This window comes from Ahaetulla prasina, chromosome 6 (genome assembly GCF_028640845.1).
Source record: "Ahaetulla prasina isolate Xishuangbanna chromosome 6, ASM2864084v1, whole genome shotgun sequence".
Classification (NCBI taxonomy): Eukaryota; Metazoa; Chordata; class Lepidosauria; order Squamata; family Colubridae; genus Ahaetulla; species Ahaetulla prasina.
Window position 1 is genome coordinate 87,778,024 of NC_080544.1, and position 72,089 is coordinate 87,850,112.

Below are 72,089 nucleotides of genomic sequence, written 5' to 3' on the forward strand. Positions count from 1 at the left end.
TGTGAGGTGAGTTGGGCTGAGGGAGAGTGACTGGCACAAGATCACCCAGCTTGCTTTCATGGATAAGACAGAACTTAAATTCCCAGTTTCTTGTTTTCTTGCCTCGTGTGTTAGCCAGTAGATCAAACTGGTTAACCTGGCCAAGTTTCTTCTACTCCCACCTTTCTTTTCTTACCACTTTTCTTACACTTCTTTTCTTACCACTTTTCTTACACTTCTTCACCACTTTTTTATTTAACTAGTGCTTTATTGTTTATTGGTGTCATTTATCATGGGACACATTTATTTCTAAATACAGTGTTTTTTAAATGAGTGGAATGCTTTTTGTGAAGGAAGGATATAAACAGAAGGAACTACACATAGAAACCATTATAGTACAGTCACTTCTGCTCAAGGAATTCATGGTACTTTCAACTCAGTTCTGGTAAGAGAGCTGGGAATATCCTATGTAGTCACTAAAGCATCCTAAAATAGTAACATTATTTGCCAAGTTAACTATATATATAGTAGACTTAGCAACATCTATGAAGTGGTGAACTCATTAGGCAAGATTGTGGTCACCACAATGCGATCCAAGGCCCTTTTTCTGTACATCCATGCCATTTTCCCAGTTTGGATTGTGCCTATGGATGCCATTGGATATGTTTATGAAGATTCTCAACCATCCATGTCAAGATTGTCCCAAAAATGTTTTTCCAAAAGGCACCTGGACTTTCTTGGTGTTTTCTTTGGAAACATTTCATTTGTCATTCAAGAAGCTTCTTCAGTCCTTACTGACTGGTGGTGGATGTAAGGATTTATATTCTTTGTTAAAACTGAACAGCCTTTCCTTAACAGAGGGGGAGGGACACAACACCGGGTATACACCACCTGTCTCCTGTTTACAAGACGGTTCTTTCAGAAGTTCTAAGAAACTATATTCTGATTCAGGTGACTCTTGAATAAACCCCCAAGTGGCCTTAATGACTCTCAGAGTGTGATTGACCAACTCTCAGAGTGCTAATGACCGGATGATTGCAAAGAATATACCATATTTTTTAGCGTATAAGATGCACCTTTTTCCCTCAAAAAAGTGGGTGAAAATCTGGGTGCATCTTATACTTCAAATGTAGCCCCGCCCAGTGTTGCAAACAGAGATTTCAGAGGCTGAAAAAAACCTCTGAAAGAAGCTTCAGAAAAAAAGCCTCCAAACAGAGCTTCAGAAAAAAAGCCTCTGAAAGGCTTTTATCTAAACAAATATAGCAAGCAACAAAAGAAGAATCAGTAAAGGTTCTAACCAAACTATGCTAACAAATCTGGATAATGACACAATAACCAACAGATCGGAAGAGGTTAATTTATATACCATATTGAAGAAAAGAGATTGAACAGAGTACAGATAGTCCTTCAGAAAAAAAGCCTCAGAAACAGAGCTTCAGAAAAAAAGCCTCTGAAAGAAGCTTCAGAAAAAAAGCCTTTTTTTCTGAAGCTCTTTTCGGAGGCTTTCAGAGCGGTGGTGAGTTCTAATCGGTGTTACCACTGGTTCACTTTGCATACACGCTTTGTGTGTAAACTAAGGTGCGTCTTATACTCCAATGCATCTTATACTACAAAAAATACGGTAAATCCTTCCATTCCCTCCACTCAGTTAGAACAGAAGAAGCTTCTTGGATGATAAGTGACACATTTTCAAAATAAACACCAAGAAAGTACAGTTGCCTTTGGGAAAAAAACACCTTCAGGAAAATGCTACTGGATAGACCAACATATGCTGAAATTAATGCTCCTACAATAGAAATCTTGGAGGTGATTGGGGTGCTAAAGCCCTTTTAAATTATAAATTAGATATTGAGTATGAATATCCTGGAATAGACAGCTTTGTGAGGTGGTGGTTTCTCCTTCATGGAAAGTATTTCAATAGAGACTAGATGACCATTTGTCAGGGAATCTGGAGTAGCAGATTCTTGTCCTGGGTAGAGTGTTAGATTAGATGATCTCCCAAATCCCTCTCACATTCTGTTATAGCTGTACAATTATATTTTCAGCTCTTTGCAGTATTGCTGCAACAAGAACAGGATATAATTTTTTCTGATTGGGAAATGTGAAAGGCTTTAATATTAAAAGAGTAAGACAGTAAGATTAGGATTAAACCTGAAATAATAAAGTAACCCCTTTATTATCTCCAATAATAACACAATCCCTGTCCAGAAGAAAAACATAGGAAAGCTCTATATGAAACCCAATAGTGTCCTTGTAATACAAATATCATATAAACCACAGTCCCTGTTCTTCTATGTTACAAGTTCTACAGGGATTTACGCCACCGGTTGATTACCCTTGTTTTATTTAAATTTCAGGGGAACTCTGATAGCTTTTATTTACCTGTTAAATAATCAAGATAAATTTATATCTGTAAAAGTAGCAAGATTTTGCTACATTATCTGTAAGCTTTGCCCATAAATGGTTGCTAATAGTTCTTGTTATTTAGGGGATAGTTTTGTGTTCTTCCTTATATTGAGTGTACTTTTATTGGTTATGTCTGTCTTCAAATAAGCCCCAAAGTATGAGAAATTCCAAAAAAAATCACAAGCATCCAGAAAGTTTGTTTTTAGGGAAAGAAAACTGAGAAACTGCAAAACACAGTAGGCCTAGCATTAGTGACTGCTCCATTTAGACTGCTTTAATATAAATAAGACAGCACACTGGCATGTACATGTATTTAATTTTAATGAATTATAAAAGAAATACAAAATACAATCTATTTTAACCAACATAGTATCACTGAATTTCTTTCTACAGTATCACAAGAAATATATAACATTTAGGGACCAGTAAATACATACTATCTACAGCTCCAAAATTACATTCAATGCTACATTTAGAAAAAAAACATTTAAAAAAAATCTGAGGTATTTTATGGAATCTGATGCCAGTTTTACATGGCAAAATATACTTTTATGACTACAGGATTAATTTTGGGGACCAAAGTTTCATTGAGAGGTGGATTTGCTACATTCCTGGGGGTGATGAATTATATCACCAAATGTATCCATTAATGCAGGGGAAACTTTTGGAAAAACATACCTAAATAAATAGAAAATCAGTACACATATAATTCTATAAAATTATTTGTAAAAATGCAGAGGATTGTGGAGTGCAAAATTGTACACTTTCAAATAAGTTTTAGTTCTCATCTTCATTCAGACATGCCTAGGGTTTTCCAACATGATGCTCTAGGCAAAGTTCAACATTTTGTTGAAATGTTAAAACATGACAAAAGTATATATTGGCATGATAGAAAATCTCCCATGTTTGTATATCCAAAATAACTTATCATAGTGCTGTGCAATTATGGCCCTAGAGTTAAGATTATTGTTATCTAGACTGCAAAAATCCAAGCAACCACTAGATATCAGCAAAGAGTTAGTCTTGTCTTGTTTCTCTTTACACCATTTTAATAATTCTTAAAATTCTGCAATCCAGCTTTGGCTACCCTACAATAGTCACTTAAACATTCTTGGCCATGTAGGAAAAGTAAAAGATAGGTGTCATGGACATTCCTGATTTAAAAAGAGGTAAGTAGTAATAGGGTTATTCCCCATTCCTTTTTGCCTAAGCATTGTTTTTCTGTTTTTACATCTTTCATATTTCAATATGGTTTACAAAAAGCAGTTTCATTTAACCCTCAAACCACATTGCTGGTCTTGCCTAAGCCCTTTTTCTCTGAACATCATCAGAGAAGTCACTGTAAAATGAGAGCTGAAATAGAAATGTAGATTTTAAATGTAGATTTAAAAAGACTGGTTTTGTGTTAGTTCAGAGTTCACCTGCACCTTGTTTTTTAGTTCCTTAAAGAAATTGTTTTTCTTTTAACCTAGGCTCAATTGTTTTTCTCCTTGAACATGGGGTGAATTTCAATTTGACTATGTTTAGCATGGCATCACTCTGCTAAGAGTGCACAAGGCGCCCATAAATTATGAAACGAGGAACCAGCTAAAATTCTCAGGAGAAATAATGGCTAAGTATTTCTTGTATTGGACAATTGGATTTCATCAATGCTTCTCACCTCTCACTTAAAACAAAACTGCCATTTAAAACAGGAATTATTTATGCAAATTTGTATCATTCTATATACAACTCCTCTAAAGATCAGCTTTTCTTCACAGAAATTGTTGAACTGTTTTAATATACTTTTGAATAAAAAAGCAGGGGATTTCTAAACATTTTGCCAGCCCTCTAACTAAAAACTATGGAACAAGGTCCAGGGGTGACTTAAATACCACAGAAAAAGTAAAATGCATCCAACATGGCCTTCAGTTGCATCTCGCAGAAGAACAGACAGATAAGGACAACCATAATATCTTCCAAGAAACAAATATTTCATTATTAGTTGTATCACTGATGAATTCCTAACAAACTTCTAAGGAATCCCAAGTTTTGTTTATTACACTAAAACTGAAACCAACGATGTCTCAAGGCACCAGAAATTTCATTCCTAAGCATGGTAGCCAGAAAAAAGTCTAAATGCTACAGTAGGGATAGAATTCAGAATGAGAATATTTGAGGCTACCTGTAAAGTTTGAATGTTTCTATTTTGGAAAATGCACAGTTAGAAAGTGCCTTTACAACACAATGCCAGGTTGATGATTTTCATATGTATGTGGGGGGGGAAAGGCTCACCTCATCCAATCAAACAAACAAAAACTGAAAACATTTTGGGAAAGCACCAGTTCTCCTGGGGGTGAAGGAATTGTTGATTGCGCAAATGTCTCTGGGAACCTGTGAGTAACATGGAGGGGGAAATGCCTTTGCAGAAGTTCATGATTCTAGTCACTTTGCTTCCTTCCCAAACCATATTTAATCCTGAGTTTCCATAATTGGTCCATTATTTTCTTTTCTTAGTTTTAAAGTGTTGCTAAGTTCACAATAAAATTCCTTTTAGGCAACTGGAAAATTTACAAAAAGATATTCCCAATAGTTCTGTTTGAAATTGGTTCCATATGTACTCAAGTTTGCTGCAAAAAACCTGGGAAAAGATAAAAGCAGTAAAATTAGGCAATACTTGGAATTTAGGTAAATACGACTATGTATGTGTCAAAAGATTCCCATATGAGGAATATTACTTTAATATTCATTCATAATTTAATATTCATAATTTAATATTCATTAATATTCATATTACTTTGAAACCATTCTTAAAATGTGTATAGCTCTACTACAGGTAGTCGTCATATAGCAGTTATAGCAATTTGACAACTAGTCCCTGTATTTGCACCCTGTCGTGTCCCACTCCTCCGCTGACGGCCAGGTCAGGGAAATCCGAATCCGGCTTGCCTCTGCAGCTCTGCCCAAAGTCCTAGCAAAGTCCTCAGAGCAGGCAGGAGACCAGTAAGTGACTTCAGCAAGATAAGTTCGACTTTTGCCTGACTCAGAGACTGCCAGAAAGCAGATCCTTTATATAGGCCATGGGGTGTGGCTCCATGACTCAGCACTCATTAAGGCCTGCCCCTCCCTTCCTTCTGTTGCCTCCGCCTATCCAGCCTTCTGATGCGAGGGTCACACCAATCAGCAGCTGTTGGGAATAAACCCTCCTCAGGCTCACATGCTGTGGAGGAGGGGGAGGGGTCTAGCTGCTCCGTTTGCCTGGGCATGGAGTCAGGGCTGGGGCCGGGAGATGCTCCTTCTTCTGCAGTTTGTGTGGGCATGGAGCCAGGACTTGGGCCGGGAGGCATACATTCCTCAGTGTTCGGGAGCAGGTAAGAAGGCCCCGGCTGCTCTGAGGGCGGGCAAGACACAACACACCCTTACAGTTCAGTAAAGTAAAAGAAAGCTGAAGCAAGCTCATAAGTACAGTCACAGCACTTAAGCACTTAACAAATACTTCACTTAACTACCAAGCTTACGATCCAAACTGTAATCGCTAAGAAAGATTACATACAGATCTACAGAATGAGCTGAATTTATTGATCATAATAACCTGACTTGTGGGACGTATTACTGGACATTTTCAAGACAGGGAAAGCTGTTCTACGCCAACATACTAGTTACTCAACAGCATAAAAGATGTAGCAAGTTATAAATATCAATACCAAATGAAACAGAAGAGCCTTTTATGATACTGGGGTTAAGCAAGGAAGGTGGCAAATTGGTTTGCCTGCTTTTAACTTGGAAGCGATCCTGGTTGGGATCAACTGCAATCAGCTCTACATGAAGCTTCTTCTGAAAGACATTCAGAAGCTTCTAACAATTTTGAATATGGTACCAGGCTATATTTCTACCCCAACCACATATTGCAAGTGCTTCAGGCCCTGGATTAGCTTCCTATTTGCCTTCAGTGAAATTCAAACTGCTGGCTTTAATCTATAAAGTCTTACACAGCTTGACACCAAAATACCTTCAGGATTGTCTTCTCCAGTTGGAATTGGGCTTGCAACTCATGCATCCCAATTTGGTAGTCCCCCACTACTAAATTGGGGAGGAGAAATGAGGCATATCACTACTGTTTCATGGAGGTTTAAGCCATGTTAGGAGTTTCCTGGATAATAATAGACTCTCCTCACAATAGTGGCCCTTTGGACAATTGTGCTGGAGGTCTACAGTAACTGAAACAAGGCTGATGTATCGATGGTTTTTTTATTTTATATTGGAGGATTTTAGAATTTATTTTTTACTTCAATAATGTTTTTGTTCTAAACATCCAAGAGTAATATGTTTGCAATGTGGACAAATTAAATAAATGAATTAACAAAGTTTTAAATGTGAATAGTTCTTCATATCAACATGAAGAAGGTGGGCACTAATATGACAATATATCCTGTAAGATCAAATTTCTTATCCTGGGTCCCAATTCCAATTCTGTATTTATAAGAAGTAACAACAAAAAAACTCACAACCCCACAAATGTTTGATTACATAGGATGCAAAGGTACCTTTCAGGAGTTCTAGTAGCTCATGGGATACTTGACCATCAAGGCATTTATATAAATTATGGGCTGTTCCATTATTCTGTTCAGAATCTCTCCACTTCCTCAGCATCATACATTTATACATATTAACATCTTCTTCTTTTGCTTCAATCTGTTCAATATCTTGCAAGGTCAACTTCAGGCATCCAATACCAATGACTTTCCAGTCTTTACCCATTTTCATTGCGAGAATCATCAGCTGATGATCTGTTAACAAGTGATTACTGTTTGTTCCATCTAAATGCACAAAAGCAGAAATTGGTTGTAAGTAGTGATTGCTTTTACTTTGTACCATTTCCTCCCAAAAAAAGAAAAAATGCCCTAGCATGATTTTTCAGAGTGCTCGTAATGTAAGCCCTACCCCCAAAATAAGCCCCTGTTAAGATTGTCTGCCAGATATGTACATTTAGTACCGTATTTCCCAAAACAATAAGACCTAACCAGAAAATAAGCCCTAATGTGTCTTTTGGAGCAAACATTAATGTAAGACCTGGTCTTATTTTTGGGGAAATGCATGCATACTAGAGAAGTCCGCAGCATGGGGTAAAAAATGGCACTATGATTTATATGGAAGATTGGAGGACATATAAATATCTATGGCGGTCTTTCCTATCTACTCTGACAGTAGAAGCATCTAGTAGCTCTCTAGCTGTGCTCCATGCTGCATCAAAATTGACTGACATCTTAGTTGGAAATCTAACTGAGCTCTGCTGTTCTTTTTCAATTAGCATATTATTTCCAACACTAAGATATTACTGTAATTGGGAAGGAAAGAAAGATAAATCCAAGGGGAAAAAACATGTCATGGAATAAGCCCAGGACTTTAAAATCTCCACCAGAGCAGCCGGGTACCTAACAACTGATCCACAGCAGCCCATCAGAACTTCTATAAATAAGCCAAATAATGAGGTCAGCATAAATTTGAGTTTTCTAATGGATGTTATATTCCTACTTCCTCATTCAATCAAGAGAAAATAGGTGGACAGAAGATGCCACCTCTCCGAGTGCTGGCTTTCACGCCTAAGGAAGGACTACAATTGCTCTCTCTTTCTCTTTCTCTCTCCCTTCCTCCCCCCCCCCCACACCATGCTCTGCTAGAATGTAGAATGTTTGCCTTCTCCTTATGGAAAACAAAGCCAAAATATATTCAAAAGGGGTAGTTTGATGGAGCTTTGTTTTCAGGCGTCCAGATCAACAGATGTCATGGAACTGATGACTTCCAAGCTTGTCACTCGAGATCAGTCCAAACATTGACAAAGGCAAGCCAAGCAAAGGAAATACCACTTGGCTCTCCACCAAATTATATATAAATGTCACTAGAGACCCTCTATGCACTAATGTCATTTACAAGTAGCTCTAAGGTTTAATTCTACTTGTTTGTTTTTGTTGACACTGCTATTTTCTTAAAACCAATTCAAGTATGAGTTATGAAAATAACTTTTCTAAATTTTGGAGGTGCAAAGTCTTACACCAGTGCCCTAGTGATGGGTTCTTTTTTTTTTCCTTTCGACAAAAGTCCAAAACAAATCAATAATTTAGCTTCTACATCATATATCGCTAATCTAAAACTGCCCAAAATGGCTTGATAAGAAGAATATATCTGCTAAAAACTTGCAAATCATATAGATACGCAATTCTTCTATCCATTTCCTCTTTGATTTTATTTATAAATGTCCAGTTTAAAAGAATAAATAAAAATAGAGAAGGGGAAGGAAGAAGCCTAGTTGGCAGGAGTTAATTTATGCAGTCAAAAAAAGAGCTTTATTTTGGAATTGTTTAGGAGTGGCCTAGTAAAAGAACAAGCCAAATCATCCTAAATTATTATAAGTTCCCTTTGCAGCCATTGTTTCTCCTACCCAAGTTTGTATTTGACTTGGAAACTTCTAAAGATTGACCACAGTGAGAAGATCTCTGAATGGATACAACTACTATGTTTCCCTGAAAATAAGACCCTGTCTTATATATTTTGAACCCTGAAATAAGCGCTTGGCCTTATTGTTATGCGCTCAAAAGCCCGGTTGGGCTTATTATCAGGGGATGTCTTATTTTGGGGAAAACAGGGTTTGTCAATTTGAAAAGTCCCTAGCAATGACCTGATTCGCACAGATATTCTTAAAACGGACATATGAATGGTAGACTTTTCTATTTATCACATTTTACTGCCACAGATCATGCTACAGCCGTACCCAAAGACTGGGATTTAACCATCATTATTCATATTAAGGGGGAGGAGATCGGATCAAGCTATTGAGGAAATATTCAAAACCAGATTCTATTAAGTATTGCTGAGATCTCAAGATTAAATTCAGTGGTCCCTAACCCCCAGACGTGGCCCACCACACGGCTGTGGCCCATTCAAAACCGGACTGCGCAAGCAGCAGGCAAGCACATTTGCGCAAGCAATTCCACTTGCACAGGTTGTGCGCACTTATGCTTGCATGGAACCATCCCCCCCTCCCACCAATCGCCAATCCAGAAATATGGGGAACCACTGCAGTAATGTCACATTTTAGTAGATAAGCAAGCGAGAAAACGCAGTCAGATTTTGGTCCTAACCCATTGAGTACGAAAAGGAAAGTTAATTTCCAAGGCAGTATATTACTTTGATAGATTTCAAGTCATTTCACAGTTTGATTTGTTGTTAAGATATGGATGAATCTTACTGGGTAAATTAGTATTGCCAGGCAGCTCCTTTTATTAATATATAATTTGTGTTGTGAAACCCATTCCAGTATTAGAGACAAACTGTCAGACAGGATCCGTAATAAAAAAATGCATTGAGCAAGGTTACTTGTTAATTCCATGATAATTTAACATCTATATAAATCATTTAATTATATATCTTGCCTTTTCACAGCAGCATTATCCCCCTGTAAAGTTGCCTGGCAAAGGACCCTCTTTTTTGCTTTATGCAAATGTTGTTTGTTTTCACAGACATAAGTCAGATTAGGAGTCTGGCTGAATATAAACTGCTCTAAAACAAAGATTGTGAAGTATGTCACATGACTGATTAAATACAGATGACATATAACAGACAGATAAGGGACAAGTGGAATGTTGTAAACATCGGAATAATTTTTCGTGACCCCAGATTATAGAGTGTGCAATTGCCGTATGCAGTAAGTAATGAATAAGACACTGCCTCTGCCAGTCTGAGATTTCATCACACAGCCATTATTCACTTAATGTTATAACTTTAATGCCCAAACTTTACTTTACTTTTGCTGTTATCAAGTGCAAAGAATCAGCACCACCCATTCAATTGCACACAGAAAATTTGTAAAAGCATATATGCAGCTCTAGTCAAACTAAACTTCAACACTAAATTGTCACCAGATAAGGATCAGCAGAATTCAGGAAGAGTTAAACTTGGCCCCTTTGCGAAAATGTAATGTCTCTAAACCTTTAATGAATTTAATTCTGCCCCCCAGCTCTGTCTGCTCTTCTTCTACAGCTGTACATAGTACAAGGTTGTGATTATATTAACCTTTAATTTTCCCAATCCTGGAAAAAAATTCTTCCAAGCACCCAAATGTTACAACCTTAGTCTTACTCTTAGTTAGGCCAGGCATCTGTGGAGGTTACAACCTGGATTCTGGTGGTTGTTGATTAAATTTTAATCTCTTTGTTGCTTCAATTAAGATATTTCCCAAAACTAGTCAGTTGAAGGTCAAGGTTTATCAAGATTTGAAGGAACTTCATTCGGAACATTAATTAAACTTGTTTCAAGATTAATGGCAATAATAACTGCTAACTTTTCTGTTCATTGGTTTCAGTGAAGTCTTAGTCTAACAGTCTGTGTTCAAAGTTGTTTATATGAACTAAAAAAGTTTCACCTGTACTGGGTACTTTCAACTTACCCTTTTTTATTCCACTTTGTTTTATTTATTTTATATTATCCTTCAATTATATATTATTTTACTCTGAATAGTTTGTCAATGACAGAAATAAATTACTTTAAAGTCAGTATGAACCAGATTATTATTGTTTCTATTTTTCTTCTTTCTTACTGTAAGCAACTGTGAAGTAGGCATTTATAAATTAGTTATAAATCATTCTACAGATACATGAACAGATACATTTTGTGCCCCACTGCCAGTTTATTGCCTTCCAAAGTTCTTGATTACTCAGTGGAGTCATTCAGGGACCAAAGTTGTTATCCTAACAATTAATTCAGCTTTAAAATGTAATCAATTTTATTTCTTTCCTTTAAAGATTGAATGTAGACTGTTTTCCTGGTAGTGCTGATCCTATGATAATAATAAAATAAAAATATGTAGATATCTAGCCTTTTCTTGCTCCCCCAAGTCAGTCTTAACTAATCAGACTAGCCACTGCAGTTTTCTAGGTTTGCCACTGGTTTCTTCCTAGACCTGAGAGGGTGTGACTAGTCCAAGGTCATCCAACTGGTTTTCATGCAGTTCAGTTCTCACTGGATGTTAAAAAAAGATTTCAGAATTGTCCCTTTCTTTTCAAAACAGCAGAATGTTGGGGGGGAGAGTTATATAAAAGGGTCCAGGAGCCAGCCTGTCTTTCCATCAGCAAGATAATTCTCTGAAAAATGGATAAAACTAAACCCCAGTCTGATCCAGCCCATTTTTTAACTCAAATCTTACTTTTGCTGTTTTCTTTTACACACAAAATTTAAAGATTTGAATTCAAAAATGGGCTGGATCAGATTGGGGTCTGCAGAAGAAAAAAATCCCAACATATCCCTTTGGCAAGGGAAGATGTACAACAGCTTAGGCCATGCCAGACTAAGAATCTTCCAGCATCTTCCAAGTCACATGACCCACACAATAGTCACCCTTATTTCTTAAAGCACAGATATACATAAGAAAACCACAGACTCACCACAAGGGAATGCAGAAACTTACATGCGAAGAAAACACATCTGTATACACTTGATTAGGCCCAAATAGACAAACATATAAACATATAGGGATTATGGGATTTCCAGAGGAAGAAATGGCAAAAGGAAGAAGGCTCTATGAAAAGTGGGGCCAATGACCATGGTGAAGAACGAAGAGTCAGCAAGTAGGCTGCCTCTTTGAAACTCATCAGATAAAGAGAGTACAGGATATCATTCATAACTGTTCCTTTCAGTGGTGGGTTTCAAAAATGTTTACTACCGGTTCTGTGGGCATGGCTGGTGGGTGTGGTTTGGTGGGCATGGCAGGGGAAGGATACTGTAAAATCTCCATTCCCTCTCCAATACAGGGGAAGGATACTGTAAAATCCCCATTTCCTCCCGATCAGTTGGGACTCGGGAAACCGAGAATAGATGGGGGCAGGGCCAGTCAGAATTTTTACTACCAGTTCTCCAAACTACTCAAAATTTCCGTTACCAGTTCTCCAGAACTGGTCAGAACCTGCTGAAACCCACCTCTGGTTCCTTTCAATGAGACTGCATGACAGAGGTCTCCAGAAGGAGACAAGAGAATGGCCATCTTATTCAATCTTACTCAAAATGCAGTTGGTACCTTTAAAAAGACATTACATTAATATACTTCCTTTTCTAATCACATTTGGATATTGCTTATTAATTAATTTCCAGGTATTAGAAACCTTTGGATCAACACGTCAGAAAATACCTGGTGAAACTCTTCAGTTCTTAATGAAAGAAAAAATTAACTACAAGCTTAGGAACTTTTTTAAAAAAATGAAATAAGCAGCAAAAAGCTAATTAAGACTTTGATTTTAGAAAGTAATAAATGGATTAAGGAACCAGATAAATTTGAAATATATTTTGGAATTAATTTTAAGAATCCTATTTGTGAGAAAGTTGACTTGCTTTAAATATAAAAGAGATAAACCATTTTAGAAATTGGACACTAGAGGGAACCAAAGGTTTTAATTTAAAGGAAGAGCATATATATATATATAAAAATGCTCCTTAACAGCTAGAGTGATGCAAAATATTGTAACATTGAAAATGCTAAAGGATAATTTTGAAAAAGGGACTCATAACAACAATCGTAATAGCAATGTTCGCTTCTATGAATAGACTTCTACGGATAGAGGTTGAGAGCTATGCTGGAGAAATCTCATTAGAAGGTATACCATTAGAGTCCCGGTCTTATTTATGGGGAAACACGGTACTTGTTATGATAAGGGTTGAAAGTCAATTCTTTATATATTTCTTTTTCTCTCTGCACTATTTTATTTTTTGGAAGGGACCTTGGAGGTCTTCTAGTCCAACCCCCTTGCCTAGGCAGGAAACTCTACACCACTTCAGACAAATGGTTATCCAACATCTTCTTAAAAACTTCCAGTGTTGGAGGATTCACAACTTCTGCAGGGAAGTTGTTCCACTGATTAATTGTTCTGTCAGGAAACTTCTCCTTAGTTCTAAGTTGCTTCTCTCCTTGATTAGTTTCCACCCATTGCTTCTTGTCCTACTCTCAGGTGCTTTGGAAAATAGCTTGACTTCCTCTTCTTTGTGGCAGCCACTCAAATATTGGAACACTGCTGTCATGTCTCCCCTAGTCCTTCTTTTCATTTTCCTGCAACTGTTCTTCATATGTTTTATTTCCAGTCTCCTAATCATCTTTGTTGCTCTTCTTTGCACTCTTTCTAGAGTCTCCACATCTTTTTTACATCATGGCGACCAAAACGGAATGCAATATTCCAAGTGTGGCCTTACCAAGGCATTATAAAGTGGTATTAACACTTCACAAGGTGACTTCCAGTGGCACCACAGGTCGTTGTGGACAGTCCTTTTAAACCATCAGTCCCGCGATCATATAGAGTCGCTAAGACAGCGAAAATCAGCTATCTAGCGGCTCGGAAACCTTTCCCTTGGGAGAAGAGGGAAAGGTGACCTATCGGGTAGAGGTAGAGCCCCCTAAAAACGCACCAAGAATGATCCTGGAGGCTTGAAGGATGAGCTTCCTTGAAAACCCAAAGAGCTCCGGATCCGGGATGCCTCTGCCTTTTTTTGGCAGAGCAAAACACCACAACCACATCTGCAATCAATATTGAGTTTTAAATGGATTTTTCAAAGCAGACGGAGCAAAAACAGGAATACAGGCATGCAAGTAACAAAATTTAGCTCCCTAGTTATATTGTAACTGGCTGAGATGATTCAAGAAGAATAAAGGAAATGGCGTCTTCGCTGTAACAGGGAGTGAAAACGAAAGTGAAGGAAATGTTTATTAAGGCTGTTAGCGCTAGTGTTATGTGAAGAGATTTTAAAATTAAAGTGGAATGATTTAGAACTGATTTATCTAATCTAATTACGAAGTTTAGGAAAGGATTGAAGATTTATTGAATTTCCCTTTTTTTTTTCTTTTGCTGTTAAGTATAAAACTTATAAGAAATGGCTGCTAAGAAAACAAAGCAGGAAGTCTCTAAGGAAGTTGAACTTTCGTTAATTCAAATAAAGTTACAAGAAGACATGAAAGAATTTTTACAGGGACTTTTAGAGGAAGCTTTGGAGACCCAAACTTCGGTTATAGTTCAAAAATTTAAAGAAATGCAAAAAGAGATATTGGAAATTAAAGCCCAGAATAAGGAATTCAGTGAAGATGTGGTGGCAGGATTTAAATGTTTAGTAGATTGTACCATACAGTTGGATGAAAGAATTGAAAAAAATTAATCAAACCAATTTGAACTTGGAAAATAAAATAGAAGAGGTTAATAATAAAGTGGAAAGGCAGATGAAGAAATAGTTTTGATGCAATATAGAATAATGGAGTATGCCTTAAGAGTGCGAGGACTGAAAGAAAATAATCAAGAAAATCTAAAGGAGATTTTTGCAGAGGCTTTTGCACAGATATTTTGCACAGATATTTGCACAGATATCCAGTGGATTTTGGAGCTCAAATTGAAAAAAAATTATCATGTTAATTCCTGGCTGGCTAGACAGAAGCATTTACCAAGAGATGTTGTGATCTATTTTACAACCAGAAGGATTAGGAATGGAATTTTACAAGCATTGTATAAAAATAAAATTCAAATATTAGGACAAGAGATATTAGTGTTGAAAGAAATTCCTCCTAAAATGTTAAGAGATAGAAAGGAGTTTGGTTTTTTTGGTGGATGAATCAACAGAAACAACAGATACAGTTTAGATGTTCCAGGTGGGTTAACAGTAAATTATAGAAGAAGGAAGTATCGTCTCAATACAGTTTTTAAAGCAAGAGATTTTTATAATAATATATTAAAGGTTGGAAGTTCTCACTGTCAGAAGTTAAGATGATAACAGAAGTAGAGATGGTAAAAAAGGGGGAGGAGGAGATAAAAAAATTACAATTTAAAGATGGGATAGTAAATGTTGAGGAAGAAATATTGGAAAAAGCAGAGGATGTAAAAGTGTGAAGATCTGAGTCGAGCAATTATTAAACCCACAGAACAAAGAGCTAAGAAGCAACAATTTCAACCCAAAAGATTCTCTTTTTATGGGAAAGGGTAAATTACAATTGAATTTTTTTTTGAATAGAATGATAAAAATAGAAGAATAAGTGAAATTAGTTAAGTATGAAAGGGGTTTAAAATATTTAGCAATTTATAGTGATAAATGTTATAGCTTGTATCTGTTTGAATTTAAAAGTTGGATATATGGCTGCAGTAATGTTATTTGATTATATATGGTGGAATTGTTAAAAAGTAAATTATTTTGGGTAAAAATTGATTTGGGGGATAAGGAATGTAATTAGTTAATTGTATGAAAGGGGTTTAAAATATTTAGCAATTTATACTGATAAATGTCATGGTTTGTATTGGTTTGAATTTAAGAACTGGAGATAGGATTGTAGTAATGTTACATGATTATATATGGTGGAATTATTAAAGATTAAATTACTTTGGCTGAAAACTGATTTGGGGGATAAGAAATGTAATTAGTTAAGGGTTGTATGGGATAAATGGGTAAATGTTTAGAAAATTACGATGTTGGGTGTTTATTATTATGTATGATGGATATATAAACTTGAGGGATTATAAATTTGAAGGACTATAAGATATATTGAAATATGATGTTTATTATTATGTATGATGTATATATAAACTTGATGGACTACAAGGTATACGGAAGAATAACTTCTGATATTATAATATTGGGGAAATATTGCTTATTACTGAAGATTGGATGTTAAAATTAGTGGACCCAGATGAGAAGACAGGAACATTAGCGTACCTGAAAGACTACTTACGAAAGATAAATATGGGAATGGAGAAAATGGATTGACTTTTAAAAAATACTGGAATGAAATAACTTGACCCAGACGAGACAGGAACATCAGAGTGCGTGAAAGACTATTTACGAACAATATACACTGGAATGAAGAAGATGGACTGACTTTTAAAAAGATATTGGATTGAAATATTGGAACACTAAATAGTTCATGAGGGAATAGAATGTAATTGTATTAGTATTAGTATATTCTCCTTTTTCTTCTTTTTTATGGGGAAGGGGAGTTAAAGTTTTATAGGAGGGATGGGAGTTTATGGATAATTAGCGTATTTTAGCTTATGATTGTTAGATGCGACACCCTATATTTGCTCTGGGAAGTCTGGGGGGGGAGGGTTTGGGGGAAGGAGGGAGGGGGGGAGGAAAAAGGGTCAGGGTTGGGGGGGAAGGGGGGATCTATGGGGAAAAATTTTGTAAAACTTTTTTAATTAAAAAAAAAACCACTTCACATGATCTTGATTCTATCCCTCTATTCATCAGCCTAGAACTGTGTTGGCTTTTTTGGCAGCTGCTGCACACTGCTGACTCATATTTAAATGGTTGTCCACTAGGACTTCAAGATCCCTCTCACAGTTACTACTATTGAGCGAGGCACCACATATATTGTACCTATACATTTTGTTTTTCTTGCCTAAATGTAGAACTTTACATTTTTCACCATTGAATTTCATTTTGTTAGATAGCGCCCAGTGTTCAAGTCTGTCAAGATCCTTCTGTATCTTAAGCCTATCTTCTGGAGTGTTAGCTATTCCTGCCAGCTTAGTGTCATTTGCAAATGTGATGAGTTTCCCATCTATCCCCTCGTCCAAGTCATTGATGAAGATGTTGAAGAGCACTAGGCCCAAAACAGAGCCTTGGGGTACTCCACTGCATATTTGTCTCCATGTAGATGCACTTCCATAGAATATTTAATAAAATTATTTTTAAAAACTAAACATGTAGGTAACAGGTGCTATTAGTTTTTTTACTGTTTTTACATTGGAATTTTATCCTTGTAAGCCATCTGGAGTCATTGAGTTTGGTGGCCATATATATTTTCTTAAATAAATAAATAAATAGTTTCTCTGGGAAGAAAGAATGGACACACATAAACACACCCAAACAGACATTGCTTGTAATATGGAAGAGAGTAAAGTTGCCTTCTATGGCCACTGTTGGTAAAAGAGCATAAATAATTATGAAAGAGAAGGAAATATAACTAATATCATCTTAATTGGAATGTCTGTAAATGAAAATTGTCCTCGCTGTAACACATTTAAAAGTATCAAACTAACAGAAATCTAAGATCTCCCCCTTGTGGACATTTACAAATACATTAATATTACAAAAATGGACAACGAATGCTTGCATAGACATTCAAATGTTACCTTTCCATAGTTCAGATTGTTAATTCCTATTTAAAATGCATCATTTCACAATATGAAAACACTTAAAGCCACATTTTTTTAAAAAAGCACATAAAATATTTACCTGTGATGTCTGCCATTTTTTGTCGCTTACAGCAAAGTTCATTTTTAAGTTTGGTGGTAGCTTTTCGTTTCCCAACACCTAAAGCACACAAGGCAACAAAACAAAACAAAATCAGAGAATCATAATGTATAGTCTTTCATGCTTTCTAAACATATGTACCATCCCAAGACCTTTTAAGTGAAACTTTCCTTTGTTCTTAATCCCATGTACACAAACACCCACACAAACTATAAACAAGCTTCAAAGTAAGTTTCCAAAGCAGTGTTTTCAGGCAATGAGAACTGCAACTAAAGGGAAATCAGCCAATATCTGAAGAAATGTAAGTGTTACCTATTCAGAAAGAACACTACGAAAGCTAGGGATGGGAAACCTGAGATATCCTGAGTGATGTAGGCTTCAGCCAGCAGCAGTCCAGTTAGCATGTTGCATCAAAAGAAAAGGATGGTCTTTTAAGTTCTCTGAAGTTAAAGCAGAGGTTCTAGCTGCATAAGCCAGGATGATATTAAAGCACACAACCCTTGGGACTGTAACCCATGGACGTATCCGGCTATAGACATAGAGAGTGCTCTCAGGTTTAAAAGCATAGAAACATCAGGCTTCAGGGAAGATATTTTGGGTGCAATGGTCTATTTGTAGCGGGTTGTCCCTTTTAAATAGGGTGTGTCCTCCTTATAGTTGATGGTTATTGTATGTATAAAGACCTCTGCCTTTGAACGTGGAACGATACTATAAAAAAAGATGTGTCTTTATAAAAATTAGTGTTGGATTATGTTTTAGCCCCCAATATGTTTTAGCTTTTCCATCCAATTTTAACTGGGGATCACCATATTTTCCCCTAAACCTTCACACTGTGTCTTAATTATTTCATTTGACTGACTCCTACACCTTTAATAAAACATTAAGGGGGGTGCAGACAGTAACTGGATTATATTTTGTCATAGATAGAACACAAAGTTAGCAAAGGCATTATTAAGTTGTTCTTCAGCAGTAATAGATGTCCACAATTTTTCCAGATGTTTATAGTTGGAAAGACATATGAATGTAAATATACGCTGTACAAAACAGATTTTAAGCAGATCTGTTTCAAACACTTACAGTTAAGAGGTTTTTCCTGCTCATTATCATTCTGGTTATGTAGAGTCCAATCAGCTATCCAATGCAAAACAAAAAGAGAGAGAACAAAATTAAAGCATGTGGTAAAGTAATTTGCAATACTAATTAAAGGATGACATAATTAAAGAATGATATAAACAATATAGGTCAAACTGACATTTACTGTACAAGTAAGTTTACAGCTTTTTAAAATATATGGGCCAAATCTTCAATGAATTTCATAAAGCAGAAACTAATCAAGCAAGTATATACAAAAGTTGAGTTTCCTGCTACTCACAAATACTCAGAAAGATCTAGTTATTTAGGGTCAACTGCCCCATATGTGATAGCAAAGGAAAAGGCTAAAATACATAATGTTTCTTGTGTCCTAAGAATACATTAAATTTTCCTTTAGCCATTGCAGAAAAGAAGAAATTCAAGATAACTTTGCTACAATATCAAGGATGCCAGAAAATTTAAATAAATGCAATGAACCTGAGCAAAAGAAAAAGGAGGGTCCATTTTTCATTTTGCACCAAGTTTTTAGAGATATAAGCAAAATCCTAAGAAAGTCAACTTGCTTTAGTTGTAAGGCTTATGAAGGGAACTGGAAAAGAAACAGAAGGAACTATTTTCTATGGAAGGGGTTTTCTATGAAACTGCTTGATTTTTTCTTCTGCCCCTCCTCCAATAAAACTAAAGCAAATGAGTTTTGTGGCTTTCATTGCTGATTTTTCTGCACATTCCAAAATTCAGAGAAGAATTATGCTCCACAATGATAATCTTATCTAAAATTAGAAAGAAAATAATATTACATTCAAATAAATGTGTTTGTATTTGCAATCTGCACTACTATTAATCTTCTCATCGTTCCCATCACCCATCTCCTTCCACTTATGACTGTAACTTTGTTGCTTGTATCCTTACAATTTATACTGATATTGTTTCTTGATCGCTTATTTGTAGCCTATGACTATCATTAAGTGTTGTATCATTAAGTGTTAAATTTGTACCCTATGACTATCATTAAGTGTTTTACCTTGATGAAGGTATCCTTTCTTTTATGTACACCGAGAGCATATGCACCAAGACAAATTCCTTGTGTGTCCAATCACACTTGGCTAATAAAAAATCTATTCACTTTCTACAAAGGCCAAGTCAGACATATTAAAATAATCCGTAGGATCAAAAGATAGCTTTGTGATCACCTAAGACTATAGATCTAGCATAATCTAGCGTAATACAGACATATTGTATTGTTGCCTTAATTTTCCTTCACTTTATGTACCTCCTTACATAAAATCCCCAATAAAAAATATTCATGTTGATTCTTAGATTTTTTTTGTAGGAGCTTTAGAATTAGAAGTTAATTTTATTTAAAGAAATAAATCAAACCCAAAATAACATAAAATGCACAAATTTTCACTGTAGTCAAATTTGTTAATTACAATTCATTATTAAATGTTTAATAAAACATCTAATACATTAATAAAACATACATGTATGATGCACTGGATTGTGCTCATTATATGCTTACATTCTCTGAGCTTTGCCTTCCACACAACTTCTTCAGATTCCAGATCCACCAAAGATAGCATAAGTTCCATTGGCTGTTCTAAATATACCTCAAAGAAAGGCTTCTCTGCCAGGGTGGAATCATCTCCAAACTGAATTTCCTAGAAAAAGGATATTGAAGTATTAAAAAGTCTGCTTACTGTGACAAAATATGTTTCTTCTTTAAAGTACTCTTCGTTATGAATTAATAAAACATTTTGCTGTACATACTATTATCATACCAAAGGCTAGATCTCACTTAAAATAACAATTGTCCTAAAATTTGAGGTACAAATCAGGATATTTTCATGTTTCACAAGGTCTACATATGTTGACAAACCAAATATAAAAGAATGAGAAACATACCTCAGGAGTTATGTCAGCTTCTGGATCACTAGTTAATCTGTATTTCTTTCCATTTTGCAACAATTTATGACAAGGAGGTTTTTCAATTTTAATGAATTTATTAAGAGATCGTCTTACAGTTTTGGATATATCCTAAAAATTAAACCAAAGCTTTTTATCCATATCAAGAAATGGAAGAGTAATAATCGACATATTAGACTAGATATACAGTTTATCAACGTACTTCAATCTAAAATGGAGTTACATTATCCTATCTACCCAATATTTTAAATTCATTCATTATATTATATCCCCATTGGTGTTCTGGCTCCCATTTGTTTTGTTAAAAAGGAAATATACTTTCCTAGTTTTGAGCATAGGAACCCTAGAAATGTGCAGAATGCAGAACTGGTATAAAAACATAATGTTTAATTTAGCTATCTGCCTAGCCTTTGTTTGGCAAGATTTCTCACTTTTTTATTTTATTTTAGGTCACAAATAAAAACTTTAAAAGTACAATAAAAACAGATAAAATAAAATAAAAATAAAATAAGTTAAAATAAAATATATGTACATTATTCAATATGATAAAATAAGATAATGAGAAGCAGTAAAGCAGAAACTGATATTCAAAATAGCATTTCAATCTCACCCAGCTTAACTTAAACCCACTGATCCACTGGCAAGGGAGCCAAACCTAATCACTTTCTTAGAATTTTTTATTAAGTATCCATTAGAAACTGTACAATCACAGCTTCTGCGTTTAAAAAAATGAAGACATATGGTGTAGTTTCCTGCCTGGGCAGAGGGTTGGACTAGCAGACCTCCAAGGTCCCTTCCAAGTCTGTTATTATTATTAAGAGTTTATTTTCCCAAAAAAGAAAAAAAAGAGTTTATCTTACCTTTATAAATGAATTGTTATTTGTAGCTATATACACGCGGAATTTCAAGGAAGGATGATTGTTGATAACTTTATATAAAATGACTACCCCGTGATAATATACTGGATCATATCTCTCAATTAGTGGTCCAACTGGAGATAGTGAGCTCACGTGCCACTTGACATGTGTGGTTGAATGATCAATGGAGCCTTCAAATTCTGGACCACTCTTTTTGAAATGGAATACTTTGAAGGCCTTCTCAGACAAATGATCTGCATACAAATTCCAAAATGTCAGAACTTTCTAAAGAATGTGCCACAATACATAAACACATGAGATAATATTTACAATGAATCTTACCATTCAGGCAGAGGGTGTGTGGAAACTGAATTGAAGTAAGAGCAGAAGAGGAACATTTGATATCAAATATAGGGCCCACGACAATCCAAGGTTCTTTAACATAGGCAGCATATTTGGTCCAAGACAAAACTGAATATTCAATGGTAACAGATCTGGTTACTTCAAAAATTAACCCTGTCGCTGTACATTCAAAAGTTCCTTCACCATCCAGCTTCAAGCTAAACAAATGACATACAAAAGATAACTCTGAATCTGTAATATCATCAAATGATATTTGTTGTTTTTTATCTTTCCATATAAATATTTTAAAATACATAAGACAGAATATTGGTGCTAGCATAACTCTTCCACCTATGAGCATTAAGATAATCTATTGTTGTCTTTTGCATCTAAAATAATATGCTAATTAAAAATGTTTTAAAATTGTCAAGCAAACCATTTCTTAATACAAAAAAGATGAAAGTCACAAATGTTATTTTTCAGTGCAAAAACCTTTAGCAAACAGATTATTACCTATTAATATACTGTAATTAGAAGTATTAATATCATTTATATATACACATACATACATATATATAAAATTTAGTGTGCATAGTATAATTAGTATAGTTAGTGTACATAATAATACTAGCCTCTTAGACTATGTTTCTTATATTTCACATAATGTTAATTAATGTATTTTAATGTACTTTTAATAAGTAACAGTAAGGTACAAAGTATACCAGTGTTCATAATTTCCATCTTCTATGAAGTGGACTTTCTTTTCATTATTTCAGAATACACAATTTGCCTTGCAAAGATTGCACTCTGAAATATATATATTAAATATTTACTAAAACAGTATTCTAGAAGAACAAGGTGTATATATAGCAATTTTTGCATGTTCTTGACTTTATAATTAAGAACCTATAAATTTTCTTCATTTTTTCTATCCCATAAAAATACTTGAGGAATGAAGTAAATATGTAGAATCACCAACAGTTTGTCCCATGTCCTCTAATTGATAGCATGCATATATAAATTTGTACCTATGTAATTATGTAAGTATAAGCATAAAAAAGAAAACAATTCCAGAAATGTTTTCAGTTATAATAATAATGGATAATAGCTACCAAAACTGTCCTTTCAGAAATCTTCTGGGTGTAACTTGTTCATATTGCTTCTTTATATTTAAAAGAAAAGAAAAATAAATTATTGAAATATCAATAATTTATGCATTAATTAATTCATATTTATGAATTAAGATTTAAGGCAATTTGAAATTTCCAAACCTACTTTTTGGATTATGCAGTGTTTACAGCATTGCTGGATATTAACTTCTAAAATTAAACAATAAAACAAAATTAGATTTTTTTAAAAAATTAAAACTCTTTTAACATTTCAAAATATACAATCTTCTATGGGTGCATACCAGATTCACCACCATTCTGCAATTCTTTTTCTTCTGGCTGTTCAACTGTAAAACAAACAAAAGTCATAAATCAAATACAATTTTTTAAAATTGTTATCTAAACATAACAATTGAACGATTCCTGTTCTTTGAGGTCATATCAGGTTCATATAAGTAATTTCTCCTTTTAGATCTTCCATCCCCATTTAATGAATTAATTAGCTTTTATTCATTGTCTGTGCTCCATTTTCCACAATTCTGGGCCACACTGTGAAATATACAATGTCTGTACCTGATTGTAACTCTTTGTCTTCTGGTTCGTCAACTGTAAAATAATAATAATAAAGCGAATCATACACTGAATCAGATAGGATTTTTAAAATCATTATCAAAACATAACATGTGAATGATTCCTGTCATTTGAGGGATCATGTCAGGTTCTTTTTAATAAATGCTTTTTTATCTTTTAGATTCTCCCCAACCGGCCCAATGCATTTTACTTTAATTAACTGCCTGTGCTTTATTTGCCAAAATGCTGGGTAAAATAATATTCTACAATCTCAACATTTTCATATTATTTTAGGGTAACAGAATATATTTCTTCTCACAAAGTATATCTCAAAGATAATAGACTTCCACAGCTATAGTAATGACAGCTTGTTAAATGTTCCTTACTCATCAGCAAAGTTACTATTTAGTAACTTACTTGTAAGTTTGCTAGAGGCATAAGACTGTTAATAGAAACAGGTTAATGAACTATGAGGATCTTTGATCTGACCCAACAGAGATTTTACAATCAGTTTTCCAGGTTGTTATAAAAATGAGAGATGATAATGACAACCATAATCTCATTACTAATTATAGTTTTTGGCCATTCCATTCCCCATATTACAGCTGATAACAATTTAGAATTCTAATCCACATATGACTTCTGTTAGAGAAAGGCTAAAATCCCCTAAAATCTTTCCCAAAATGATTCAGATAATATACTAAATATTGTTTCATTATTATCAGATTTTCACCATGAAAATACCAGAAAAAAAAATAATCAATTAGGGTTTTAAATAACATGTTCATAAGAATTGTAAAGTACTATTGAAGGGAATGCAAATTAAAGAGAAATGGAAAAATGCGAAACAATGGAACAGCATTGGTCAATAGTGGAAAAAAATAGATAATTTTTACATAAACAAGATAAATTTATTTATTTATTTATTTATTTATTATTCGAATTTATATACCGCCCTATCTCCTAAAGGACTCAGGGCGGTTCACAGGCATATAAAACATCAATATACAAATTAAAATAATCATTAAAAAACTTATTCTAATGCCCAATTATTAAAATGGAAATATAAATATTAAAACCAATTTAAAACCCCTATAAATTTAAAATCTAAGCCAGTCCTGCACAGATGAATAAATGTGTCTTGAGCTCGCGACGGAAGGTTCGGAGGTCCAGAAGTTGACGGAGTCCTGGGGGGAGTTCGTTCCAGAGGGCGGGAGCCCCCACAGAGAAGGCCCTTCCCCTGGGCGTCGCCAGACGACACTGCCTAGCTGACGGCACCCTGAGGAGTCCCTCTCTGTGAGAGCGCACGGGTCGGTGAGAGGTATCTGGTCGCAGTAGGCGGTCCCGTAGATAACCCGGCCCTATGCCATGGAGCGCTTTGAAGGTGGTCACCAAAACCTTGAAGCGCACCCGGAAGGCCACAGGTAGCCAGTGCAGCCTGCGCAGGATGGGTGTTATGCGGGAGCCACGAGGGGCTCCATCTATAACCCGCGCAGCCGCATTCTGGACTAATTGCAGCCTCCGGATGCCCTTCAAGGGGAGCCCCATGTAGAGAGCGTTGCAGTAATCCAGGCGAGACGTCACGAGAAGCGACGTCACGAGAAGCGAGCAATGCATGCAATCGTCAATTTATTACAATTAAGCCCAAAATTTCTGTTGCTAAGCAAAACGGATGTTAAGTGAGTTGTGCCCCATTTTATATCCTTTTTTGCCATCGTTGTTAAGCAAATCACTACAGTTATTAATTGAATCATGCAGTTGTTAAAACAAATCTGGCTTCTCCCATTGACTTTGCTTGTTAGATGTCAGCTGGGAAGGTTACAAACGGTGTCACTCTGGGTCATTGCAACTGACATAAATACATGCCAGTTGCCAAGCATTTGAATTTTGATCAAATGACCATGGGGATGCTGAAACAGTTACAAGCGTGAAATAGCAATAGCACTTAAAACTTATATACCGCTTCATAGTGCTTTTACAGCCCTCTCTAAGCGGTTTACAGAGTCAGCATATGACCCCCGACAATCTGGGTCCTCATTTTACTGACCTCGGAAGGATGGAAGGCTGAGTCAATTTTCAGCCTGATGAGATTCAATCCGCCAAACTACTGGCAGCCGGCAGTCAGCAGAAGTAGCCTGCAGTACTGCACTGTAACCGCTGTGCCACCGTGGCTCATAAGTAACTTTTTCCATTGTCATTGTAACTTTGAATGGTCACTAAGTGAATGGTTGTAAGTCAACCTGATCCCGATCCCCCTGACTTCTCCCGTTCCCCGGATGGTCAAGACCCTCAGAGCCTGGGCCTTTGTCTTATGTTATGCAACGCACGGTCCGTGGCCAATAAGGCCCCCCTAATACATGATCTTATTCAGGGGGGCGCCGCGGACCTTATAGGCATTACGGAGACCTGGTTGGGCACTGAAGGGGTCGTGCCCCTGGTTGAAATGTGCCCACCGGGCTTCCGTGCATTCCATCAGCCGAGGGCTCAGGGTAGGGGTGGGGGGGTGGCGGCTGTCATTAAAGAGAGTCTAGAGCCGAGGGAGACCACTGTACCTCAGATTGCTGGGTGTGAATCCCTCTTTGTGAGATGGGGTCATAGGTGTCAGATGGGCTTGTTGGTCGCGTACCTGGCTCCTTGCTGCGTGACAGCTGCCCTGCCCGAGCTCCTGGAGGTGCTTGCTGGGGTGGCAGTGGAGACCCCCAGACTTTTAGTCATGGGGGACTTCAACTTGCCATCTTCCGGTTCGTCATCAACAGCAGCTCGGGAGTTCATGGCTTCCATGACGGCCTTGGACCTGACTCAAGTAGTGGATGGCCCCACTCACATCGGGGGAGGCACACTGGACCTGATTTTTATCTCTGGTCAGTAGTTGAAGGATCTGGACTTGAGAGATGTAGTCACAGAACCTTTGTCATGGTCAGATCACTCTCTCCTTCGTCTGGACTTTCTGACCGCCACTCAACACCGCAGGGAGACGGAACCACCACATTGGTTCCATCCCAGGCGCCTGATGGACCCGGAGAGGTTCCGGACGGAGCTTGGGCCGTTTCCTGAGGGTCTGGCTCACGGCACGGCCGAGGAACTAGCCGCGGCCTGGGAACGGGCTGCGGCTGGGGCTTTAGACCGTGTCGTGCCGTTGCGGCCTCTGACCCGGCGTAGATCCCAACCGGCTCCTTGGTTCTCCAAGGAGCTGAGGGGGATGAAACGCCGGAGAAGACGCCTAGAGAGTTCCTGGAGGTCTAGCCGTTCAGAGGCTGATCAGACACTAGTTAGGTCCTATAATAGGACCTACCTAGTGGCACTGAGGGAAGCGAGGCATTGCTACGCCTCCTCCCTCATTGCGTCGGCAGATAACTGCCCAGCCGCCCTGTTTCGGGTGACTCGTTCCCTCCTTCACCAGGGGGAGTGGGATGACCCCTTACAGGGACGTGCTGAGGAGTTTAACGGTTATCTATACGATAAAATCGTTCAGCTTCGGGACGGTCTGGACCAAAATTGCGGCGATTCGGATGGGGCGTCTGAGGGTGGTCTTGGTGACATTGTATGGGATGAGTTTGACCCTGTGGCTCCCGAGGACATGGACAGGTTGTTGGGTAGGCTGAATGCCACCACGTGTTTACTGGACCCGTGCCCCTCCTGGTTGGTGCTGGCCACTCAGGAGGTGACACGAGGCTGGCTCCAGGCGATTACGAGCGCCTCCTTGTTGGAGGGAGTCTTTCCGGCTGCCTTGAAAGAGGCGGTGGTGAGGCCCCTCCTCAAGAAGCCTTCCCTGGACCCGGATGTTTTAGGTAGTTATCGTCCGGTCTCCAACCTTCGCTTCGCGGCGAAGGTTGTAGAGAGTATGGTGGCATATCAGTTTCCCCTACACCTGGATGAAACTGTCTATCTAGACCCGTTCCAGTCCGGTTTCCGGCCCGGTTACAGCACTGAGACGGCTTTGGTCGCGTTGGTGGATGATCTCTGGAGGGCCAGGGATAGGGGTTGTTCCTCTGCCCTGGTCCTATTAGACCTTTCAGCGGCTTTTGATACCATCGACCATGGTATCCTGCTGCGCCGGTTGGAGGGATTGGGAGTGGGAGGCACCGTTTATCGGTGGTTCTCCTCCTATCTCTCCGATCGGTCGCAGACAGTGTTGACAGGGGGGCAGAGGTCGACTCCGAGGCGCCTCACTTGTGGGGTGCCGCAGGGGTCGATTCTCTCGCCCCTTCTGTTCAACATCTATATGAAGCCGCTGGGTGAGATCATTAGTGGCTTCGGTGTGAGGTACCAGCTGTATGCTGATGACACCCAGCTGTACTTTTCCACACTGGGCCACCCCAACGAAGCTATCGAAGTGCTGTCCCAGTGTTTGGAAGCCGTACGGGTCTGGATGGGCTCAAACAGGCTCAAGCTCAATCCCTCCAAGACAGAGTGGCTGTGGATGCCGGCATCCCGGTACAGTCAGCTGAGTCCACAGCTGACTGTTGGGGGCGAGTCATTGGCCCCGATGGAGAGGGTGCGCAGCTTGGGCGTCCTCCTGGATGAACGGCTGTCTTTTGAAGATCACTTGACGGCCGTCTCCAGGAGAGCGTTTTACCAGGTTCGCCTGGTGCGCCAGTTGCGCCCCTTTCTAGACCGGGCTGCCTTATGCACGGTCACTCACGCCCTCGTGACGTCTCGTCTGGATTACTGCAATGCTCTCTACATGGGGCTCCCTTGAGGGGCATCCGAGGCTTCAGTTGGTTCAGAATGCGGCTGCGCTGGTGCTGGCCACCAGGAGGTGACACGAGGCTGGCTCCAGGCGATTACGAGCGCCTCCTTGTTGGAGGGAGTCTTTCCGGCTGCCTTGAAAGAGGCGGTGGTGAGGCCCCTCCTCAAGAAGCCTTCCCTGGACCCGGATGTTTTAGGTAGTTATCGTCCGGTCTCCAACCCGCTCATGGCGAAGGTTGTAGAGAGTATGGTGGCATATCAGTTTCCCTACACCTGGATGAAACTGTCTATCTAGACCCGTTCCAGTCCGGTTTCCGGCCCGGTTACAGCACTGAGACGGCTTTGGTCGCGTTGGTGGATGATCTCTGGAGGGCCAGGGATAGGGGTTGTTCCTCTGCCCTGGTCCTATTAGACCTCTCAGCGGCTTTTGATGCCATCGACCATGGTATCCTGCTGCGCCGGTTGGAGGGATTGGGAGTGGGAGGCACCATTTATCGGTGATTCTCCTCCTATCTCTCGATCGGTCGCAGACAGTGTTGACAGGGGCAGAGGTCGACTCCGAGGCGCCTCACTTGTGCGGTGCCGCAGGGGTCGATTCTCTCGCCTTCTGTTCAACATCTATATGAAGCCGCTGGGTGAGATCATCAGTGGCTTCGTGTGAGGTACCAGCTGTACGCTGATGACACCCAGCTGTACTTTTCCACACTGGGCCACCCCAACGAAGCTATCGAAGTGCTGTCCCAGTGTTTGGAAGCCGTACGGGTCTGGATGGGCTCAAACAGGCTCAAGCTCAATCCCTCCAAGACAGAGTGGCTGTGGATGCCGGCATCCCGGTACAGTCAGCTGAGTCCACAGCTGACTGTTGGGGGCGAGTCATTGGCCCCGATGGAGAGGGTGCGCAGCTTGGGCGTCCTCCTGGATGAACGGCTGTCTTTTGAAGATCACTTGACGGCCGTCTCCAGGAGAGCGTTTTACCAGGTTCGCCTGGTGCGCCAGTTGCGCCCCTTTCTAGACCGGGCTGCCTTATGCACGGTCACTCACGCCCTCGTGACGTCTCGTCTGGATTACTGCAATGCTCTCTACATGGGGCTCCCCTTGAGGGGCATCCGGAGGCTTCAGTTGGTTCAGAATGCGGCTGCGCGGGTGCTGGAGGGAGCCCCTCGTGGCTCCCGTGTGACACCTATCCTGCGCAGACTGCACTGGCTACCTGTGGCCTTCCGGGTGCACTTCAAGGTTTTGGTGACCACCTTCAAAGCGCTCCATGGCATAGGGCCGGGTTACTTACGGGACCGCCTACTGCTACCGAATACCTCTCACCGACCCGTGCGCTCTCACAGAGAGGGACTCCTCAGGGTGCCGTCAGCTAAGCAATGCCGTCTGGCGACACCCAGGGGAAGGGCCTTCTCTGTGGGGGCTCCCACCCTCTGGAACGAACTCCCCCCAGGACTTCGTCAACTTCCGGACCTCCGAACCTTCCGTCGCGAGCTTAAAACACACTTATTCATCTGCGCAGGACTGGATTAGATTTTAAATTTATACTGGTTTTTAATTGGTTTTATTATTTATACTGCTTTTTAATAATTCGGCTATGTAGAATAAGTTTTTTAATTGTATTTTAGTTTGTATTTATATGTACTTTTTTACTTGCCTGTGAACCGCCCTGAGTCCCTAGGGAGATAGGGCGTATATAAATGTGATAAAATAAATAAATAAATAAATAAAAGGACTACCAGTGTATGTCAGAACACTGCATATACGCCTCATAATTGGTGGGATGCAAGCAACAGCAGAGTGACTTTCAATGTAGGCTCTATATTAGATATCCTAGTTTGAAGGAAAATTTGAACATATTCGGAATAAAATTAGGCTTTGGTTGCTCCAAATATGCAAAAAATGACAATGTCCACCATTTATAGGAAATGCTACATATGGAGGTAAAACTACACAAAAATAAATGGAATACTTTACAAATGGTTTATAACTAACCAGACAAGGATGTGTGATGTCCCCTTTATTATATTTAATATCTTTGTTATATTTATTGCAATTGCAAGTTGTACGTAAGCAGTAAAAAAAAAGTAACATGATTCATTTGTAAACCTTGGTCAAGTGTTTATTACAGATGGGGAAATGGATGGGGTGATTTTGAAGCATGCAAATACTAGCAGAATGGTAGCAAGTCTTGCTAATTAATGTTTCTTGAAAAAAATCAAAATAAGAGGAAAACATTTGAAAATTATTCTTTCTGCCAAAGGAGATGTTACAAAGTATTAGATTGAGGGATATATATATATATATGCATTTGCTATAGCCATTTTAAATAAAAACTGAATCTGTTAATAAACAATCACACATACTATGAAAGCAAGCATGCATTCAAATTTGCCAAAATATCTCCTCTTTAACAGATGTTGGGTCAGCTTCTGTTCACTTAAAGATACACAAACCACAAGTGCCTAAACTTTTGCATGTTAAGTCATTTCCTGTAATTTTTTCACTTATTTAGTCTGGACTTTTTTTTTTTTTTAGTTCTCAAGAATACCACAGACAAAACATATTTTTGATCCTAAAATTTATAAGTCAAATATTACACATTTATAAGAGATACTTGTTTCTGTATGTATTTTTTTTTATTTGAATTTATATCCCGCCCTTTCCGAAGACTCAGGGCAGCTTACAATGTGTTAAGCAATAGTCTTCATCCATTTGTATATTATATACAAAGTCAACTTAATTGCCCCCAACAATCTGGGTCCTCATTTTACCTACCTTATAAAGGATGGAAGGCTGAGTCAACCTTGGGCCTGGTGGGACTTGAACTTGCAGTAATTGCAAGCAGCTGTGTTAATAACAGACAGACTTAGTCCGTTGAGCCACCAGAGGCCCTGTATGATTAAAGAACAAGAGCCCACCTGATTAGAACCAAGTCTTTTGAAATTCAGAGTGCTACTTCCGACATTAGTTCCCTCAGCTTTCCCTCGCTTGATGCCGTTCTGAGTAGATGCACAAAAGACTTGACATACAGGTAATCCTCAGATTACAACTGGTTGCTTAACAACCATTCAAAGTTACAACGGACCTCAACAGGGATACTAACTTGGTTCTGAAGTTCTGGCAGCCGCTTCCACTGCGGCGGTCACATTATTGCATTTCTGGCACTAGGCAACCAGTCCACGTTTTCGGCCATTTGACCACATTTTACAACATTTTTGCTGGAAAAATGGCATTTATTTCCAGTTTTTGGCAAAAACACCCATAGTGAACAAGTGACCCAATTTTTCACTATGGGTGTTTTTGCAAAAAACTGGAAATAAATGCCATTTTTCGGCAAAAATGTTGTAAAATGTGATCAAATGGCCAAAAACAACCACAGTAATTGTCACTTAACAATCACTGGGGTTGTTTTATGACTAATGTGTTCACTTAACAACTGCCATAAAAAGAGGTTGTAAAATCAGGTCAATCTCGTGATGACTCACTTTACGAAGATCACAACTTATGACTGTAATGGATAGGCTGTATTACAGTCGTAAGTTGAGGACTACCTGAATGAGAAGTATCTTCCTCATTCTCTAGCAATCTGAGTATGAGAGTTCCACCTAACTATAATAACGTATAGTTATTACTACTTAATCAATTTAAGCACAATTTCCTCAATTCTCAATCTGAGGAAAAATAATATTATTTGCAGTAGTAAAATAGTAAAAGGATACTTTTTGATGCTTTAACTATAATGAGCAAGTACCATACCTTGGTCTTTGTTAACTGTTTTCAAATTATCTTAAACAGTCAAATAATTTGCTTTCATTTCTAAATATCTTCTTGCCATCTTGCAGAGCAACTCTGTTGGAGCACTCCCATACAGAAACTACAATTAATAATAAACAAAGGATACCCACGTGGTTCATTTTCATTTGTCTCATTTGTTTCTGTAAATAAAAAGGTTGACATAGTGAGACAGAAAGATTTGTTAACTGGTTAGCTTGTTTGTTTAAAATATAAATAGGCATAAATATTAAAACATGTGCATAAGGCTATATTTGTCACTCAGTGACAGCCTCCATTTCCTTCAATTCTTTTCCTGACTATCCTGTTTTGACACTTTTCCTGCCAATCCCAAAGGACCTGCTCTCATGGCACCCTGACATGGAGTCTCATGTGAAAAATATATTATGTTTGAGACAGAAAACTGTTTGCTGAGATAAAATATCACTTGCCATGGCAACAACATACACCAAGGAAAGCAGGAAAGTAATAAAAATAGCAAAAGCCAAACACTGACTTACATACAGGTAGCCCTTGACTTACAGCCATTCATTTAGTGATTATTCAAAGTTATAACAGCATTGAAAAAAGAGGCTTACGACCATTTTTCACACCGCAACCATTGCAGCATCCCCATGGTCATGCGAACAAAATTCAGTCTCTTGGCAGCTGACATGTGTTTACAATGACTGCAGTGACCTGGGTCATGTCATCCCCTTTTGTGACCTTCTGACAAGCTAAGTCAATGGGGGAATTCAGGTCCCCAAACCAGGGTTCCCCAATCTTTTGGACCTCAGGGACCACTAAATTCATAATTTTAAATCCCACGTACCACTAATATGATCTGCCTAATGACCGGCTGAGTGGGTGTGGCTAGGTGGTCATGTGACTGGGTGGATGTGGCCAACTCAATGTCACTCACTTCGAGGGGTGCCTTGAAATGGCAAAACAGCTGGCTCAGTTCAAATTGGATCTGGCCGAGGAGGCTCAGCAGAAGCACCTCACTGAGGACTACGAGCATAGGCTTTCCAAGCAGAGGGAAGACCTGTGGGAGTGCAAGGCCAGGTACTGGCGCCTGGAGGCTCAGTGGGCTGAGATGGTCAGCCAGTTCCACGCCATGAGGCAGTCCCACTGGAACGAGGCCCTCTGGCTTTTCACCATCAGCGGCACTTCCCCCCAACCTTCACCCAAATTCCCACACCAGGAGGCTGAAGTAGACTCCAAATCGGAATTTCTGCCCCACTCCAACCCTCACAAAAAGACCCCAAAGGGAGAGCAGCAACACAAATGTTCATTGCATGTATCCGGACCAGGGGCCGTAGTACGAGGACCCCTGATTTAGTGCAATATAAAAAATGCAAGTAATTTTTCTGCGGACCACCAGAATTTTCTCATGGACCACCAGTTGGTGACTGCTGCACTAAACAACCATGTTACTGCAGTGATTCAGTCAACAACCATGGCAAGCAAGGTCATAAATGGGGCAAAACTCACTTAAACGCTATCTTGTTTAGCAATGGAAATTTTGGGCTCGATAATAGTCATAAGTCGAGGACTACCTGTACATAGCTTCTGGCTACAATTCAATAACATTTAAAATATGAAAATAGGACAAGTTCTATTCATTTCCTTTTCCTTGCCTTCCTGTTTTTCAACTGTCCCCCTCTCAAATGGGCAGGAGGAAGAATTCTATGTTCATTTAGTATATCCAGTTCCTTAGGAATCGTTTGAAAGGAGAATTTCCCTTTTAAGACTTCCCTCCTCAATAAATTTACCAAATAATTATTTATATGCATGAAATGTAAGCTGCATAATTACTGACCAGATTCGCTTTCGGAGCTCTCTGAGTCACTGCTGGAACTGTCGTTACCTTCATAAAATGAAAATGTGTATGTCTTAATAACAGTTAAACAATTCTGTAGATTAAAATGCTACCAATGAATATTTAACATTTGTTCAATCTAGTTCTGAATTTAGAAGAAAACGGTAGTATATATAGGAAAACTGATGAGTTTTCCTATTTGTACAAACTCTTATAAGATCATTTTAAAGACTTCTTAGTGATCCACTATAATTTGGATACTACAACCTATACTTTACTTACTCATTAGTTTTAAGGTAAACTGCATCATAGGCTAAATATAGATATTGTTAAAGAAAACTGCAGCTAAAGATCAACTTTTGATTGGGATTATACCACGTGGGGAAAGGAAGATTTCAAGAACTACAATAACATGATACAAAGATATCTATGCATCAATGTTGCACATAGGTTCTATTACTTTAAAAAATGTTAACAAATTTGCATTGCTTTTAGTTAAGACCTTAGCTGTCTGGTGTAAATATGCTACGGAAAAAACCTTTATATGGGATTTTGTTCAAATTTAATCATTCATTTTTTCCCTTTACTCCCCGCTCCAATTTGTTTGGATGAAATCCAAATGAGGATTTTTTTCCTCCTATGAGGACATAATCAATTTCAAGAAGTAACAATAACTGAAAACTAGAAACAAAGAAGACATAACATACTAAAACTAAAACATTTATCATCTGACAGGCATTTTCAACAGCCATTATTATTAGGAAGATTATAATTTATTTTCCTGTGCGATTTTCTCAATTTATTTTCTTGTGCAAAATCTTCATCGTTTTTGTTACAGGTGTAACTATCTAATTAGGTGGAAAACAATGCAAAATTAAATATCCATTGTCTCTTTTAAGAAAGGGGCACAAGGGGGTCACAAATTCCCTTTTTGTTTTGTTTTGTTCTGTTTGCCTATTGGATTCTTCCCAGCTACAAATGCATTACTGTTATGAAGCTAAGATTTTTCCATAATTTTGAAGTGGGAGCATATAGGAACTGTAGCATATGCCTAAAACTGCATTAGCAAGTTTAAAGAACAAAGAATACTACTGCCAAAATGTAGTAAAATACACTAATGCCCATTTGCTACTATATAAACCAATTTTTAAAAAGTTGTAATTTGTGATCCCATTCACAAAAAAGGAAACATACATTTGTCATTTTTATACTTCATTTGTACATTTGTTCATCAGTCTTTAATGTAGAATTGGCCAGAACTTCACCTTAATCAACAACATCACAAGGTGGCAGAGATAATTTGAAACCATTTCCCAAGACATTACAGGAAAATGAGTTTATATGGCAAACAGACTGTAAGTGTTCCAAATGCAAAAACAAGACATATCGGATTTTTTTTAAAAAAAAAAAAAGTAATAGAGTCATCTGAATCAAGAGAAATTGAAATTTCTGACATCCTCTTTCCTTTTTCTCTTCATCCTCAGCTTCCCAGGAAATAAATAAATAATATTTAATTGATTATTTTACCTTTACTAATGAACAGAATTATTTATTTTTGAAAAATTAATTACCTTTGTCATCATCAGATTCACTGAAAAAAAAAATCAAATCAATTAATATTTAAATAGATGAGATCCTTTGTAGCATTAAATAGCATTAAATACATGTTAATAAGAAAAATGAGTGTATTCATTCATACATTTGAACCATTTCTTTGTTGGCTATCATATAAAACCATACCATTGTAGACAGATTTGCTTTATAAACCTATGAATGAGACATTTGTTTTGTAAAATTTCTATAGGTTCTTTAATCAACAATCCAAGCTCTGTGCCAAAATTACTAGACCAAGGATTCAATAGAAAGCTCTCTCTAAAGCTGATTGATTAATACATGAATGTGCAACTTCAATTTGCGTACATCTCAAATGTTACACAGCGCATAGTTTTACATACCATCTGGAATAATAACTAGCAGGATTATTACTGTAGAAGAGATTATGTCAAGTTATCCTACGTTAGATTCTTTTTTTTTTTGCAAAGTGTTCTATTTGAAGACTTTTCCTATTTAAAAATCCTAAGAATGTGCTACAAGGACCATCAACACTTCGCATCTCATAAAAAAACCCCAAGCAAAGCAAATACACAGGGCATCTAGTCATATACTTACCCTAGAAACATAGAAAACTTTGTCTAATGTGATATTGCTATAAAATTATATAATTGTTTTAAAAATGTCTAATATGTATGCAAACTGAATACATTTATTATACATTCCTCTTTTTAGAAGTTTATAAGGGTATACATTTAACCATGTATACACGGCTAAATGAAGGCCACACTTGAATGGCAATTCCATTTTCCGGTTCAGTTCCTACTTTACATATCCTACTAGCCAGCTGTATATTTCCATTTAACAAGGAAAAAATATCAATACAGATATAAACTTTAGACTATCTGTCCGACGAATTTTTAAAAAATACTTTAAGTGCAGCATTTATACTTTCTATTTTAACAAACAACTCAATAATGGTATCATATTGGGTCTCAGCATGTTTTTAGAAGGAAGTAAATTAAAATAGACTTATAAAAACTATGTTGACCAGATGGTGAGAATCCACACATATGTTGAGTGAGTAATAGCATGTTATGCAAATTATTCAGTCTAGAAAGATAAGACACTCATACACTTTATTTTCCTTTGCATTCCGTTAACTGTCTGACTGTTTCTATGAGATAATAACTAAATAAGCTGCAGAGAATAAAATATTCAATAGCAATACTGTTATATAAATTCAGCGTTGATATTGTTTGAATTATATTAATGGAATTAATTTTAAGAAACATACTAAAACTTTGCAAAATATATGCTAATATGAACTACAGTTTATAACTGCATTTTCTAAAGCATTTTTATAATCTTATTTATTCTGTTTTGATTATTGTATACCTAGATTTAATTTCTTGGGTTGTTATTTTTACTGTTTCATGCCTTAGCCATGAAAGCCAGCTGGGTGATCTTGGGTGAATCACTCTCTTTCAGCCCAATTCACCTCATAAGATTGTCATGAAAAAAATAGGAAGAAGAAGGATATTGTTGCTACCTTGAGTTATTTGTAAAAATAATAAAGGTGGAATGCAAACAAATAAACAAACAATGCAATGTTTCATACTGTACCAGTACCTCCTCGATTTACACTACACACTTTCTCAAGTTTAGTCAGAAATGTAATTCCATGTTAAAGCCTACACAAACATACAGCCACAAAGGACAGAGCTGTGAATTATGACCTTCTAATGAGATCATGGGATAACACATAAAACTATTCATTTATGTGCCAAAAGAATAAGGAAACTACTTGTATTTTTTAAAAATTACATTTTTGCTAAAACTGTAGCAAATAAACGAAAACATACATATAAATGAATTTCTGCAGAAAAAGCAAAGGATTTCATTATGTTAAGTATTTATATCAAAAAAATTAGAAAGCAGGCCTATCATGGGATATTACTATTTGAGTATTAATATCAAATTAGCCCTTCATGGAGAGTCCCTTGGACTGCAAGCCAATCAAACCTAGGGGAGGTCAACCCTGACTGCTCTTTAGAAGGCCAGATCCTGAAGATGAAACTCAAATACTTTGGCCACTTAATGAGAAGGAAGGACTCACTGGAGAAGAGCCTAATGCTGGGAAAGATTGAGGGCAAAAAAGAAGGGGACGACAGAGAATGAGGTGGCTGGATGGAGTCACTGAAGCAGTAGGTGTGAGCTTAAATGGACTCTGGAGGATGGTAGAGGACAGGAAGGCCTGGAGGAATGTTCTCCATGGGGTCACAATGGGTCAAACATGACTTCGCAACTAACAACAGATCAAATTATGCCATTGTCTAGATACACTAATATTTTATTAAAAAGTATGTTTTATAAGACTACGAATAGCACAGACAATGACTTACAGTGCACAAAATTGGTTAAGGAAGTTGCAAAATAAAGGCCTTAATTTGTATATTAAGCCGGGGGGGGGGGAGAGATACTATAGTGCTACTTCTGCCATCTTATTGATTTTGATTATCCACTGTAGATTCCCCTCAGTTAGCATAACATTTGTGCTGTGGCATACCAATGAGATGCAAATAATATATGTATGCATAACAGGTGCTCCTTGACATACAATCATTCATTTAAGTGACCATTCAATTTGTGTGCTTGGCAACTGTCATATATTTATAAAAGCTGCAGCATTCCAGGTTCATTTGAGTGCCATTGGTGACCTTCCTGGGGGAAGCCAAATTCACTTAATGACCGTGTGACTAACTTAACAACTCCAGTGATCCAGTAACAACCATGTAAAAAAGATTGTAAAATTAAGTATGATTCATTTAACAACTGCCTTGCTTAGCAACAGGAATTCTGATCCCAATGGTGATTGTAAGTTGGGGATTGTTTGTGCATTGCTCCTTTGAGAAAAAAGAGCATATGTATTGGATATGCACATGGCTATGCCAATGGGAAACGGGTTTACAGTGCTCCAGCACATATTTATGGATAACTACTCAAACTTAAAGTCCATCTGTGAACATATGAACTGGACTTGAGAGACAGATAAATACAAATGGTAATGACACCATCTCAAAGATCTGTGTTCATATTTGTTTTCACTAGCATATTTGTAACTTTGACTGAAGAACTATGATCATGTTCATAGAATGTAGAATACAGCACAGTATACCTATTGTCCTAAGCTAGAGTATTTGATTTTGATGTTAGCATCATCAGTAAGCCTACTATTGTGGTTTGTAATCATGGCCTATTCAGAGAGCTCAACCACAACTCATTCAATCATTCTAGGCATTATTTTTCAGCCCAGTTTATTATTCTTCATCTTTATATTGCATAAAATCTACTGAAACCTAGTCCTCTTGGGGTGTCTCTGAAAGAATCTTCTCTGGAAATTTTAATGAAGTAAATCTAATTCCACAAGATTTTTTCTGTAATTTTTTAAAGTTTCTATCCTGTCTTTCCTTAAGGAGTGCCATGATATCCCTTCCCTCAAAATTTTATTTTCTCAACATCAACTCTGTGGGGTAGTTTGGGTTGAGTAAGCATGTAGAGCCCTTCAGTGAGCTTCTGTGGGCAAGGACAGATTTGAATCTGGGACTCGCTTGTGCCAGTTCAACATTTAAGAGATTCTTGGCTCTTTTCATAGATAGGACTGGAGCACCTACATACACTTCACTGTGGGAGAGAAATGTGGCAAGAAAAAGAAGTGGGGGGAGGAGTCTTGATGTTAACATTGTTAGCACAAACAGACCAGGCATCCTTTCATCTTCCTCCATAATTATAATTTTAAGTGTTGGGCATCTTTTAAGATATGTTGTGCTTTGCTATACTTGCCATAACAGTACAGAATGTCAAAGTTTCAAAATAACTGAAATGAGAAGGCAGGGAGAAGAGAAAACTGACTCGCTTTCAAAGACATTTTAAGGAAAAAAGAGGAAATCTGTTGCATTTGTACTAAGCTAGTAATTTACATAATGAAAATTTCTAGCTTTGTATATATGTTTTCCTGCTACATGTAATTTTTTCAAAATACATTAGTTTTTTCACGAATTAATATACAGTATTAGCTTGAAGGTTCTTTTCCCATTTTATAAATGCATTTTGCTAAGACTACAATTTTATTAAATTTTCTTTCTCTCTCAGGATTTATTTATTGTGTATATGCATTAAAATGGAAATTGAAGTGGAAAATGGAAAATGGTTGCACTAAGTTTGATCTGATTTTCTTCTGATCTCCAATATCGGTTTGAATGGCTATAAAAACAGGATGATGATGTTCAAGAAGACAATTTGACTTCAGATGTTATTGTAGAAGTTGAAAAGCAAAAAAAATATGTTGCTATAATCTGTGCATCTTAAGTGAGGCATTTGATATTTCAAAAAAAATTCCTGAGGGAAGTTACTACAATATATTAAAATCAATCTTGAAACAAGGATCCCAATGTTAAAGTTAAATGAACATAGCTGGACCATTCAAGTTATTTTAAATGCTTCCTATAAACTCTGTTAGCAACCCTTACAAATGTCATTTGAGTTTTTTAAAAAGCCACAATGTGGAAATCTTGTCAGTCAGAAAACTACATCTCAAGCTTTCACTCACGCAGGAAAAAAACCAACCAACAGTAATAAGGAAAGATGTCGATTAAGGGAATATCTGGCTGCTGTCCAAAACCAAGAGTCGAATCTGCACGGAAGATCTCTCGGAAATCGCCGAGCGAGACAGATTAAAGCAGGAAAATAGGAAAGAAAAAAAACAGATCCAGGAAGAAAGTAATGGCACAATTACAATTTTGCCGTCCAGGAAATTACAAAGGATGCGGGGTCGTGAATCTTCGAAGGAGAGTTTACGTTCAACACACATCGTTGAAAAACAATGTAGTGTAAATAAGTTGGAAACCGCCCAGAATCGCCTCACACAGAGCCAGAGATGGGCGGCAAAAAAAAACAAAAACTGAACGGACGACCCGTCCTCTCGCCCGCATAGAACCAAAACGAACCCCCACGACGCGCCTTTTCCTTCCCCCAATCCCCCAAAGAAGCGACTCAAGGTCGCGAACGGGAGGGAGCTTTCCCACGTGTCCGACAAAAGGGACGCCAAGCTGGAAAGAGGCGTTTCCTCCGCTCCGCCCGTCAACAGACACACACACACAACGCACGCACGCGCACCCTCTCTGGGATGGAGGGCTACGGATTGTTTGGGCTTTTATTACGTCTGCGAGCATGGCCTTTCTCTCCCCGGCTTGCATTTTTTTCTTAGCGACCGTCTTTCTTGCGCCTCGGGGACTGGCCGGCTGCCACCAAAGTTTCCCGCCTGTTTTTTGTTTTTGTTTTTTTGTCTGCAATACCTGCATTCTCTCTCTCCACACACACACACCCGCCCTCCTCCGCTCTCCTGCCTTATGCAATGGCGCCCTTCCTTTGTTGCAGCGCCGAGCGGAGCGGGGCTGCCTGCGGCTCCTTGGCGCTGGGAACGGATGCCAGCAGGAAAGAGAGCCACGCGCGCCTTTGCACATCTTTGCCTCGCAGGCGACGCTTTTGAAAGCGCGGGGAGCGGCGAGCCCTCCGGGCGGGCCACTCGGTTTCCCTTCGCGCGGCGTTTGCAGGTTTCCCCACTGGCCGCGTCCGTTTGTTCTTGCTCGACCCAGGAGAGACTCACCTGCCCTGCACCTGCCCGCCCTCCTGCTCGCTGGCCATCCTTGGACTCAGAGCAGAAGCGCACCGAACAGAAAGAAGCTTCCGAGCGCCGGCGCGGATTGGAGGATGAAGAGGCTTTGGGGAGGGGGGCGGAGGGAAAAGCGACTGAAAGCCCTTCCCAGAACGTGCCGCAGCAGCGCTTTGCGAGGCGAGCCGGAGAAGCAATTAAGTGAGAGAGAAAAAGGCGCCAAAGCGTGCCGAAGGTGCTGAAAGAGAGCAGCGCAGGGCTCCGTGGCATTTCTAGCCCGGTTAATGGGGCTGAACCCCCGAAGTCCGTTCTCCGGTTATCGGGGAAAAAAACGCTCTAGTCCCTTGTAGAGACTTTTTTTTCTGAAGGTAGAGCCGTGGGAAACCGGATGCCGGCGGACGGGTTGGTTGCTTTTGAGTTCGCGCGGACAGCAAATGATCAAAAACGAAACGGCGACTTAAAACTTGTGTTTTTAAAATGAGCGCTCGGCCTTCTGCCGAGTTGGAGTGCAGTAGTGGAGCACATTGCGTTTGTAAACAGTACCTGAAGATTCAGGGGAATTCCTTTTTGGGGGGGGGGGAAGCCATTGGAATAATTAGGCAGGGGACAGCACCTGACCAACATTGGTCTGAACTGGGCCTCTTAGAACTTGAATGGGACACCTCCAAGGAATGCCAGCGGTGTAGAAAACTGAGAAGGTGGGGGGTGGGGAACCAACCACCATGCCGGGGTGAAATCCAGCAGGTTCTGACAGGTTCTGGAGAACCGGTTGCAGAAATTTTGAGCAGTTCAGAGAACCGGCAGATACCACCTCTGGCTGGCCCCAGAGTGGAGTGGGAATGGAGATTTTGCAATATCCTTCCCCCTGGAGTGGGGTGGGAATGGAGATTTTGCAATATCCTTCCCCCTGGAGTGGGGTGGGAATGGAGATTTTGCAATATCCTTCCCCCTGGAGTGGGATGGGAATGGAGATTTTGCAATATCCTTCCCCTGCCATGCCCATCAAACCACACCCACCAAGCCACGCCCACAGAACCGGTAGTAAAAAAATATTGGATTTCACCACTGCACCATGCCCAAAATATGTGAGCTCACTCTTTCACTGATGCAGGGAGAAAAATGCAGCCACAGGGAAGGATTTATGGGATGAATGTTGATGAAGGGAGTACTTGGCAGAAGATCACAAGCCAAGCAGGTTTGTGGAGTTCTGCACTTGGGCTGCTGCAGGTAATGAGCTTGGTTTGGTTTGGTTTTCAGTTTGCTTTGGTTTGTGGACTCTGGTCAGGCTATTTTTCCTCTTGTCCTCTTTTCCCCTCAGCTCTGCCACTCAGTTGTCTTGCAGTTCCAAGACCTTAATGCGACCTGAAGATTGGGTTGGAGGTTGCTCTTTCCTGCATCTCTCCAGATGTGACTCACACCTGCTTGTTTTCAGTTCCTCTTTTTTAATATAAAACAATCACCATCAGTTTGCATCAAGCAGTTCTGAACAAAACAAGTTTTTTAGAATGTATGTCATGTCCCACTCCTCCGCTGACGGCCGGGTCAGGGAAATCCGAATCAGGCTTGCCTCTGCAGCTCTGCCCAAAGTCCTAGCAAAGTCCTCAGAGCAGGCAGGAGACCAGAAAGTGACTTCAGCAAGATAAGTTCGACTTTGCCTGACTCAGAGACTGCCAGAAAGCAGATCCTTTATATAGGCCATGGGGTGTGGCTCCATGACTCAGCACTCATTAAGGCCTGCCCCTCCCTTCCTTCTGTTGCCTCCGCCTATCCAGTCTTCTGATGCGAGGGTCACTCCAATCAGCAGCTGTTGGAAATAAACTTTCCTCAGGCTCACATGCTGTGGAGGAGGGGGAGGGGTCTAGCTGCTCCGTTTGCCTGGGCATGGAGCCAGGGCTGGGGCCGGGAGGTGCTCCCTCCTCTGTAGCCTGCTTGGGCATGGAGCCAGGGCTGGGACCGGGAGGTGCCCCCTCCTCTTCAGCTTGTCTGGGCATGGAGCCAGGACTGGGGCCGGGAGGCATACATTCCTCCGTGTTCAGGAGCAGATAAGAAGGCCCCGGCTGCTGTGAGAGCGGGCAAGACACAACAGGCCCTCTGAAACTTGCAGGCTTGGCAATTTGCAAATATAGAGCTACTCAGTGAAATCTTGGTGCAAATGCAAAGGGTTGAATTTGATTTGGGAGTTTCTTCACCAGAAGCTTTCAAGAAGAGACTGGACTGTCATCTGTCAGAAATGGTAGGGTCTCCTGCTTGGGTGGGAGGGGGAGTTGGACTAGATGATCTACAAGGTTCCTTCCAACTCTGTTATACTCTACCTCAGTGGTGAAATCCATTTTTTTTTACTACCGGTTCTGTGGGCATGGCTTGATGGGCATGATATTGCTGCAAAATCTCCATTCCCATCTTACTCCAGGGGAAAGATACTGCAAAATCCCCATTCCCTCCCCACTCCTGGAGGAAGGATGTTGCAAAATCTCCATTCCCACCCACTCTGGGACCAGCCAGAGTGGTATTTGCTGCTTCTCGGAAATACTCAAAATTTCTGCTACCGCTTCCCCGAACTGCTCAAAATTTCCACTACCGATTCTCCAGAACCTGTCAGAACCTACTGGAATTCACCCCTGCTTTACCTTCTGTACCTCTTCAACTAAGGGTTTTAAACCCCCTTCCCACATAGCACCAAAGCAAAAGAAAAATGCATGCTTATTCCAGGTGAAGAGTTCACACTTGCTCCCTAATCCACAAAGGAGCGGTCAGGCTTTATTAGTCCAGAATTTATTAGTGGCCCTTGTCAAGAACATGTTAACTAATTGTTGTAAACAACAGGTTTAAACAACAGGATTCCATCACAACATATTATTTATTTTATAATATTTTAAGAGCTCAAAGGAAAAATTCCTATAAAATAAATATAGCATCCTTGATTATCCAAATTATATTGAAGTTAAACCATGAAAAAACTGGCCAAATATCTAGGGAGATTCTCAGTCATCCAAATCATGGTTGCCCCAACAGTGCTTTTTCAAGAGGCAACTGGACTTTCTGTTTTTTCTTTGAAGACTTTTTGCTTCTCATTCAAGAAGCTTCTTCAGCTCTGAAGCTTCAACTGGCCAAATACTTAGCCAAAAGAAAATCAAACCATACCAATTCTTTCTTGGAGTGGATTCAGATTTTAACCATGCTCTTTTTTTTAGTCTCAGTTATATGTTCCTACAAAATATTTGTCTTATTCAAGGAAGAAAAGTAAATACATAGCCTTTTAACTGGTAGGCTGGATAACTCTCTGAAATATATGGCTTGAATTGTATTTCAGTGTTGAATAACTATTGTCAAAGAGTTTAGAAAAGAAAGAAGTAAAGGCCACACCTTATTGACATTTTATTAGAGCAATCTGTCAGTCACAAACAACCAAACCCACATTTGAAAAGTTCAGTTAGCTGTTTTATTACTCAGTGCATTCCCAGGAATCTGCTTAGATTGACATTTTGCATCTGGTGCCTCAATGATTGCATTATAATTGCTAAATATATATTTTTATATCCTCACCTTACAACCAGTTATTTAACAACTGTTCAAAGTTACGACAGCCTCAGAAAGGGTATTTTATGGCATAAAGCACTTCTGGTAATCATAAAATATTGTGGCCTCATAACCCCAATAGCTGGATTGCTGAACAATATAAAATAATAGAATCCTTCAAATAGGGGAAAGTCCCTTTTAAATCCTAGGTGGAGCAACAGCAAAAGCAATAACTTCTACATTAAAGGAATCCCGTTCTTAAGAAAAGGTCTCAAATAATACTTTAGACCAGTGGTAGTCAACCTGGTCCCTACTGCCCACTAGTGGGCATTCCAGCTTTCATGGTGGACGGTAGGGGTTTTGACCGATACTGAAGCACTTTGCTTTTCTTTAATTTAATTGACTTTTTAAAAAATTTTCATAGCATTATTTTAAAACATTTTCATTAGGTTTTCATAAAATTCCCCGTGACAATTTAAATTTCTGAAAATATACTATTTGTATCGCCCGCGCATAAGTTTAGTTCACGTTACGTGAGTGAAACTAAATGGCGCTATAGTGCGACCGCAAACAAAAGAGCCTCATCCCAGAATAGCTTGCGCATCTCTCCCCACACCACCCAACTGTAACAGACAAGCAGAGCTGGTAGCCGGCGCCCCCTCCCAAACCCAATCCACGATGTGCGAGAGGCATGCGCAGACAACAATACACGCACATTACTGTGGAACCGGTGGCAGTTAGAAAATTTTACTACTTACAGAGATATAAAAGTGGGCAGTAAGTATAAAAATGTTAATTATCCCTGCTTTAGACAAAGTCAGCCAGGAATTAAACTATGTACAAACAAGCCATCCAAAGTTAGAACTGATTAAATTATCCATTGGATTGTCTAAATCAGGCTTTTTTAACCCATGAGCCCTATGCTGTCTTGAACAGCTAGCAATGCAGCCCCACAAGATACAGGAGAATAAAAAATAAGGAAGTTTGTTATTTATATGCATTAACTATATTATATATTTTATATGAGGCCTAGGACAATTCCTCTTCACTCCACGCAGCCCAGGAAAGCCAAAAGATTGGACAGCCACAAATTACCCTCTCTTTGCTCTCTTCCTTGCAAAACAGACATGCAGCAGGAAACTCCTGACAATGAAATACGATTAAGAAGGTTTTGCTATCTTGTACTAAACATGATAAATGTAATTTTGTATCAAAATGGACAAATGTAGATATTAACTTAATATAAACACTAACTTTGTGAAAGAAATACATAGAGTGACATGTTGTAAATAACAAAGAAACCTTTTGTATAAAAGTCAGAGCTAACTTTTACTTAGGGTACTTATTTGGATCTTTGCCCCAAGCATAAAGCTCTCCATTTCTGCAGAAATATACAACTGAAAATTGCTTTCCTTATTCCAGCATGATTTATTGGTCATTCGCACCAAGAAAGCAGAATTCACTAGAGACTCCATCCAACAACACACACACCCCTTGACTGCATTTCAAGGGTTTGGCAGTCAGCTAGCATTTACAACTGGTTACAGCATTCTGCAGTCACATGGCCATGATCTGTGACATTTCTTGTTGGTTTCTGGCAAAAAAAATCTCCCAATTGGGAGAATGGATACATTTAACAACCATATGATTCTCTTAATGACTGCTGTAAAAATGGTCAAAAATTGGATCCAATGAGATTGTTACTTCAACGTACAACTTCTATGAGTTACAACCACAATTCCATTTTCAATTGTGGGACTACCTGTACTGATAATTTTGTAGGACTACTGTACTGATAATTTTGATACTTCTGTTGTTTATTGCATTGTTCTATTGTAGATTGTCTGTGGTTGCTTGTAAGTCACTTAGGATCTGGTGACTGATGCAGCATAAAAGCTTTTGTAATAAATAAGTAAAAATTATATTGTTGTTACAAATTGTGTGGAAGAACAGCAAACATTCCTTGCACATAGTATGGTTTAATGAGGCACCTTAGGAAGATGCTGATAAGCACAAAGGCCTGATTCATATTATTGTTTGCCCTCAAATAGAAGATGAGAAAGAGTGCATGGACAAGGCTTTTACTGTATATACATAAATGTACACAAGACATTAATACCTCTTTTTGCTCAAAGAAAAGGGTTTAAAAATATTTTTTAAGAAAGTGGGCTACCATGGCTAAGCTATAGATATCTGGATTCTTAATAATTTGCCACAATAATAAATCGCATCAATAGAATAGAATATTTGTATCTTATAAAGCAAGAAAAGCAAACAAACTGGTATAATGCAATACCAGGGATCCCACATAGTAAGTTGTGTGTCAGCTTTGGAAGCCATACTAGGCCAAAGGCTTCCACACACTGCCACTTTCTCTGGTATGGGAAAGTAGGAGAGGGGGGTGAGGGTACAAGGGGCTATTAGACATAACAACATTCTTCCTGCAGGTCAAGGTCAGGCTGGGCTCGCATCTGGAGAAGGAGTGGCTGGAGTTATGCTTCGACATGGGACGGTTGAGGATTGGAGCATGTGACCGGCAGAGGAGTCATGAGGGTGGTGATTTTGGAGTTTGTATTCCTGAGGGAGGAACCCGAATCCCCAGTTTCTGTTTTCATTCAACTGTGCCAGTTTACCCATGCTAGTAAAAGAACTTTGAAAGATGTGGCTTCGGAGTCTTTTCCGCAGGAGGGGTTTTCTGGAATGCTGACATTGTGTTTTTCTCTTCAGCTACCTGAATTAATTGAGGACAGCTTTCCACAAATATTTTCTCTTATTTGCTTTTTTATTTCTTCAGTATTTAACATTTACAAACCAATATTCTGGTTTTATTCCCTACATAATTTTAAATATCTCAAAATTTCTTTTCTATTTATCAAACTCAGATCCAGAAGATGGAAATATGAGCTGGACCTTACCAAAACATTACACATACACATACACACACACACACAGAGAGAGAGAGAGAGAGAGGCATATAATGTTTTATCAACAAGAATAAAATTCAAAACAATCTGATCAGGATGGAAGATGGCAATATATATGAAGACATTGTGTAATTTACTAATTAATAATTGATGCTATTCCAGAAAACAGTTGAAGGTTTTGTTGACAGTAAACTCACAAAAAGTTCTGAATACATTGTCACCTTAGGTTGTTGAATTTAAATATTCCATTTGATCCAAGTGAGGCAAACATTTGGTTTGGTTGGGCGCAAGGAAAGTGCCATTATTTTTAGAGACTGCAAGTGAAAAATTAAAGATTTCAGGTAGTCCTCAGCTTATGGCAGCAATTAGGACCAGAATTTCCATAGGAAAGCAACATGATTGTCAAGTCCAATGTTACATGACTGTGCCACTTAGCAATAGCAGTTCTGGCAGCCCCACTTGCCATTGTTAAGAAAGGACCTCACGTGTTCACAACTTAAAACTTCCTACTAGCTTCCCTGTTTATTTTACTTGTAGGAAGGGGGCAGGGAACATCCGATCACATGACACTAAGGCCTGCAATGGTCCAGGGACTAGTCTCCAGGGACCAGTCATAGGTCCCCTTGTTCATAACCTTGAATGGTCATTGAACAAATGGTCATGCCAACAACTGCCTGTATGTCTATTCCTATGCACAGGAATAGACCTCTTCTCTACTGTTCCAGAGGGCAAGACAAGAACAAATGGATTCAAAGTACAATGAAGGATGTTCAGGCTAAAGATCAGGAGACCCCTAATGGAATTAGTAAGTCAAGTAACCCCCATGTGCCCCACTGGATTTTGGATGAGAGAACATCAAAAAATACCAGAACTTTGGCAAGAGTGGGGAATAAAAACAAAAAGTCTTGGAGGAAGGCAAAGGTAAATCATTTTGTTATTTGCCGGTTCATATATTTATTTATTTTTTTATTTGTCAAACACAATAGTATATATAAGTATAAGCATGAAATAACCATACGAATTGGATACAATCAAAGGGAACATTAGGACAGGAACAGTAGGCACGCTGGTGCTCTTATGCACGCCCCTTACAGACCTCTTAGGAATGGGTCACCAACAGGGTAATTCAGCTCAACAGAATCTACATTACTGCCTATTGCAGACTTATGCTACTGTGTTAAAGATCTTCCTTCAAGAATAGCTTTGTGCAGAAAGTATTGCTATAATCAAGTCCCTTCTATCAAGTCTTTCAAGGAGAGATCCAATCTAGAACTAAAGAGAAATTTCAGTGAGAACAATTGATCAGTGCAATGGCTTGCCCTCAGAAGTTGTGGGTGCTGTATCATTGGAGGGTATTAAGAAGATATTGGACAGTCATTTGTCTGGAATGGTATAGAGTTTCCTGCTTGAGCAGGGGATTCAACTACATTAGAAGACCTCAAAGTTCCCTTCTAACTCTGTTATTCTATATTATGTAAATCAATGATTTAAGAGTGGTACTGTGGGGGATGGAATTATAAAGACCTAAGATTATAAATGAAAATGAGTTATCTCAACTTGTACAGGAAGAGATATTGTTTTAATCAAGCAAATTTATCTTTAGATACAACTGATTAATCCCTAGCATTCTACAAATGTTATGCCTCTGACTATTTGTCTAAGAAATCTGGAGTAAAAAGATTAGTGACTCTCTTCCCATACTGCAAGGAAAGACTTGGTCAAACTCTCCTGGTTTGTTGGCACTTGATTCAGACAGCAAGTTAATAATTGAATAAAGATTAAGAAATTGACAGATAATAATATTGTCTCTCTTTTTTGTTTATTTGGTAACATGTAGGTACTGGTAGAAAATAATAAATCTTAATAAAGTTTTGTTAGTTTCCTTAAAATTTCATTTTATGGATAAAATAATTGTATGGCCCTAATAAAAATATTATTGGTATATTTATTCAGTATATTGTATGAAGTATACTTCCATTTATTCAGTATAGGGAAAATGGCTTGTTTACATTTTAAAGAAAATGCCCATGCCCTGGCACTAATTGTTTGCTATTATATGAGTGAGTCACAGAACAAACACTGAACAGTGAAAAGAAATTAATATCTGAGTAAATTACTTGCAGACAAACACGCTAAAACTGCTTTGAAAACTCCATGATCTAGGAGTGAACAAAAAAAGGGGAGGGAATTGGGCTACATGACCAATTACGGGACCGCCTGCTTTTACCGCATGCCTCCCACCGACCCGTATGCTCTCACAGAGAGGGACTTCTCAGGGTGCCGTCCGCCAAGCAATGTCGGCTGGCGGCCCCCAGGGGAAAGTCCTTCTCTGTGGGGGCTCCCACACTCTGGAACGAGCTTCCCCCGGGTTTACGCCAAATACCTGACCTTCGGACCTTCCGCCGCGAACTGAAGACACATCTTTTCATTTGCGTGGGGCTGGCTTAAATTTTATCGATTTTAAATTTTATCGATTTTAAATTTTTTAATATTAATTTTAATGGGGTTTTAGTTTTATATATTTTAAAGTTTTTTAGGCCAATTATAAAATAAGTTTTTTAATTTGTATTTTAAATTGTATATTGTATTGTTTGTTTTTACTTTTGGCTGTACACCGCCCTGAGTCCTTCGGGAGAAGGGCGGTATAAAAATTGAATAAATAATAATAATAATAATGACATGACTCCAACTCTTGTATTCTAGTCTCAGCATAGAATTCTTTCCCTTTATGCTAGCATTACATTCCCCAAATGAATTGCAAAAAACGATACACTGAACTAATCAGGAAAAAAGGGGATTGATGGGTATTGTGTCTAATGTTGCAAGCCAAATACGCTTATAAATATTTAGAGCCTTAATTCTTAAGCACTAGATTACTCTAACATGTTTTCTTCTTGTCTCATGTTCCATGTACAGCAAATACTTCCATATTTTCTATAGCTGGATTACTAATGCACGTAGCTATCACTGCAGACAAAGAGCTGTCTATACTCATTTTATTAGCATTCTTCATTACGTTGCACCAAGTAGGTATATTCACCCAGGATAAAAGTTAGTTCTATAGCGAAGGATCCTTCAACATCTTTGGCTTGCTGCAAGATGTCCAGTTTTGCTTCTGGTGTTAGAGAGGTTTTTTTCCTTCTCATTTTATTTTTATTTATTATTTATTATTTAATTTCTATACCGCCCTTCTCCCGAAGGACTCAGGGCGGTTTACAGCCATATTAAAATACAAATATAAATAGCAATTTTAAAAACAAATTAAAACCTAATATTTAATGGCCAAATCAACTAAAACAGTCAAAGACCGACTTACCGACTTACTTTTGCGTAATGGGGTTGAACAAGATGGCCATTTTGATACCATATTAACAATAATACCTGTTGCAGGTGCAAAATTAACTGGAAGGCAATATGCAAAATTAGAACAACCACACCGTATGATGGTAAATATGTGAGTAAGGACAAAAAGGGATTTCCATAAACTGACTATGCTGGCACAATTTCCATAATAGCATTTTTCCCCTTATAAACCAAATTCTTGGATGAAAATGATCAATCACCTAAAAGCAAATTCACATCAAGCATGAAAAACCTGTATGTATCTTTGAAGGCTTAATACAGAATCTGGAGCCCTGGCTTTCTATCAGTGATAACATTAGAATTCACTGCCCTTTGCTGAGATGCTGTCTTTGGGCTCTAAATAGATTTTATAAGTTTTGTTTATACAAAATTAAAACAATGGGCAGACAAACACAGAGTTTGTTTGAGAATAAAGCAAGATTCCCACAAAATCACAAAGGTAAGCAAGCTCGCCAAAGGGGTTCTTGTTTAAGAAAATCCCTGAAATTTGTTTGAGAGATTCCTGAGGAATATACAGGATTTTAAGCTCTGGGGCTAAATAAGGTTTTGCTCAGCTATCAGAGTAACACTGGACATGTTCTTCAAAGGCTAAACATTTGGAAATTGTTGTTCAGAGACCAAAAGTTGTACCTTGATTCTTTATCGATGTTGTATCTCTTGTTTGTTTGCTACAGGTATGGTCTCAAATGTGATTGCAAGCTATTCTATTTCAAAACATTGCTGCAGATGGGCAGTTGGCTGTCTTCCCAGAAATTATTCTTCTTTTTTAGTTATTTTTAAAAACCAAGGCACAAAAAGAGCTCAGTGAACTTGGCATAGTCCCAGGAATTCAGTTGTGTGGCTGACTGTTAACTGGGAAGATCTGGTGAAGGTGTTGGCCTAGAAACCAGGAGACTATGAGCTCTTTCTAGTCCCACTTTAGGCATGAAAGTTGGCCAAGTGACTTTGGGCCAGTCACTCTCTCCCAGCCCAACCATTTAGAGAGTTATTATTTGTGGAGAAAATAGGACGAAGGAGTATTGTGTGTGTTCACAGCCTTGAGTTACTTATAAAGACAGGATAACAATCTAATAAATAAAAGAACGGCTTTTCAAGAACAAATCTTGCCAGACTACTCTCATTTTCATATTGAGTCATTTCCTTAATTGTGACAATGCTTTATATCTAATACATTTTATTTCTGCAAAGCTGTTGAAAAATATGCACTTTGATGAGTAAAGTTAGTTAAGTGTAGACTGGATATCATAGTAATTAAATGGATAGGTAGCTGCAGTGATTCCTCATCAATTGAGTGAGGTTTCAAATGGAATGTCCTAATAAGGTTCAATTCTAAAGATCAAACAACTCTTCAATGTTTTTATTAATGAATAAGATGACAAATCTTCATTTTAAGGACTTTGAAAAACTATTTAAAAAGTCCAGAGAAGGATGAAAAGGATTAATTTGAATGCTAGAAATAACGTTCTTATGAAGATGCTAGAAAAGGAAGTATACAAACCCTTTTGAAGGTGCTGCTCCCAGAGCACTAAACCCAAAATTTTCTTTGAAAGGGGAATTTCAAATATGTAATAAAGGCTGGATAAAAGTCTAACAATAAATAATTATGTACAAATATACATTTCACTGTAATGTGTACTTGCAAGCACATACACACACACAATACAGGTGCAGTATATTTTCTTTACAGATTATTATCAATAAATATTAAATAATATGCTTTATGCTGAAAAAGAAAGACCCTGAAGGTACTTACTGATACAGGTCAAAGGTATGAATGTATGAACCTATAATTCAGATATCTGGAATCTGTCAGTTTATGAAGAACTTGAAGTTATTATAGATGGACTGCTGAAAAAAAGGGTTACTATGTTATTCTTGGAATAATATTTGTGAACTAAAGGACTGAAAAGTTAATGTAATTCTATTTGTCGACTATCAGCCTTTGAACTGCTTTTATCCAAGGAGAAGCCGATCAGAAAATATGATTCCATATACCTACGAATTTCAAGTCACTGTTTAAAAATTAACAGTAATTTATTTTAATACCATGTTTCCCCTAAAATAAGACCCTATCTTATATTTTGTTGAACCCTGAAATAAGTGCTTGGCTTTACTGCCATGCGCTCAAAAGCCTGATTGGGCTTATTATCAGGGGATGTCTTATTTTGGCGGAAACAGGGTAATATAAAATTAAGAACTTCATATTGTAAACTTATATGATTTTGAAACTTGAATAAACTAGTGTTTGCAATCATGGGGTTTTAGATTCTTTTTTCCCCTTTTTTCTCTGTTTTTTGTTTTGTTTCATTGCAGGTTTTTTTTAGTTCCATGTCTTTATTATCTGATGCTGTCACCTGTGTCTTATAGCTGAGCTGCAATGTACCTGAAACAGCATTAAGGGCAAAGTTGCCATCTGAGATACTGAGATACTGAAGTCTTCCCAAAAAAATTTGGCGGGATGTTTTCTCATTGATAGGAACTCTATCAGGGGTTCCCAGCCTTGGCAACTTTAAGCAAAGCTGATTGGGGAATTCTGGGAGTTGAAGTCCGCCAGGCTTAAAGGTGCCAAGGTTAGAGACCCCTGCACTATAGCATCAGAATGTTTATACCATTAGCTCTTTTAATTGCATAACAAGGATTGTGACTTTGTGGCTTTGCAATTCTAGCTCACAGCAAGCATTCTATTTCCTGAACTGAAAAGCAAAACTGTGGATGGGAGGTTATATCAGCTGAAAATGTCTTTTCTTTGGTTAGCAATAATTTGATGGTCTCAGAATTTGAAAACCAAGAGAAGTAAAAATGAACACTAGTTGGCTTCAAAATTCTTTTTAGAGCTGAAGGAGTAAAAATGATGTAAAAATATCTTCCGTCACGCTTCCTTTTCTCATGATGTAATTATTGATTGAAGCAGCTGATGGCATCAATCTGTACACCAATCTTAAACTTAAAAACTAAAAGATGTAACTAAATTATGAACACCAAGCAATTGTGGCAACAATACTGAAAGCAATCAATATTTTGTTTGCAATCATTAAAAGTTTAGCTGTAGATATAATTCTATTTACTTAATTCAGTGCAATTACTTCTACTGAAAATGGTATGCTAAATGTGCCAATTATGAATGAAACTCATTTTTTGAACATGTGACATAATGGATGATGAAAAAGACTAGACTTTGCAAGGTTGAGGAGTAGATTTGGTAGATGGATGGATTGAGGATTACTAAAATGACCTTGGAAGAGCTGCAGATGATCACTGGAGAGAGATCAAGATGACTGGCATTAGGCTACATAATTACCAGAAATTGGGCCCTATCAAGTATTCAAGGTAGTAGGGCATGTCACAAGAAAGTCATTGCAAGGATGTTGCAGTATTGCTACATTATAGTAGGATATAAAATCTGGAAAACCTGTTCAAGCTTCTCTCTGTCCCTTCTTCAAGAAATAAAATCAAGGTGGAGTTACACTACATTTGTTGATCACATTTATAGTGTGACTGTATAATTACTTCTCCAAGCCCCTCTGGACAGTTTTTTTTTCATGCCAAATTTATCTCAAGATTCCTCTCTATGATGACCCCAACTATAGTCCTGTTTACAGAATGACAAATTATTCTCAATGCATGTCTGTAATTATAAAGTGATTAGTTTCACAGTAGTGATTTCCAAACCACAACCATTTTTTAACAGTTGCTGGCAGCCGTCCAGTTTTGAAAGTCCTATGGAAATTTCACAAAAGGAAATTTGTCACCTCCTGTCTGTAAATCACTTATCCTCTACTAAGAAAGATTCAGAACAGAACAGAATAATAAGAGTTGGAAGAGACCTTGGAAGTCTTCGAGTCCAACCCTGTGCTTCTTTATTTGATGGTGTAGGTTGCCCAGAAAGGAAGAAGAATTGTCCCAGATTGTGCCCAACATATTAAGACTGTTGATGGAAAATTGAGAGTTTACCCTTTATTCATATCAATATCTTTAACCCTGATCAAGTCAGAATGAATAGACTGTATCGCGTATTCTGAAGTACCTTGGAGCAAACTATCCAAATACTAAGCATAACAATCTAGGGCAGGGGTATCAAACTAGATGTCTTTGAGGGCTGGACCAGCATTGTAGTTCTCCACAGGCTGGCCAGGGAGGGGGGGAGGGGGGAGAGACAGGACAGCATCCTGCCAGCCAAAATGGGGCCCTGGGGGTGCCCACCGCCTCTCCATGTCCTGTTTTAGCCAGCAGAATGCTACAGGAGACTGTCAAGGCTGAAAATGGGGCACGGGGAGCCCCACGTGGCCCCCTCATGCCCCATTTTGGCTGCCAGAGGTACCACAGGCCAGTCCTTTGCTATTTCCAGGCTGGCACTGCAGGCCAGATTTAAGCATCCCGTGGGCCCAGTCTGGCCTGCGGGCTTTGAGTTTGACACCCCTGATCTGGGGAATTCTGGACTGATCAGTTCAAAACTTTATCACATGCTTAGAATATTATTAAAATAATTGTTTTTTATTTTTATTTACTAATTCAATGTGTACAACTGCTCATCCCACAAGTGATTCTAACTGGCTAACAAAATTAGAAATAAAATACAATACAATTACAATAATAGAAAAATAACTAAGAAATGGATCCCTGCACACACTCTGGGCTGCAGGCAAAAATATGGAGACAGTTTTTAAGGACTTATGAAAAGTCAACATGCTTGGGACCATCCTGATCTAGAGAGGGGAAGGGAGGGGAGGGGAGGGGAGAGACAGGACAGCATCCTGCCAGCCAAAATGGGGCCCTGGGGGTGCCCACCGCCTCTCCATGTCCTGTTTTAGCCAGCAGAATGCTACAGGAGACTGTCAAGGCTGAAAATGGGGCACGGGGAGCCCCACGTGGCCCCCTCATGCCCCATTTTGGCTGCCAGAGGTACCACAGGCCAGTCCTTTGCTATTTCCAGGCTGGCACTGCAGGCCAGATTTAAGCATCCCGTGGGCCCAGTCTGGCCTGCGGGCTTTGAGTTTGACACCCCTGATCTGGGGAATTCTGGACTGATCAGTTCAAAACTTTATCACATGCTTAGAATATTATTAAAATAATTGTTTTTTATTTTTATTTACTAATTCAATGTGTACAACTGCTCATCCCACAAGTGATTCTAACTGGCTAACAAAATTAGAAATAAAATACAATACAATTACAATAATAGAAAAATAACTAAGAAATGGATCCCTGCACACACTCTGGGCTGCAGGCAAAAATATGGAGACAGTTTTTAAGGACTTATGAAAAGTCAACATGCTTGGGACCATCCTGATCTAGAGAGAGGGGGGGGAAGGGAGGGAGGGGAGGGGAGGGGAGAGACAGGACAGCATCCTGCCAGCCAAAATGGGGCCCTGGGGGTGCCCACCGCCTCTCCATGTCCTGTTTTAGCCAGCAGAATGCTACAGGAGACTGTCAAGGCTGAAAATGGGGCACGGGGAGCCCCACGTGGCCCCCTCATGCCCCATTTTGGCTGCCAGAGGTACCACAGGCCAGTCCTTTGCTATTTCCAGGCTGGCACTGCAGGCCAGATTTAAGCATCCCGTGGGCCCAGTCTGGCCTGCGGGCTTTGAGTTTGACACCCCTGATCTGGGGAATTCTGGACTGATCAGTTCAAAACTTTATCACATGCTTAGAATATTATTAAAATAATTGTTTTTTATTTTTATTTACTAATTCAATGTGTACAACTGCTCATCCCACAAGTGATTCTAACTGGCTAACAAAATTAGAAATAAAATACAATACAATTACAATAATAGAAAAATAACTAAGAAATGGATCCCTGCACACACTCTGGGCTGCAGGCAAAAATATGGAGACAGTTTTTAAGGACTTATGAAAAGTCAACATGCTTGGGACCATCCTGATCTAGAGAGAGGGGGGGGAAGGGAGGGAGGGAGAGAGGGAGTGTTCCATAAGGACAGAAAAGGCACAGCAAAAAAGGCATGTCTTCTAGACCCCACCAACTGATATTCCTTAACAGAGAAGATCCAAAGAATGACCAGATCAGTTGATTAAAAACAACAGGGAAAAGACAGTCCCTCGGTTAACTCAGTCCGAAGCTATAACGGGCTTTAAAGGTGATAAGTAATACTTTGAATTGCACCTAGTCACCAAGGCAGCTCACAAAATAGAGGTGTTGCATGCACCAAATAACCAGTGCCATTCGGCGCGACAGTGTCGTCTGGCGACGCCCAGGGGAAGGGCCTTCTCTGTGGGGGCTCCCGCCCTCTGGAACGAACTCCCCCCAGGACTCCATCAACTTCCGGACCTCCGAACCTTTCGTCGCGAGCTTAAAACTCACTTATTCATCTGCGCAGGACTGGGTTAGTTTTTTAAATTTATGGGTTTTTAATGGGTTTTTTATTATTTATCCTAAATTTTAATCTCGGCCAATTGAATAAGTTTTTTAATTGTATTTTAATTGTATTTATATTGTAATATTATTGTGTATTTTTATCTGGCTGTGAACCGCCCTGAGTCCTTCGGGAGAAGGGCGGTATAGAAATTTAAATAATAATAATAATAATAATAATAATAATAATAATAATTATTATTATTATTATTATTATTATTATTATTATTATTATTATTATTATTATTATTATTATTATTATTATTATTATTTACCACCATGCTGCCTCATTCTGTAACAGTGGAAGCTTTTGAATGTTCTTCAAGGGCAGCCCCATTCAGTGATCGTTGCAGTAGTCCAGAACAAATTCCAAATAAACCAAGGCACACAGACTGACCCATCTGGAACAATTAGAAGATGTTGATTCAGATGGGCTTTTCACCTTAAGCGCTAGCCATGTATTTGTAGACGACAATATTGTGCTATCAGGATAGAAGATCTATGGAGATTCTCAGTCATCCAGGTCATGGTTGTCCCAAAGGAGCTTTCTTTGAAAAGGTAACTGGACTTCCTTGTTTTGCTAGAAGACCTTTCACTTCTCATCCAAGAAGCTTCTTCAGTTCTGACTGAATAGTGGAGAACCGAAAAGTTTTATATTCCTTGCAACCATCTGGTCATTAGCATTCTTTCTGATAGTCAGAGGACCTTGAGGGCACAGATAAATCTCCAAGTGGCCTCAATGATTCTGCCATTTTGGATGAGGATGTTGAAGAAGCAACCCAATTTGCTGGCTCAGAATGCTAACAACTATATTTTAACACTTCTGGATAGCACCAAGTTGGAGAATTCTTATTTAAATTAAAAGCAACCTTTGTAACTTTATCCTTTTTCTATTATTTATTTTAAGCATTTTAAATTCTTCATTCCTTTTTGGCTTACATGCTGTCTATCCATCTTTTCTGTCTTCAAAGTTTCTTGATCTTTTTTGCCATACAGTGCAAATTCTTAGGAAAGCTGTAATCTCTTCTCCCTTTGAGACTATCACGTAACAGCAAAAACTGCTGAGTATGTTTGACTGAAAGTGCTATAGACAATGGGAAGGTCAAAGAGAGCTGAGCTAACATTACTGCCAGGCCAGGGCAATGTTTTCCTTTATTTTATATTATATTAAGCAGCAGGCTGAATATCACACAATGGTAGAAAGATCTTTCTCTCTGAATAAGGCAATTTAAGGTAAAAATGTGTACCCCTTAAATAATAACCTGGAGAAATCAAAACGTTAAGTTAAGATGTCCCAAGAAACGGAAGAAGCTACAGTGAAATGGACAAGATGACTCGACATTATTTTCTCACCAATACTCCTTTGCTGTGCAATTCAAAGGATCATTCCAAGTGATACCTGCCCCATGTCATGGTGCAAAATGCATTCAGCTTTGTCACTGGCTATGCATCTTGCCACTGTTTCAACCCATTCTGCTTTATAGTGAGGTAATTGCCATAAATACTAGACAACACAGTATCAACAGTAGAGACCTTCAAATTTATAGGTTCTATCATATCTCAAGACCTACTGTAAAATGGACGCCTAACATCAAAAAGTCATCAAAAAAGGACAACAAAGAATGTTCTTTCTGTGCCAACTCAGAAAGCTCAAACTGCCCAGGGAGCTACTGATCCAGTTCTACAGAGGAATTATTAAATCTGTAATCTGCGCCTCTATAACTGTCTAGTTTGATTCTGCAATCCAAAAAGACAGATACAGACTTTAGAGGATAATTAGAACTGCAGAAAAAACAATTGCTACCAACCTGCCTTCCATTGAGGACCTGGATACTGCACGAGTCAAAAAGAGGGCTGTGAAAATATTTACAGACGCCTTGCATCCTGCACATAAATTGTTTCAACTCCTACCCTCTGCACACCAGAAAAACTAGACACAAGAACAGTTTCTTCCCTAACGCCATCACCCTGCTAAACAAATAATTCCCTCAGCACTGTCAAACTATTCACTAAGTCTGCATTACTATTAATCTTCTCATCATTCCGATCACCCATCTCCTCCCACTTATGACTGTATGACTGTAACTTTGTTGCTGGTATCCTTATGATTTATATTAATTGTTTCCTACCATGATTTGATTGCTTATTTGTAGACTATGACTATCATTAAGTGTCGTATCTTATGATTCTTGATGAATGTATCTTTTCTTTTATGTACACTGAGAACATATGCACCACAGACAAATTCCCTGTGTGTCCAATAAAGAATTCTAATTGGCCAATAAAGAATTCTAATTCTAATAAACCAGATTTTCTTCACCAAGGAGGCAGGAGGGGAGAAAAGCACATCACTTTTGAGCTGTATTTCATTTCAGTTGCTGTTATGAGGCTCTTCTGTAAAATTTGCATCAACCATTTTTTCCAATGCTATAGGAAGCCCTCTTCTGAAAGGATTGTCCATGTATGAATGAATGGAACAGAATAGATAAACACTGAAGCTTAAGATCAGGGGAACCTTCCTGAAGATCCAAATTGTCCTCTACTTATGTTTAGTGACCATTCAAAAATAGAACAGTGATTTTAAAAAAGTGACAACCTGTCCTCGCGTTTACAACCATTGCAGCAGGGGTGAAATGGTCTCGGTTCGGACTGGATCGCCTGATCCCGTAGTGATGGTGGTGGATGGTTCAGAGAGCCATTAGCAAAAATCCCTGCCCCCCCCCATGCCTAGCTGAGCCATGTGATCATCAGAGGTTTTTTTGTTTTACTTTTAAAAGCATTTTTTATTCTGCTGAAAAAATGCTGTTAAAAGAAAAAAAAAGCCTCTGATGATCATGCAGCTCAGCTGGGTGCTAGCCAAAAAACAGGGCGGTGGAGAAGCCTGCTGGGAGGAAAAACAGACTCCCCCTCCCCAGGTTTTTGGTTTGCCTAGCAGACCCTGCTGGGAGGAAAAACGGGGTGTGTGTGGGGGGTTCATTTTTGAGAGAGAGAGAGAAAGAAAGGAGGCAGGGAAGGAAGGAAGGAAGGAAGGAGGAGAGGAAGGAAGGAGTACAAACCTGGCACTAGATGCAGCTTCAGAGGATAATCCAGGGCTGGAAGGGACCTGGAGGTCATCTAGTCCAACCCTGCTCCAGCAGGACATTGCTAGTGGGTTTCTGTCTTTTGATCCCCCAGTTACATAGCCACACCCACCCAGTCACATGACCCCCACCAAGCCACACCCACCAAGTCACTCCTACAAAACCGGCAGCAAAAAAATTTAGATTTCACCCCTGCATTGCAGTATCCCTGAAGTCATGTGATCAAAATTCAGATGTTTGGCACTTGACTTGTGTTAATGATGTTGCAGCATTCCAGAGTCATGTGATCACTGTTTGCGACTTTCCCATGAGACTTCCTAGAAGCAAGTCTCTGGGGGAAGCTAGATTCACTTAATGACCATGGCAAAAAAAAAGATAATAATATTTGGCATAACTCATTTAACAACCATTTAGCAACAGAAGTTCCGGTCTCAATTGTGGTCATAAATCAAGGCCTACCTGTGTACATTTCAAGAACAAGTTGCTGTTACAATACTGAATACTGAACTGCAGAACGACTGACTTCCACTGTAAGACTGACTGCCTATATGCATTTCCCCACTTGATTAAGCAGGAAGAAGCATTAAAGGAAACACTGGAGGATGGGCTAGTGGAATGTAGAGTTTCATTGTCCTCTTTCTTCACATTCTCCATAGAGCTATGGTATTAACTCTTCAAAGCTAGATGAATGAAAAGGAGAATATTTCAAAACGAATAGGGATTGATTGTAGCCACAATTTTACCCATTTCTTAGAATGTCCCCAAGGGTTTGTTTTTTTAGTAATGCCTGAGGAATTTAGAATTTCTGACCTACACTATTGGCATTTGTTCTGAAGATGAAGCTCAAATACTTTTCTCAAAATGAGAAAAAAGGACTTATTGGAAAAGACCCTGATGTTGGGAAAGATTGAAGGCAAAAGAAGAACGGGACAGAAATCGATGATAGCTAGCTAGCTAGCTAGCTAGCTAGATAGATAGATAGATAGATAGATAGATAGATAGATAGATAGATAGATAGATAGATAGATAGATAGATAGATGATAGATAGAGTCATCAATGCAATGAACATGAATTTAGGCAGACTCTGGGAGACAATGGGCAGGAGGGCTTGGCATGCAATGATCCATGGGGTTACAAGAACTGGACACAATTTAGCAACTGAACAACAACAAATTGGCATTTGTTGGAAGGGTGAAAAATGAGATTTGTTAGCTGCACTAATTCTTTGCATAATGTATTATGTAACTTACTTGCTACTCCGCTTAGGGATTTCTAGCCACCAACTCCATGATTGAGAAGGGAGGCAGAACACGGTTTTATGAGCTAGATATTTTCAGCTGGAAAGACACAATTTAATTTCATACTCTGCCCAGCAGATGGCAATCATTCCTAGTTCCTCTGAAGGTATTTTGGTAATAATTCTTAAAGAGAAGTTAGCAATATTTGTTTAATAAAGTGAAACAGTTAAACCAAAGGAGAGGATGTTGGGATTTAGGTTAATCCATTATTCCTGGATGCTCTCCAAACAACTGATTTACTCATTTCTTTATCTAACACCTGCTCATAGGCCTCACAGGCAGTTAAAACAGCCACAAATATAGACATGGGTATGCAACTCAATACATAACACAATATATACATCACTCCACTTCTCTCATTAATCAAAACAAAAAGGATCTAGCATTCACTCAATTTCTTCTGAAGGAAGGCAGCAAAAAGCCGCTAGAATTGATTCTTAAAAGGTATTTCTATTATGTGAATTGACAATTTCTCTCTAGTCCAACAAATTCATTGTCTATTGAGAGCCTGCTTGCTAAAAGATGTTTGGTTATTTGCATGAAGTGTTTCAGACTATTTCAGCTGATAAAAAATTGATACTTAAAAGCATAAGACAGAGAAACACCAAAGTCTGCCGTGCAGAATTAATTTCTATATCGTTTTCTAGAGAACCCTTTCCAAATTCTTTGGAAGCACATCAAATGTTTCACAAATAGAAAATCAGTATGGGAAAGAAAGTTACCCTGAATGTATCATTTGTCAATTCCCACTAACCTTTTTGCAACTGAACCAGATTTCATAGGCACAGAACTGTAAATAATTTTTGTTTTTATCCTAGCTTCATCTGCTTTTTGGATTCCTTTTTTCTCATTAGCCAGGTAATCGAAAAATAAATACCCTAGGCCTAAATTAATTCACACAAGCCAAATTTAAGGAACTTGCTAATATTCTTCATTCTTCAAATCATTTCTCTTTGCTTTATTATTTATTAGATTTATATCCTGTCTTTGTTGAAGAGTTCAAAACATAGCATGTTTTCTTCCTACTTTTTCCACAAACAAGTAGGCTAGGCTGAGAGACAAAGAGTGACCAGCCCTAAATAACTTAAGAAGTTCCTATGGCTAAGAGTGAACTAGAATCAGAGGTGGGTTTCAGCAGGTTCTGACCAGATGTGGAGAACCGGTAGCAGAAATTTTGAGTAGTTTGGAGAACCGGTAGTAAAAATTGTGACTGGTCCCACCCCCATCTATTCTCTGCCTCCCGAGTCCCAGTTGATCCGGAGCAAATGGGGATTTTGCAGTAACCTTCTTCTGGATTGGGGAGGGAATGGAGATTTTACAGTATCCTTCCCCTGCCATGCCTACCAAGCCACACCCACAGAAACGGTAGTAAAAAAATTTGAAACCCACCACTGACTAGAATCTTAGTCCAGCACTGTTAACACTATACTACACTGTCTTTTTCTCCCTCAGGAGATTGTTTTATTACCTCTGAGCACTCCACTAAGCAAATATAGCCAGCAACAGCTAACCAAACCAGTGGTGGGTTTTAAAATTTTTCACTACCAGTTCTGTGGGTGTGGCTTGGTGGGTGTGGCATGGTTTGGTGGGTGTGGCTTGGTGGGTGTGGCAGGGGAAGAATACTGTAAAATCTCCATTCCCTCCCCACTCCAGGGGAAGGTTACTGCAAAATCCCCATTTCCTCCTGACCAGTTGGGACTCAGGAGGCAGAGAATAGATGGGGGTGGGGCCAGTCAGAGTTCTCCGAACTACTCAAAATTTCCGTTACCATTTCTCCAGAACTGGTCAGAACCTGCTGAAACCCACCTCTGAACCAACCTCTTAACACAGTTTTTCTTTAGGATTTTGAATAAGGCCATTGTGCTAGTTTTGTCCTTTACTTTGAAGGTGAAGAAGTATTCAAGACACAATTTACACAAAAAGACAAAGTGATAATTAATACGGGTTTCATGCAAAAAAAAATGTGTGCAAGTTATCAAACATTTCACTCAAGGAAAAAAACAGGATAAGGTAATCAGCAGATAGCTTGGGCTTAATAAAGTATAAATTACAGTGCCTTGCTTGAGGAAAAGCATATCATGTGAGCAATATGAATCAACAAGGTAATAATTAATCTTGTTTTAAAAGTAACTGGAAACAAGATCAGTGCTTTTATTATACACACTTCTTCATCATCATTGTGAGTTCCTGCCATAGCTACTTAAGTGACTCTCAAAAACATTTAGTGAGCTTTGGCTGGCACTAAACAACTCAAAGCCAAAAGAGAAGAAAAATTGGAAGTAAACACCTCTTTTTTGTAGGTACAGCATTAATAATGAATATGTTATGTTCATTTGAGAGGAAAAAGTGACTTTTATTTAAGCAGGGTGGCTTTTAACAAGAAACACAGTGCAGTGATGCCTCAGCATATTTTAATGTCAAAATCAATGTTTTTTTCCCTGTAACAAATCAATGTGCTACTCAAACTAATAACAATGTGCTAATTCAAAGTTTATATCTGTCACCTATTCCATGTAAAAAAAGTAAGTTTGTTGTTTCATTCTGAAATGAAAAATATTTCAAAGGTAAAAGTTTCTTTTGGGAAGAGATAGGTCTTTTTCTATTTTTCTTTGGTTTAATCATAAACAATGCATTTAAAATGTGCTCCTGGTTTTTGAGATGAATACCTGAATATAATTAAGATCTGGTCTTTAACAACACTCAAGTTTCCTACTGCCTCTGAAGGATTTTATTATTATTCATGGAAATCCCCTTCACGGACCATTATCTTGTAATGGCAAAAGAGACTTGTATAACCCAGTGATGCTATGAGCAATACCACTGAGGGCGCACATTCCTAGAAGGGTCACCCATGACTAGGTTACCAGATATCTGAACAAGCAAAGGAGGACATGGATGATTGGAAAAAAGGACATAAGTGAGGGCAGAGTAGGACACACTAGCTGTTTAAATTTCTTGGCATCCGTAAAAAAAGTTACAATGAAAAATTGCAAAAAAAAAATGCACTTAGACCCACATGTATATGAAATTACTTTCTCCAGCATCAGAAAGCTGGTTTTTCAATCTCAATATTTTTCCAACAAATCTTTATTTTGAAGAACATATGCTAGTAATAACATAGAATTGATGACCACGCATTTTTTCAAATTTCAGCATAGAAACATATGACAGATCATGTGACCGACATATATACAGTAATCCTAGATTCGAAGGCACTGGACTGAGCCGATTCCTGGAATAAGAAAATAAATTAAAATAATATATATCTAGGCTGTTGAATCTGTTGATGGACAAGGAAAAGAAAGAAACAGATAATTTACAAGATCACAATACATGAACAAGTGAATCACTCCTGTTATGAAAACCATGCAGTTTTTAAAAAACCCAAAATCCTCAAAAACTTTAAATTACAAGTTTCCTCTTGATTTTTTTACACTGGACAATTTTTAAGGAAGATTGGATTTCTGCACTATGTTTTTCCGAGCAGCCGTTCCATAGACCAGATGCAAAGTTTAAAAAACAACCTAGGTAATACACAGTCTGCATAACTTCACATTCACCATTATACAGAAGACTGACAGTGATGCTATAATAATATTGCATATGGTTCAGTGGCTATTTCTGTTTGCAATATTTTAATGAGAAGATTTTTTTTTCTTTTCTGAATATATACAAAGGAGGAAGGAAGAAAAATTGTGAACTCCTTTTTATGATCAGTCAATCCCTGAAATACTACTCTGAAAAAACAAAAATATCCTTTCTATGACTGTAATAATTAATGCAAACATTCTGTTATAGTGGTATCTGTATGAGAAGAACAGAGACAAAGATTACCAGGGTGGTAGAGACCCATTCCATCAGTTGCTGAGAAGATTCAGAAACCATAGTGTCTTATCACTCAAATAACGGTCTCAGTACTGAGCTATCTTTTATTCTATGGCTTCTGGCTCAGCTTCAAGAAGCTGACAGAGATAGTGAATTTCTCTTTATTAATGTTTCTCTTGCATGATAGAGCAAGGCCCAGGATACAGAATATATAATTGAAGGTATTCCTGCCAATTGCATTATGCACTTTCCTCAGTCCTAGCAGAAGAGATATTGAAAAGCTTGGAAACAGTGAAATGAATTTCTATTATCTGAAAGTTGATGTAGCTTTTACACTGTAGTCATTCAGAGTATAGTTAAGATTGGAAAAAAGGGAACAGAAACCTATCGAATATCTTAATGGCTATGTCACAAGTTTAGCATTTGATTGCTAAGATGAGGTTTATCCTTTCCAAGTTCTCACTTTGATAATGCCAGCATGATATTGGGAAAATCTAGTTGGAGGTTTTGCGCACACACAAGCAAAATACAAAGAAAAATGTTATTTTACATTCACTGTTTAATCACTACTAGTTACATGCAAAATTCCATTTGCATGCCTCAGAAGTAGCTGATTGGGAACTTTGTTGAAGTGTTTGATCATTTGTATAATTCCACCAAAATTATCCAGAAGATATTAGTTTGACTTACATAATTTAGACTACAGATGTAATGATCTGAGAACAGTAGTGCTTTAAGAAAAACACAATTTTGCTTGGATCTTAAATGTAAGTAATAAAATGAACATTGGTAAGTATAAACATGCCAAGCTAAGCACCCTCTAGTATACAATATTTCTTTAAAGTGAATAAAAAGAATACAGTGGCAAACCACGTAATTTACAATGAGTACATATGTACCAAGCTAGCTATTGTTGGTCGGTCTATTTGCTAATCCCCGTTCCCCATATTATAACTGTATTCATAAAATATGCTAATTCATGCTTAATCCAATTTGCAGAACTCACACAATATATTAAGCTATAAGCTCAAAGTCTGAGTTTATACAGCACACTAAACTAGAATGTGTGACTACAGTTTATTGAATTTATGGCTTTATCCCAGAAGCCTAAATGAGTCCCATAGACTAAGTCTAGGAAAAAATGGTTGGGTAGTTTGTAGTTTGGTGCATTGCACAAACACAACCTCTTATTATTTGTGCTGCCTTTGGCTTACAAGGGGCGCCGAAAAACTGGTCTGATATCCAGTTTTCATCTCATTTACCTGAAACATCTTCTGAGCCCAGAGACAAGGACATTAAGCACAGCAACTGCTGTGCTATTTATCAGCAGTTTGATAAGATAATGGAAGTTTTAAATTGTTTTGCTGTATCACCGCAGTAAAACATGGTGCTGGCAATATCTTAAAATAACAGCGGCATTGGCAAGCCAAATTGCAAATATATAATAACAGTGAGATATGAAACAAGATGAGGAAAACAAATGAAAAAGTAAGTCAGAAGAATTCCAAACTGTGAATTGTTTCGGAATATGCACTGGATTTACGAGAAGTATTTTGATTCAAAAGCGAGAGCGCATGCATTTTCCAAAAGCCATGCAGAATAGCTTTCAGCTTGGTTTGGGTTTTGGTACAAAAAACCCACAGGTGTAATGAAAGTCTTGTTTTGGTAGCCCAGGGATATGGTGACAAAGGAGAACTGTATTCAAATGTTCTCATTACCTGAGAAAGATGCATTTCCAAACTGTTATTGAAATGCTGGCATGTGCTGTGATGCCTGCATCATGTTTGGCACACTGATAACTACAGTAATTCATCATTTCTTGTTTTACGTGCATCAAGTGCCTCAGAAAATGTGGTGCTATTTGGTTATGAGAACACATTTACAGTGCCCTGGAGCTTTATTACAAAATTGAGCTAAATTATGCCAATTAGTATGATAAAACATTGGTTTTCTGTATGTGGATGCTTGTGTATCTGTCCTTGCAGATAGATTTGGGAATGTCATCAGATTCAGTTTTGAAACTTCAGATTTTACCCAAAGTTTGCCCCATAATAACAGAGTTGGAGGGTACCTTGGAGATCTTCTAGTCCAACCCCCTGTTCAGGCAGGAAACTCTATACCATGCCAGACAAATGGCTGTCCAATCTCTTCTTTAAAACCTGAAGTGATGGAACATTCACACTGGTTAATTGTTAATTAATTTGGTTAATTGTTCCCACTGTTAGGAAGTTTCCCCCTAATTCCAAGTTGCTTCTCTCCTTGATTAGTTTCCATCCCTTGCTTCTTGTCCTGCCTTCAAGTGCTTTGGAGAATAGGTTGACCCTCTTCTTCTTTGTGGCAGCCCCTTAAAGTGGTCCCCCAAAGTGAGTTGATGTGCATATTTGGCCACCAACATTCCTCCTCGGCAGATTTGTTTTAGCACTCTCTTGGTCATATTTAACTGAAAGCTAGATTCTATCTTCAATCCTAGGCAGTTATAATGCTATTTTATTTCCCATTTATGTGCTAAGAATATTGGCTACCATCCCATGCACAGTTTATGCACATGCTTAAGCCCCAGTGAAATCAAAAAGAGCTTAGAACACATATGGGTTTGATTTTTATAGCCATTGAGTTTAAATAATAATGTAGGTGCTTAATTCCCAATGAGCTAACTCAGAAACCCAGTGTGTGCTGTTTCACTGCAGAGAGGCAATAAAATCAGACGGATTTCATGGGAACTGATAGTATTTACACATTCCCTTCCCCACCCCCCAGTAAGAATTAAACAGTTGCTTAAAAGTTTCGTGTTTGTTTGTTTTTAAAATAAAAACTAACAAATGATTTCTGGCTATATCTGCTTGGATCATTGAGCTCAAATAGCACAATTAAACTTAAGGGAGAGGGAACAGACTGAAAGTAGAAACTGGAAGCTTTTTCAAAGAGGGGGCAACAGGTGATTAATAGGTGTAACAAAACACAAATGCACACAATACACACACACAGAGAAAACAAATAAAGTACAAAACACTGACCTAAGAAAACTGGCAGCATTAACTAACCACAACCAGGAAGTGTTGCCTTCAATCACCAGAAAAACAGTAATGCTTGCCCTACAACCTTTAGCCTCCAAACACTGAAAAAGAATGTAAAGAGCATTGCTTGGTTGGCCCAGGCTTATCAGATGACCTCATCCAGTAGCTTCAAGTAGCTGTTAAACAGAAGTAGGGAGACCATAAAAAAAAGACCTTGGGTTAGATCTTGTCCCCTAATTACCTTGGTGTAAGCCACCTAGAAGTGACCAAGATGGATAGCATATAAATTTAATAAATAAATAAACAAACACCAAGTAGAACTGACCCTGGAAAAAGAAGAACCATCGTATTGTTCCTGCACTCTCAACCACCTGACATAAACGAGAAGGATATTATGACCACTGGTTTGGAATGTCAACAAGAGATAAAGAAGAGCAAGGATGGATGTACACCTCGATGTTTGAAATTTGATTGAAAGGGAAAATTGGGGAGGACAAATGTTGTCCAAAATGGTTGGGTCCGGTGATGGTTTCTTGAAGAGGGGCAGAGTACTGCTTCCTTCCATAATAACGAGACCATCCCTTCTATCAAAGATGAATTAATAACCACTTGGACATAATCACACATTTCTTTTTGGCTAGCTTTAGTTAATCAAGAGGGACATGGATCTAACACAGCGGTAGCTGAGTTTATAGTTCCTATAATTCTGTCCATTTCCTGAGGCCAACAGGATGAAATTCATCCCAGATTATTGAGCAAGACTGCACTTCTGTCAATTTTATGGGACCTGCCTGAAAGGTAGATGCCACCTTGGAATGCATCCGAACAACTTCATCCCACAAATTGCCTAGCACATTCTTCACAAAAGTGATGTAAATTGATGTAGACCTTCTTGTTCTCCAGAAGGAACCAGATCACTCTAAACAGGCTGCTGGATGGTTATCTGCAAATGCAGTAATTATAATCCCAACTTTATAGTTGGGCAACCATTAGTCTAGTTTCCCTCACAATGATACTAGTTAGATTGTCAGCCATAGTATTAATGTGCTAACCAACTGGAGAATCTTTTTTAGAAGGTGAAATCCTCACCTACCAACAAAAGGTAAAATGAGAGGTATCATAGGTCTACTAGATTTGGGCTGCAAAAATCCAGATAAAAGTTAGATGGTAGCAAAGAAATGCAGAAAACTCACATTCTTTGCTATTAACTCATCCAAATTTTTGCAACCAGATCCTGAAGACTCAATGTATCTCTTTGGAAATGGTGAACATTTGCAATCTGAAACCTTCCCATCTATTGCACATTTCGATTGTAAAACAACAACAAAATCCCACCACTGTAAATACTGAAATGTGATGGTTTCTTAGCACACATTGAAAACAATGGCGTTTTTTTAATGTCCCTTACCTCTGTTCCCTGCCTGAGGTTGCGTGGTTCTAAATGATATCAAGAAAGAAATCTGCAAATGGTGCAATCTTAAACACCACCCATCGAAAGGGAACCTTGAACTTTGAATACTAAATAGCTCTTGATACAGCTGGCCCCCATGATTATCCAATTCCCCTTTAAAACTAGAAATCAAACCATATACAGCTCATTGGAAATCATGAGCGGTGAGTGCTTGTTCTTGCTCTTAGGTGACTTTGGATCAATTACTCTGCCTCAATTCAACTTACCCTTATGGTTGTTCTTGTAGGGAAATAGAAGAAGAGCAAGGATGGATGTACACCTCGATGTTTGAAATTTGATTGAAAGGAAAATTGGGAGGACAAATGTTGTCCAAAATGGTTGGGTCCGTGATGGTTTCTTGAAGAGGGGCAGAGTACTGCTTCCTTCCATAATAACGAGACCATCCTTCTATCAAAGATGAATTAATAACCACTTGGACATAATCACATTTCTTTTTGGCTAGCTTTAGTTAATCAAGAGGGACATGGATCTAACACAGCGGTAGCTGAGTTTATAGTTCCTATAATTCTGTCCATTTCCTGAGGCCAACAGGATGAAATTCATCCCAGATTATTGAGCAAGACTGCACTTCTGTCAATTTTATGGGACCTGCCTGAAAGGTAGATGCCACCTTGGAATGCATCCGAACAACTTCATCCCACAAATTGCCTAGCACATTCTTCACAAAAGTGATGTAAATTGATGTAGACCTTCTTGTTCTCCAGAAGGAACCAGATCACTCTAAACAGGCTGCTGGATGGTTATCTGCAAATGCAGTAATTATAATCCCAACTTTATAGTTGGGCAACCATTAGTCTAGTTTCCCTCACAATGATACTAGTTAGATTGTCAGCCATAGTATTAATGTGCTAACCAACTGGAGAATCTTTTTTAGAAGGTGAAATCCTCACCTACCAACAAAAGGTAAAATGAGAGGTATCATAGGTCTACTAGATTTGGGCTGCAAAAATCCAGATAAAAGTTAGATGGTAGCAAAGAAATGCAGAAAACTCACATTCTTTGCTATTAACTCATCCAAATTTTTGCAACCAGATCCTGAAGACTCAATGTATCTCTTTGGAAATGGTGAACATTTGCAATCTGAAACCTTCCCATCTATTGCACATTTCGATTGTAAAACAACAACAAAATCCCACCACTGTAAATACTGAAATGTGATGGTTTCTTAGCACACATTGAAAACAATGGCGTTTTTTTAATGTCCCTTACCTCTGTTCCCTGCCTGAGGTTGCGTGGTTCTAAATGATATCAAGAAAGAAATCTGCAAATGGTGCAATCTTAAACACCACCCATCGAAAGGGAACCTTGAACTTTGAATACTAAATAGCTCTTGATACAGCTGGCCCCCATGATTATCCAATTCCCCTTTAAAACTAGAAATCAAACCATATACAGCTCATTGGAAATCATGAGCCGGTGAGTGCTTGTTCTTGCTCTTAGGTGACTTTGGATCAATTACTCTGCCTCAATTCAACTTACCCCTTATGGTTGTTCTTGTAGGGGAAATAGAAAGAAAGAGCATTATAAGCAACAGACAACTGGGTGATAAATCAAATTAGTCATCATAATACATTGGTTATCTTTCCAACTCTCTGTGTGCAAACACACATGCAGAGACATTGAGCCAAAAATTCACTTGCTTTGTAAGGAATGGGAGGGCTGCAGATGTGGTAGGGTTACTCCCTCTCCTTCTGACTTCCCTCACTCATTCTCTCTCTCTCTCTCTCTCTCTCTCACACACACACACACACACACACACACTTCAATCTCTGATAGAGATTATTGGTTTATATACCATCCTTAAAAAAGGTAATTAAACAGTACAGCAATCCTTGACTTACAGCAGTTATTTGATAACCATTCGAAGATACAACAGCACTAAAAATAAGTTATTTATGACCATTTTTCACTCTTAACGACCATTGCAGCAGCCCGGTGGTCACGTGATCAAAATTCAGCCACTTGGCAACTGACTCCTACTTACAATGGCTGCAGTGTCTCGGAGACATGTGATCCTCTTTTGCGACCTGCCAACAAGCAAAGTCAATGGGGAAACCAGATTCACTTAACAATCAAGTTACTAATTTTATGACTGCAGTGATTCACTTATCAAATGTGGCAAAAAAAGGTCTTAAAATGGGGAAAAACTCACTTAACAAAATAGATTTTGGGCTCAGTTGTGCTTGTGCTGGTTTCTTAGCACCCGTTGAA

At 38.5% G+C, this 72,089-nt stretch overlaps 1 protein-coding gene across 1 annotated transcript; it reads right to left on the reverse strand.

Moving 5' to 3' along the window:
• Positions 1 to 2,721: 2,721 nt before the first annotated feature.
• LOC131201129 (NACHT, LRR and PYD domains-containing protein 1a-like) lies at positions 2,722 to 41,135 on the reverse strand. The gene is made up of 16 exons (XM_058188757.1): positions 41,011 to 41,135; positions 35,366 to 35,385; positions 33,795 to 33,842; positions 32,107 to 32,136; positions 23,522 to 23,554; positions 23,251 to 23,295; positions 23,115 to 23,158; positions 22,952 to 23,001; positions 21,840 to 22,057; positions 21,501 to 21,751; positions 20,620 to 20,751; positions 20,237 to 20,375; positions 18,703 to 18,756; positions 17,608 to 17,685; positions 6,909 to 7,181; positions 2,722 to 5,005 (listed from the first exon to the last, which is right to left on the reverse strand). Exons 1-16 carry the CDS (start codon positions 41,046 to 41,048, stop codon positions 4,986 to 4,988), a joined length of 1,473 nt encoding a protein of 490 aa, XP_058044740.1. The 5' UTR covers positions 41,049 to 41,135; the 3' UTR covers positions 2,722 to 4,985.
• Between the last annotated feature and the right edge of the window lie 30,954 nt (positions 41,136 to 72,089).

What these genes read in the sequence shown, in the direction of transcription:
- LOC131201129 (XM_058188757.1), bottom strand. Translation starts at nt 41,048, where the DNA reads ATGGCCAGCGAGCAGGAGGGCGGGCAGGTGCAGGGCAG. An exon ending in GAGCTCCGAAAGCGAATCTG is followed by an intron (nt 32,137 to 33,794) that starts GTCAGTAATTAT and finishes TTTTATTTACAG; the next exon opens with AAACAAATGAGACAAATGAA. An exon ending in AACACTGCATAATCCAAAAA is followed by an intron (nt 23,002 to 23,114) that starts GTAGGTTTGGAA and finishes TTAAATATAAAG; the next exon opens with AAGCAATATGAACAAGTTAC.